Genomic DNA, 72,089 nt, shown 5'->3' with positions numbered 1-72,089 from the left:
CCGGCGCCCATTATTATTTTTCTGCTGCCAGCAATGCACAGTGATGTTGCAGGGCTTGGATGAGTGGGTTGATACATCCCACAAGTGCAAACGAAGCGTGGGAGACAAATGTTTAGCTTGTTAATGGCGTTTCCTGGTCTTTACAGCAGCGTGATCCCAATACCTGACAGTAGGCATGATGGGTGCCCGTGGCACCTGTGTGGCAGCAGGCAGCGTGAAGATGGTTGTCTGGTGGCCGGTACATGCGTACCAGATGCAGCTGGTGGCAGAGTTACTGAGCTGCTAGCATCATCCTCTGGGCAGGGGCGCTGGCTTACACACGTGAATGTGCCGATTGCCTCGGCTGTTGTGCGGTGTCACTGTCACTTGAAATGGCTGTGGGTACACAGAGGGCATGCTATTTGTAATGTGGTGGTACCTGAAGGGTGCATCACATGCATCAGACAGGTTGATCAGTGAACATTTGCATTTATATGCATATGATTGTTGACGGTCAAGAATTGTAGTGATGTTGATCATCATCTGGGTCATGATTGGGTCCTTCGGGGCACTCATGCACTGGTTGGGGGGGTTGTTAATGGGTCCTTTGGAGCACTCATGCACAGGCTGGGGGGGTTGTTAATGGGTCCTTTGGGGCAGTCATGCACTGGCTGGGGGGGTTGTTAATGGGTCCTTTGGAGCACTCATGGACCGGCTGGGGGGTTGTTAATGGGTCCTTTGGGGCACTCATGCACTGGCTGAGGGGGTTGTTAATGGGTCCTTTGGTTCACTCATGCACTGGCTGGGGGGGTTGTTAATGGGTCCTTTGGGGCACTCATGCACTGGCTGGGGGGGGTTGTTAATGGGTCCTTTGGGTCACTCATGCACTGGCTAGGGGTGTTAGGTAATGGGTCCTTTGGAGCACTCCTGCCCTCAACAAGCACTCATATGGCATTCATATTTGTGCACTTACCAGCATCTGCAGGTGGGCTCACACCTGCCTCAGCATCCCCAATCCCATGGATGGCCTCAAGGTGGAGGACACTGCTGCAGCACTCCTCCCATGTCTGCAGCCTCAGTGGTGAAGGGGCCCACCACCTGTGCCACTGCTGCGTTGCCGGTGTGTTGCAATCATGTTACGCACCCTCAGTCTGAGATTGTCCCACCTCTTGTGGCAGTCCTTGACGCTCCTTGTAGTCACGCCCACAGCTGTGCACTTGCGTGCAGCTTCGGCCCACACATCCTTCCTGCGCTGCTGTGTTGCACACCATTGGTCTGCACTAAACAGCATTTCGGCATGCTGCACTATGTGGTCCACCAATGCAGTGTGCTCCGCCTTGCTGAAGTGCTGTTTGCATTGTCTCTGGGCAGGGGTCCTGGCTGCCATAATGGTGGTCCCTTTTGGCTTCACAGTGTGCAGATTTAGCCTGTGCTGACTCTGGATGGCAGTGGATTGTGCTTTATATGATGGCCGTCTCTCTATTTCCGGTTTTCACGGTCATGGTATTTCCGCTTCCGTGTCTGTGAGGACGGCAGCGGACACGGTTTTTACACTGCTCGTGGGTCCGCTATTTCCATTTCCGTGGGTGTTTACGTGGCAACGTAATCAGCCGATCTTTCCGCAACCTTACGGACGCAGAACCTTTATTACCGTCGTCACGGAATCACTGCATTCCGGACCGGAGAACTTATAATGAGGCCCAATGTGTGATCCTGGGTATCTCATTTAATCTTGTATTTCTTCACCTGTCAAAACTGCAAGTCCCTAAACCTTTCAAAATTTCAGAGTGAGTTTGTTCTCAAGGTATCTTTAAAAAAGACTCATTAATGGTTTAACTGGCAAATATATATATAATTCGCCATTTATGGTAAGCTAAGCAACCATAACTCGCGCCACCACTGTGCAACACTGTGCACTGCTAAGACTAACACCCGGGACATCAAAGATGACATCACAAATGTCATTGATGACATCACTGATGACATCACATATCTGCGCCACTTGTTTTTGTTCCTTGACATATCTAGGCCATGTGGTTTTGTTCACTGGCAGTCAGAATAATAAAATTCAAATAGCTGCTATATATCTAGATGTTAACCTTGTCATATGTTCTTTAAGTAATTTCCTTAGGGTTTGTTCTCAGCTCATGGTGCACATACATGGGGAAACGAGCAGGCCTCAAACACACAATTCACTTGTATACATGAAGATAAACTTCAATGTCATTAACATTTTCTGATGATGCAGTTTCTTCCTTACTTTAGTTTCCCTGTATGTGCCTTTGATTTGTATGCATTGTGGTGCTTCATATGTATTGTTTGTACCAGCACAAGTGCTGTAAGTCTTGAATTATTCGCTAGTTATTACATGTTTAACATTACTCAAAACTCTGATAAGGGAGCATTCATTATTGTACTATCCAAAATTACAATATTATAAATAGTGTACTTCTATGGTGCATGCTGCAGTCATTGCCTATGTTTATATATGATTAGGTTTCTGTATTAACAACAACACTCCAATACAATGATATTAGATGAGTACATTCTTTAATAGTTTAAGTAGTTCATGATAGGTCTCCCGATCACTCCTGACATATTATCAACAATATAAACACAACTCCATGTAGAGACTTTTCATTAAAATGTATTTCACGTGTGATGTCAATAACGACATTTGTGATGTCATCTTTGATGTCCTGGGTGTTAGTCTTAGCAGTGCACGGTGGTGGCGTGAGTTATGGTTGCTTAGCTTACCATAACTGGCGAATTGATGGGGTTTTTCGGTTTTACTTGGAAACATAACGTCTGTTTAACAAAGTTTTTCTTTGAATTTCATAGGTTTTTATTAGTGCAACTTAACCATAACGTCCCTTTAACAAAGTTTTTTCATTGAATTTCATAGGTTTTTATTAGTGCAACTTAACCATAACATCCCTTTAACAAAGTTTTTTCATTGAATTTCATAGGTTTTTACCAGTGCTTGCTATTTTCCTACAACCTACTAATATCATACTTAGCCAATGTAGCAATATTTGTGTCCAATTTCCAAAGTTTCACCTTAAAACTCAGCCATTTCCCACCATCTGGAATAATATTTAACACTTCTATACATTTCTTGCAACTATTTCAACTAGTTTTGCATCCGTAGACTTCTACGAACATCTGACTTCATAGCGGACCTTCCGGACAGTGCCACATGACCATACGCTGGCGCGCGGCATGATGACGTGTCTGAGAACCCGTCCGCACTTCACGATAAGATCTCTGCTTGGCTTACAGTTCGGAACTGCATTTTCTACTGATATAGGAACTTCCAACTTAAAAATGTCCCTTGCACCGATCCAACACCTATTCCTACTCATTATCCATTAACAATCCAGTACACAGTACATACTTTTAGCAAAACTGCTATTTATCTTAAAATGGCATCAGCTAATGCCATCCCTCCTCCCCAAGAGCCACCACCACTGCTGTAATCAAGGAGCATGAGAAACAGTGCCCCCTAATTTAGAAATATCACACGCGTGACATTTTCCCTTGTCCTCCTACCCCTCCATATTAGTGTGTGGTTGCTCTTCCCTCATTTCCCTCCCCACATTTCGTTCTCAGATCTCCTGCCAAAAAAAATACATCCAAAAACAACAAATGACATATTCCTTTAGGAACCACCTTTCACAGTTAAAAAATAGAACAAAAAAAAAATGTATAGACTCCATCTACTTTATATTTCTCAGTAAAGTACATAGACTAAATAAGATTTTCCAACATTTCCATTTGCATTTTGTGTTATGCTAATGGGAATATTGTGGCGTTCATCCTCTGTTCCAGGGACTGGAATGGTGGATACCGGCCCAGCAGCACAAGTTATCAGCCCAAGCGAAGCGAGCGTGAATAACGAGGTCTCTGGACCATCATACCCCCATTCCAGCCCCTGAAATGGGGGATGAAGGCCATTACCACCCTAGGTTCCCAAAGCGAAAACCCGGGGTGCTAAAAAATAGGATTTTTCTTGCAACACCGGGACGCCTGCCGTGTCCCAGTTTAGGAAGGAAAATCCCTTTCCAGGATAGCCACCATAGAAAGGGAAGGCTGAGGGTTCCATACAGGGTCCCTCTTCGCTTTCCATAGCAGCCTGCAGAAGGCAAAAAGAGAACCCTATGACCATATTACCACAAGCACATTTTTCTTCCCTTTCAAATCTATCCTAATTTCGAGTAACTTTACCACAAAGCCAGTCCCAGGTGGACATGTACACTTTAATCCTATGTTTTGTCGCTTGCGGTCATGGCAAGTAGCCAGACTGTCCGGATCATGTCCTTATTCCATGACCCGGACAATCTGGCCCCTGCCCATGGCCACAGGCTACCCCTCAGCCACTAAAGGTATACCGCTACTTTTTGTAGCAACATTATGACACTTGTCAAATAATAAAATACTGGCACATTTGCAAAACCATGCTTGAAGGTCATTGCCAATGCTCCTTACGCAAGTTTGCTGGAAATCCACCCATGTTTTATTTTTTCAAAAGTGTCAAATGTATGCACATACAATCGTCATATAACCTAGCCCCCACTTGCAAAATCCATTCAGACTTTACGAAAACATCTAAATCTAGGTCTATCATCTTTTTGCAAACCTTTGTGTAGATTATTCAAATGGAACCACATTTATAAGCCTTTACAACATTTTGGGACCCCCACTCTAATTTTGCTCCCTCTTCACAAAATCCTACCAAACTTCGGAAAAACATTCTTATCTAAATGTATTATCAGTTTCCCAAATTAAGCAAGGATTTGTCAAATGGCACCTCATTTGTAAGCCTTTACATTATTTTGGGACCCCTTCTAATTTCATGCAGTTCCATTAAGTGGCGCCAAAGTTATAAGCCATCCAAGAACTGCATTTCACCAACCCTGTAATGCTAAGGTGTTCGTGAACTTTCACAGGACTGTTCGCGAACATCAGGACTGTTCGCGGACTTTCGCGGCAAAAAACACCTGTTTGTTTTGCTTCTTGCAGCCATATCCCATCCTCATCACCCCTCACCTCCCCAGAGATTATTTAATAAGTCTGACAATTGGAATGCTGTGTTTTTTCACATGTTTTTACAGAGAAGTCGGCAGACATCGGCAGCTGTCTGCGATCCAAGATGGCGGCCGTTTTCAAAAATCTGACGCACTTCACGCTCCTCACCATCCAATCAGCGAACACGTTGCATGTCCGCGGACATGACGCAAGCCGATTAGCCAATCAGGACACTGTCTGCAGAGCGAACAGGGAAGTGTGTCCGCAGACCGGACATAGATATCACTACATTTTTTGTGACCTACATTTTGGTAATTTTTTAAAAAACTACTGGACGGATTTTCGCCAAATTTACAAAAGCACGCTTTCGGGACCAAGCCACAAATTTGGTGAAAATCAGTCCAGCGGTTTGGGCTGTAGGCGTGAGCAAAGTTTTTTCCCCATTCAGTGTATGGGAAAACAAGAACTTTTAGGACCCCACCTATAACTTTGCCCGCCCTGGACCAAACGTCACCAAGCTTTGGAAAAAAATCAGAGTGGGCCATATACTTTTTGTAAAGTTTGGGGAGGATTCATCCAGGGAGAGCAAAGTTATAAGCCCCTCAAAATGTGCTCTTCCTATGGGATTAGCAATTTAACCATAACTACATGGCCACTACCATGGCCGTGTAATATATATAGTGTTGCTTCCTCTATACTGATAGTGAGCATTGATATGTCACACACCACAGCCAACTGTTTCTTTGCTCTCGAATGGCAACACTGCTTGAAAATCATGTCCCACTTTTAATCTCAGTCTGTCTGGATACAGACACCTTCCTGGTATCTTAAAAATGTCATCCACTCTCTATGCTATGGTATGTGTAGTCATATCCTTGCTTCCCATTGTTTGCCTGTATCCATGCTTGAGCACTTTTGCTGTCTCTGAGGCAGCTAATCTCACACTATTCTTGAGTATGTGTACCTCTGTCATTAAATCTGTGTCCTGCAGTTATACTAGGAGCAGTATTCCTTCCATGTGGTTGCTATTGAAGACATGTTTGCTGTACCCATGCTTGAACACAAGTACCCTCGCGTAGACTGCTAATGTTGCCCTTGAAATGCTACTAGTTTATCACTCTGATTACAACATGAATGAAAAGTGTAAGGTATCTAAAAGGAAGTTTACAATGTTTATTTTGATCTCTGCGAGGCAGCATGTCAAGCTCTGGGTTGTTATCGTGACACAGGATATAGTGCACTAGATATGCTATATCCCTTAATTCCTTTGGTCTGTGGGAGGGGGGCCCAGAGGTGTCTGTGCCCTGGGCCCTCAAAGTGCTTAAGATGGCCCTGAACACCACTAGTCAACATAGAACATGACACCATCCCAATAGAGGTGGATAACAGCGACCTAAAGAGTATCACTCTGGGCGCAGGGACCATTATTGGAATGCCAGTTGATGACCAACATTTTTCCATAGATTTAGGTAATGAACTGTTAGGACCAATCCCCAAGGACGTTTTGACAGTGATAGCGACGATGACAAAACACCAGACAGGATCTTCACCCGGCATGGGGGGAGTTTCCTGGTGTACTCTTCCTGCCCTTATGGTAAGGAAGATGTGACCTGTGACTTCAGGAGGGATGAGGTGATCTTTCAAGTCCACAAGGACTTCCTTCCCCACCTGAAGCCACTAGTCCAAATCAACAATTTGACCAGGGACTTCTCCACCGAGCTGGAGGAGACCGCTGAGATAGCCAAACCGGAAGTCTTTCCAGGCTTCAGGCAGATGGTTGAAGAGAGAGTCAACCTAGCTGATGCCTGGGAGACTCTGGAGCAAAAGCAAACATTGAAACAAGTTTTCTTAGATATTCAAGATCTCTTTGCGGTGGACTCATATGACTGTGGTCGCACCGACATCCACACAACAACAATTCCCACGGACCCGGGCATGACTCCAATGTTTGTGAAGCAATATTACTTGCCTCTCGCATCAATGGAGTCCCTTACTGAAATAATTAAGAACCTTGAGTCCCGTGGGATGATTCGTCCAGTCCACAGCACCTTCAATAATCCGGTGCTGGGGATTTTGAAACCAAACAGCCAGTGGAGACTCTGTGCTGACCTAAGGGAGCTCAACAAACAGGTCCATAGTTCCCAATGGCCTCTTCCCTACATTGAACAAGGGCTGGCCCAGATCCAGGGGTCGAAGGTATTCACCACAATTGACCTGACCCATACGTACTGGACTGTGCCTGTCAGTAGGGAGGACCAATACAAGCTGACCTTTCCCTTCGGGGGCAGCAGTACACTTGGACCCGGACTCCCTTCGGATACATCAACTGAGGCAATGAATTTAACATCTTTCTACACAAGGCCATGCCCGACTTGGCTGAAAGGTGTAACCTGGCCTATGTAGATGATATTCTAGTCAAAAGCTCAACTGTGGAGGAACACATAGCGGAGATCTGTTATGTCCTACACAGTTGAGGGTTGCGGAGAAAAACTCTCTTTCCAAAAGGCACAGTGGTGCAGAACCCATGTCAATTTCTTGGGGCATGAGATAACTCCTCAGGGTCTCTGTCCCCAGGAAAAGAAAGTAGAAGTCCTCCAGAAAATATTCTGCGGGAACGAAGGAGCCTCCTTGGACTAACTAATTACAGCAGAAAGTTCATTGAGAACTACACAGAGATCACAAGGCCCCTGATCCATCTTTTGAAGGGGGGGTCAAGTGGGAGTGGGGTTCAGAATAAGCTGAGGCAGTAAGTCAACACAAAAGAAGCCTCTCACAAGTGCCTTGCCTAGCTTACCTTGTCAAAAACAAGGAGTTGTTCTTGGAGACAGGGTTCTCAAATACATGCTTGACTGCAGTATTATATCAAAAGCATGACAAGGTCAATAAAGTAATCTCCTATGCGAGTAAGCCTTTATCCTCTGTGGAGGAAAAATTCAATGATTGTGAGAAGGCACTCCTGGCAACGGTGTGGGCATTGAAGAACTACCGCCCGTTTATCCAGGGGGAACACATCATAGTGGAGACTCCACACCAACCTTTGCAATATCTTCAAAGTGACAGAATCCGGGCCGGAAATGTGAGTAATTCCGTCAATGCAAGGCTTTCCTGTGGAGGTCAGATATGGCCAAAACAAGAAGAGTACCCTCGCCCAACGTCTGGCTGACTTGCATGATTGTGCCATGAAAAACTGTCTCAAGGGCGAAAGTCTTAAAATCAAGGACAACATGGAGGCATACCTTAATTCCCAACACAAAGTCTATGAAGAAGACCAGGGTGAGGGAATGCCCTCTGTCTATGTGGATGGGTGCTCCTACCATGATGACCACAAGGGGGAAAAGGAACTTGTAGCCGGCGTAGGGAATGCATGGGTGAATGATGCCCCAGAACCCTCCGCTGGATACAAAATCGTTCTCCGAAGTAGTCAAGTGGCAGAGCTGATGTCTGTGCATCAAACCATCCTCACTGGTGTCCAACACCAACTCCACAAACTGGTCATAATCACTGATTCAGATTATGTATGGAACGGGTTTGTGGAGCACCTGGTTAACTGGAAAACCAGAGGCATGCTATGTGCTAATAATAAACTATTGAAACGTGGAAAATTAATAAAAAATATTGATGATCTGGTCACCTCGAATGGGATGACAATCTACTGGATAAAGATCAAGGGTCATTCTGAAGTAGAGGGACCAGACAAAACTGGAAATGACCTTGCTGATCAGCTGGCCAAAACCGGAGCCATCCAAGGGGATCTACTTGAGACCGAATCCCTGTTGAGGGAAATCCAGGTCACTGCTATCACTAGGTACCAGACAAATGCTCACAATCAACTCTCAACTGCACAATGGAGTAAGGAGAACCCAGATGCTGATTTGATTACGGCTCAAAAAGGGGATCCAATAATTGATAAGTTATATCAACACATTGAGGACCCTGAGAACTTTCCCCTGACGGATACCGATTACATTGGGAAAGAGGACCTCAGAGTGTTGATGAAATGTCCAAAATTGTTCTGAATCCAAGATGGTTTGTTGGTGAGGAGATCCATAGCTGGCCATGACCAGTGGGTGGTCCCTACCTCATACCGAAGCCTAATGCTAAGTCACGCCCATGATACAGCCACAGTCGGTCATAAGGGGTTTCATACGACACTAGAAATCTTGCGAGAGGTTACATACTGGCCACACATTGGGCAGGACCTCGACCAATACTTGAAGGGGTGTCTTGAGTGTGCACAATTTCAACCCACATCACTCACACACTGTGCTTCCCTCCAAAAGAGGGGGATGACACTGCCCTGGTCAGATTTACAAGTTGATTTTTTTCGGGCCAGTGATTCGCTTCTCTAGGGGGAATAAGTTCATGTTGGTTGTAAACTAAATGGGTGGAAAGTCTCCCGGCCCCAAATTGCAAGGCAAATTGCAAGGCAGAAACAGCAGCTGCCCTGATGATCAATCAAATCTTCTCGTGTTTTTGACTACCCCAAAGGATTGAGTCAGACCGAGGTAGTCACTTCACTAGCGAGGTAATCACAAAGATGTGGGAGATACTTGGGGTGAAAAGGAAACTACAGCTTGCCTACCAACAATCCTCTAGTGGTGGGGTTGAGAGATACAACAAGAATATTGTGAGCATATTAAAAAAGTTTGTGGCAGATTCTGGGCCAAGTGGGGACATTCGATTATCTCTTGTCCTGAGGGCCATCAGATCTACCCCTTCTTCTGCAACAAAAATGTCTCCATTTGAGCTGATGACTGGATGAAGGATGGTGCTACCCCAGCATCTGCTCTACAGAACCCAAGAGCAGACCTTGATAAATGCCTTCACAACTCATGAGTATGACTGTTGACTTCCTGGCTGAAACTGCACTGGCTACATGGCCACACTTTCTGATCTCGGGCCCAGGCCCCACCAATTGCACGCCTTCACTGCCTACCTGGCAACCCCTGCACCTGGGTACTGTTATTCTGTATCCCTACAGTCCCCTTACCAGCACTTATGCTTGCTCTTAACTGCACTTGCCACCATCTGGCAGTTTATTTATCTTATTATTCTACTATCCCATGTACTGCACTTTCCCCCCTCCCTTCCCCCTCGCACTTTTCCCTTTCCCCCTGCCCATGCACTTGCACGATCCGAATGACAACTGGACTAGAAAGATCGTTGTCTGTCTTCCCACTGTTTCCCCCTTCCTTGCCTCGTCACACCTCGAAACACTTGTGTATAGGCGCGTTATAAATGTCATATAATATCATATCATATGTTGTGAATCTGAGAAAACACCTTCAACATGCTTTTGCCAATGCTCAGCCAAATCTACAAAGATCTGCAGACAGTATGAAGACCCACTATGATCTTAAGGCAACTAAAATAGAATACCAAGTAGGAGACCCGGTCTACTGTCACCAGTCGCCTACAAAATCTGCATCCCCAAGGGCAGTCTGGCAGAAGGGGAAGATAAGTGGGTCCACATAAACCAGCTGAAGAGTTGCCATCCCAGGCATACTTTGCAGCAAATAGAGGAGCCAACCGGAAACCCACAGTGGGACATTCCGAAAACCTAGAAGAATCCACCTGTTAAAACCATTAGTAAATACAGGCAGGGAATATTGGAAATTGTTTTCAATGTATGAATCTGCCCCACTAAAAGAGTAGTAGTAGAAATTGCTCTGTTCTGTCTCATAGCATTAGAACCAAGAATTACTAATTACCAAGGAGGACCACTCGGGGACCGGGAGGAAAGCCCCAAGGAGCCCGGAGTGCCGTTCCATACTCTCAACCAGAACCGGCGAGGAGAGCGTGTGTATCCAGCACTGACGGGAGAAGCAGCTGACTTTCACCACATGGACCAAAGAAAAAAGAACATCCCAATCTCCCGACTTCCCATTGACGGGCGGTCAACATCAAGTCGGGGGGGGGCTCTGTGGGATGCTTTGACCCACTTTTGTTCTGCTATGCCGCATCACTCTGCTATGATGGTGCCAAAAAACAGCAAAATGGACGCAAAGCCCTTGTGCGCACCAAAACCTCTGAAAAACGCCCTTTGCAATGCAGAAAAAGATGGCTGCCCAATCTGCCACGCATGTTATCAGTGGTGGAACAGAGCTCCACTCCTGGAATATGTCACCGGGTTCCACAACAATTGAAAATGGAGTACTGAAGGAAAAAACAGTGCTTTGCTAAAGGAAACCCAAAATCTTGCTTTAAATCCCCTTTTCTTTGTTGCTGAAACTGCAGAATGCCGGCACAGAACACCCTTAAACATCCAAAATTCTTGCTGGGTGCGACAATTCACTTAGTTTAAGAAATAATTGTGAATTTACAAAGTCCTGAAAAGCTGAGAGCATAAAGAAATGTCCACAGCAAAAGTGGTCTGTCTGTGGATTTGTCAGAAATCTCTGGGTGCAGTACCCTGGCCGCCTGAATGACAGCTGTTAGGAGCCTGCCTGATTAAACTTTAATATGTATAAACTGAAATCAAATGTTTGCAATCTAAGAGGCCTGTTAGTGATAGTAACCCATATTGTCATTGTTTTGATCCCATGGTTTGAAATCTTGAATGAGAATTTAGCTGTGATACAACAGGTTTGTTTTAAGCTAAGCAAAAATTCAACAGAGTTAAGAATTAAAATTAAACCTGGATGAGGTTCCCAAACTGGAATAACAGGTTTTCCCACAGAAGGAAGGTCTTTCCCCCAGCAGGAAATCATACAGAAGTGTTAATTATGGGGTTGGGAAAGAACCTGGTCTACAGAGGCATGAGGAACAATGACCAACTGCAACTAAGGAAATGCGAGGAGTGAAGACAGTCGTAAATGGCCTCTGCCAAGAGAAGCAGGGAGGAGACTGCTCCTGAACTACAGGGAGACAAAAAGAGGCGGACCCAAACAACCGTCTGTGGCTGAACATTAACAAAGAACATTTTTTAAAAGACTTATAGCTTGCCAGTTAAAATTGTGAAAAATATAAAAGTCACAGATTTGTGAATCACAAATTTGGCTGCACGTTTCAGGAGGCGGCAAAATCGTGTAACATGTTCTGGAAAGAAACTGCAAGAAATGTGATTTTACGCAAAATGTATTTCGGCTGGAAGTATGAAACTTTATACACTTATGCCTATGTTAACCGCGCACACTTGTAGAAATTTGCTTAATAATTGGACATTGTGTTCCTGATGAAAAGGGCCAAATTCTGTGAAAAGCAGAGACAAGATCCCACAGCTATGGGATTTTGAGGAGTAGCTGCCATGTAAAATATGTAATCTGTATATGTGATTGTTATAGATATGTGTAAATATGTATTGTGCCAAAAGTAGATTTTGTGTTCCAGGGGCTAGGAGTTGATTCTCAGCCTCATAAAATCACACCCTAAAGGAGACACCCTGTTTCTCTCCTCCTATCAAGGCAGAGAGTAGACTCTGACCCAATCACCTGTCAAAAGGGGCAAGCTTAGGCTAAACCAGCACACACCCTCCCTTTATCATAGCATAAATAGAGACAGCTTAGCACACAGAAGGACAGACAGATTCACTCACTATCCCGATGCTGGCAGAGCACCCTGCTGCTGAACTCTACATCTTCCTTGCTCCAGAAACTTGGCAAAGCAGAAACACATTGCATAACTGAACCATTTTCAGCTAGGCCTCAAATTCCAGAACCAGAACCCCACAAACCTAAGGGGAAGCATTAAAATACAGCCGGGCTGCGCTGTACTGCTTGCCTGCTGAAAATAATATCATCTTAACCAAGAAGGGCAGATCCAATCCAGTCCTGTGCTGTGCTGTGACCAGAGGGGCTTGCAGATCCAATCCAGTCCTGTGCCATGCTGTGACCAGAGGGCCTTGCAGATCCAATCCAGTCCTGTGCCATGCAGTGACCAGAGCGCCTTGCAGATCTGATCCAGTCCGATGTGCCCAGCTGTCTGTCCTAACCCAGATCCTATCCCCTGACCAGAATCCTGACGGTTCCACTTAAAAACATATCTAGTGAGTATCTCTACAAAGAGTTGTGTCACTGGCATATGTACTTTGCATAGTCCAATCCCTATCTTAAACCCATCCTATCTTGTATTCAGAAACTGTATTGTTAGGAGTATGTTTGAATTGTCTGAAGTCTATATCCAAACCATCCTATCTTCCTCCTGTACTAGTATTGCTAAAACTATATTGGCGCTGATCTTTTTCTCATCTGAAGAAGTCGAGTTTCCTCCCAGACAGTCATTCTGATCAAGTGACTGTGTTCTTGTGTGGTATTTATTTTGTTCATAGTCATCCTCTAGTGTTAGAAACCCTTTTGTCATTTTTAAAGTGCATTCCTGTTTTCCATTTTGCACCTATCTCGAAAAAACGACCTCTACTAAAACATCCATAACTCCCTCAGTTTTTGTGCTAGAAACATAATTTGAATTTCTTCTTGTAGCTAACAACCACAGCTTTAGATCACACCTTCCAAATCAACACAGTTTTCCCGTTATCACAAATATTGCACAGTGAAAACTTTGCAGTGGATTTTCGTTTTGGGAAATTCTTACACGTGTAAAACAGCTTTTAATTGCCTCAGACTTGAGTTTTCAGATTTCAAATTGTTTCTTGGTATTAATACCATGAGAATTTATAATAATTTTCGCAATTTTGACCACATTTGGTGTTTTTGCCCAGTCCATTTTAAGATAACTTTAAAAGCCATTCTGATAGTTTGATAGTCAATTCCGTTTTCTCTTGTGTTTGAAAGGGGGAAAGTGGGGGATATTTTATTTGAATTCTGCCATTCCTGAATACCTGCTCTCTCCTCCTATCTCTTTACATTGCATATTGGGGGGTTGAGGGGTGTACAGGGGGAACCTTTAACCACAGTGCTATCCTATCTGAAACCACACACAAGTATTATTTTCTGTGCTGAATTGTTTGCCCACTACTTACTCCTTGTGTATTAAAGAGATCATTCAGTGTTATGTCACCCCATTGGTGATTGTTGTGCACATATTAAGACATATTGGGATAGAAATGTTAAATACATAAATAAATCTTTACCTTTGCACACCAGCCTGATTCCTGGTTCAGTGTGACCGGGGGGGGGGGGGGTTCCAGGATAAGGGCGTGATATGAGTGGTATATCGTTCAGAATAAAAAACTTGAAGACAAACATAAATAAGGATTTCAGTTGTGCACTACAAGCTAGGCATTGACTTGGGTGTATGCCGGATTGATATCACTTACAGTGTGTTGTTATGACACGCGCCGAAGAGCAATGCGCATTAAGGAAAGGGTGCTCTCTGACGGTATCCCCTGCTGAGAAAACTGCAGCGCCATTCAGGACAATGCGGAATTTGGAAATGAAGTGGTTCTACGGGGACGTTGATGTTGTTCATGTGTGGCTGCATAAAGGAAGTAATCGTTGGCCGCGAAGTGGTCCTGCAGAAAGTCATTGATTTTTCTTTTCTTTTATCTCTGAAATACATCAGTTTCATTTGTCCAAAGGGAAGCGTATGACCCCATCATAACGAAATGAAGGGGACACTGAGGGACAGTAGGTTTATTTGATGAGGAATCGTGTCTATTGTGTATTAATAACCCTGTGTCCAGACGTTCATTTTTTTAAATGCCAGTAGGGGAAATAATGCTTACGTGATCACAAGACTTTGTTTTGCTGTGCCCTGGCATGTTGTGTGCAAAGGTGTGCTATGATGGTAGTGTCTGTTGTAAGTACAAGTGAAGGTAAATATGGACATCTCTATGGTGGATGTCAGGTGGATATTTGGGTCAGTGACCGAGCTGAGTGAGACCACTTATTAAGTGCAGATGATTGATTGAAGTGTCCTAGTAGATAACCTTTTGAGGAATTGTAGAATAGACTCGCAGTCAAGGACTTTTAGGCTTGAAGTGTGCATGATGATGTCATAGGAAATATGATGTCATGTAATGCCGTAGTGATAACAAATATTACAGGTTTTGCATCAGTAGGTTGCATGAATGCAACAAGGACTTTTAGGATTTTAAATCTGAAAAGTGTTTTTTTAAAAAGATTTCATATACTGTAATGTGTTGCAAACTTTTCAAATGTCTGTGAGAGTGGTGTGAGTGAGTTCATACCAGGGTACATAGGGGGGTCATTCCTTCTGCCAGTGTTAAGTGGATAGTGGAGTCATGCCTTCCACCAGTGTTAAGTGATTGGGATTGTGAGTTTCCCACCAAGGTAGACAGGGAGGTCATGTCTTCTGACAGTGTTAAGAGGTTGGGAATTGTGAGTTTCCCGCCAAGGTAGATAAGGAATTCATGCCTTCTGCCAATGTAAGTGGGAATGAATCCATAAAAACGAATGACCGTGCAAATTCGCACCAACCTGAGGTGACAGGGATGTGATGGCATTGTGAAATGCTATAAGTGTGCTGCTTGAAATAACAGCTATAGTAGAGAGAAAGGGACGCCTTCCACGTTGTGGATTCAGAGTTTAAGAGGAGGGGGGCACCTCCCATTGTTATTTTCAAAGTGTTGCGCCTCTCTTTAAATAAGATGCACAGAGTTGTGTGTGTGTCTTGGTAACATGTTGTATATGTTTCTGTGTGTGTGTGGTGATCTTGGATGGATGGGAGATGTATTATGATGCTCTGTGTGTATGTGGTGTTTGGGAAAGAAAGGAAGATGTGTTGTGATGTGCTTGGAAGTGTGTGCAGAAGCATTTGATGTAATGTGGAATTTTATGTTATGGATAAGAGAATGTTTGTGGTGAAGGTTCGAAGTCCAGGCAGTTGGAGAGCTCCTGCCTAGGTGATGGGTGCCAGTGTCTGTTCCTATGAACTGTTCCAGGTAAGCTAACAAGATGTAACCTAAGAAGATGTAATAAAGCTTAATGGAACTTAACTACGGCCTAAGGAAGTCACTTTGTTTCACCAATTAAATAATGTCCATGATCTTTAATCTTAATCATTGCATGGTACGCTTAGGCAGAAATAGATTTCAAACATTTGAGCATTAGTTTGTCATAACACATGCATTCATCAGACCATTGGGAGCTTAATCGCTTTATGCACTGATAGCATACACAATGAACATAATACATACAATCATTTTTAATGAATCCCCTCCCACTGTTTGGTCCAGCAAGTGTATCTACTATCATCAAAGGTTAATGGCAAAACACTCAGGAACTCAAAATATAGAAAATAAGGATACCCACCACAGCTGGGCAGCCAGCTCGACTGCTTTAGAAGCAGGCAACCCAAACTGTTCAGATTTATGTGCCATTATCCACGGGCATCATCACAGGTTGTTGCATAAATGCTTTTAAGTATTCTGTGCCTACCAGTTCTCAGTGCAGATATTTCACCTACAAAACTGGCATGCAAGGGCTCCTGCCAGAATGCTGTGCCCCTAACTTCTGGAGTCAATTTCCATCCCAATTGAGGATCTGATAACAGTCACTAAGAAACAATGTAACGCCTATCTAGGTTGAGTGATAGACAGGAGGCTCACCCTATCCTTTCTCACTATTTTCATTAAATGCAAAAATTCAGTGCACACTCTTTGGAAGTCGATTCTTACCATTTATTTGTATCGCTTCCATTGTGTGTGTCTTATCGATGTACAAATTAAATGATCTTTCGAAAATCAGGTTTTAAAACACAATCCTCTACCTGGACTGATTAATGTCTATGTTTATTTTACACGTGTTTAAGAAAGTGATTTGATTTTGCAGAGCTCATAAGAGATATTGTGTGTCTCGGGGATCAGGTCATCGCCCTAAACCTTAATGTTGTTAACCGGTTTCAGCGGATTTCAAACCCTCTCCGCTTTCTTCAGGACATATACTATGACATTAGATAATCATATTGCATTCAGAAATAAAAAATCAATAAAAAAAGACAATTTTCTTGTTCCTTGTCTTGATCTCCGTATTCTGGTTTAGGGAGAGCGTCTCATGTTTTCTCTAATGACCGTCTTGTTTTGTTTCCAAATACCCTGAAAGGGAATACACATAAATGGGCACCATCTATAATCTGATTTCGAATTTGGCATCTCTATCTACATAATGGCACGTAAGTTTATTCTTAACAATCTTCATTGGGTGCTTAGCACATTCACTTCTCATGCAGCCTGATCTTTTCATTACATGGAATGTTAGCCGCATGCATCCTATGGATCAATAATCCAGGTTTTAGTATGTTTCATTTTCTAACGAATGACCAAACTGGTTTTACATTCTACAACTAGTTCTTACCCATTCACAATTGAATGTGGTCTTCTGCGTGATCGTCTCTATTGATCACTATGCCAGATGTGTTGCTTCCCTCTATGTGGTCATCTGCTTTCTTGTTGGTGAAAACAACCTGAAAGGGGATGATGTCATGAGACATTGTTGACTTCTCACCAATCCAGATAGTTGTTATCAAATTTAGATGTTCCCTAGGAATTCTTGAGTTATCACCCATCTTAATGCCCATTGTCAAATTCTGGTTATTGTCTCACGATTATCCATTTTAGGAGGATCTTGGGTTTGCTTTTATCTTAGCCCCTCACCCTCTCTGATGTAGGACAATGTTTTACGAGTGTATTCCATCCTCTCTCACGCTGAACTCATTTGAACAGACTTGTTCCTACCTTAAACTGTGTTCCTGAACACTCTCTCCTTTGTCATTCATGGTTACAACTAGCAGGAGCCATCTTGGAAAACCATTTTTTATACATATAGAGTCATGTGACCTAGATGGTTACTGCTGCGTGATGATATTTTAGTTTCTGATGTTTAATTTATAATCATGATTGACCTTTCAGTCACTACACTCTTTCCGCTCTTTTTGTGGATGTGGATTCGAAATATTTCTTGGTTTATACGTAATCGTATCATGTTTATATTGAAATCTTTTCCTGGCAGCACTGCTAGTGTCCCGGTTTTCTGGGTAATGTAGTTTTCACGGGCTGGTCTACTAGAGTCCCGGTTTTCTGGATAATATTGTCTTGATATTCTAGCCGTCTAAAGTGGCACTGCTGTTTGCATTCACAGGCAATTAGTGACGCTACAATTATATAGGATAGTTATTCTGGGAAATGTGATATTCACTGGCTGTCCTGCTGGAGTCCCGATTTCTTGGGTGATGTCATCTGAGTATTCTGGCTGTCTGAAATGGCACTGCCATTCGCAGTGGCTGCCCAGCAATAACGCTACAGATGTTTCTATTCGTGTGCACCCCTGTTTGCATTAATATGTTGGTGCCTGCAGTGTGTCAGTAGTCATTTTGTGGGCAGCACTTCTGATATCCTGATTTAGTGTGCATTGTTATGATGCATGAACCTGCCATGTGGTGTAATTTATATCTGTGCATACACATTTTTTTCGTACCCTCCAACATTGAGATAATTGTTGGGTGGCTGTTGCCTTTGTCTCTCTGTGTGGATGTGTTTATGTCGTGGATCTATATGTGTATTCAGAGCTTTATATAATGGTCTCAATGCTCATTGTTGTATTCCTTCCACTCTCTTATTACCTGTGATCATACCTGACAGTAGGATTGTGAACCAGTCTCCTTGTATGGGAGATCTAATTAAGTTCCTCTTGTCAATATATTCCCATGGTGTCCAACACCATCTGGGTATCCACAGGTACTATATTACAACCATCACAACTAGGTTCTAACTTGATTCTCACATCATTTTTCACAATTCAGCAATCTGGTAGGAGCAAATGGCTTGGATGTTACAGCATTATAATGTGGCTAACGTTTTCCAACATATCTCTTCATTAAGGCCTTCTAGATGGCTTTTGAGCCTATAGATCCACAGTTGTTCTCTTTTCAAAAGCAGTGCTCCTATGTTTCCATCTATCATAGGAACCACTACCTTTTAGAGTATGATCCAGGTGATGTCATTTTCTGAATGTTTTTTCTGTACAAAGTGTTCGACATGTGGAGCTGGCATGTGTTTTGTCCTGATATTTGACCTATGTTTCATGCATTCTAATTCTTATGGCTCTTGTTGTCATTCCAATGTACTTCTTATCGCAAGAGCATTTGATAAGATACACCACATTTGCAGTATTGCAATTAGTGAGCAATCTTTGCTCCTAGGGTGTTGTCTAGCCTATGTCAAAGGTGGTGGTGCCTTTTGTCAGGGGACATACTGAACACACTCTGCATGCTGTGTGTCCAGTTGCTCTTGGTAATCCCCAAAGGGTGGTCTGGTTCTCAGTCTCTTTCCTTGTATGTATGTACCAATACATTTCTGATGTTTCTCCTCCTCTTTATTGTAAACAGTGGGGGGTTAAGATTATTGTCTCCTACATTGAGGATATGCCATAGTCTCCTTACTTATTTTTGATGCGATTGACCACCAGTAAGTGGCTAAAAACAGACATTATTTGATTTTTTCCTCTTGTTTTCTTACCCTTTTGCGTAAAGGTTACCTCTCTGGGTATATTCCTGGCTCCTTTTCTAGCGTGTCTGATGGTTCTTTCTGGATAGTTTCTTTCTCTCAGATTTTGTGTCAGTCTCTGTGTTTTTGTGTCATATTAATTCCGGGTGGTGCAATTCCTTCTGAATCTAAGGAATTGCCAAAAGGGCAGGCTCTCTTTGAGAGTTCTTTGGTGGAAACTATTGAACTCCAACAGAGAATTTCTGTCCTTGGCCTTTTGGTATACTGTTGTTTCTACTATGGTACTACCTGTCCTGACGATCTTTAGATCAAGCAAAGTGGCCTCTTTTTTGCTAAATTCATGGGTGAATCTCAAGAAGGGATTTAAACCATTCAGCCACTCCATGAATCTGTGTAGGGTAGCCTCATCTCCTTCAAAAAACATCAGAACATTGTCTATATATCAACGCCAGCTCAAGATGTTCTTTGAGTAGGGATTGTGTTGATGATAAATGCTTTGTTCCTCAAAGTCTGTCAATTACAGATATGCAATGGGAGGGGCAAAAGTTGCCCCCATTGCTGTGCCCGATATCTGTTCATAGTACCTATCCTCTACCAGGAAATAGTTTTTTATGAGTCCTATTTCTGCAAGTTGCATGATGAGAGAGATAGGCATCTTAATTAGTGGTTGCTTTGCTTGTCGCACTTTCTCAATTACTTTAAGGGTTTCTGTCTGTGGAATCTTAGAGTAGAGAGATTCAATATCCATTGTGACAATGTAGATGTTATCATTCTCTAGGACCATGTCTTCAAGACTTACTAATACTGCTGTGGTGTCTTTGGTGTACAATCTCATCAAGGTTACTTCATCTTTGATGAAAAAATCCATGAATTGGGATAGGGATTCAAGTATCGAGCCTATTCACAAGACTATCGGGTGCCCTGGTGGTGGTGTTATGCCCTTATGCATTTTGGGAAGTGAATAGAATGCTGGGCATCTCGATTGTTTGGGGCAGAGGAAGTCTGCCTCTCTTTGGCTAATGTGTCCTTCTACTAGGTCTTCCTCAATCACTGGGTTGATTAAATTCCTCAGTGTGCCAGTAGGGTCACTCCCCAGCCTCCTATAGGTGGTTCTGTCATCCACTAAAGTGTTGACCATTGTACAATAGTTATCTTTATCCATTATTACTATGGTTCCTCCCTTATCAGCAGATTTGATCACAATAGTGTCATTGTTTTGCAGATCTTTAAGTGCAAATGTCTCCATTTTGCTAAGATTGAAGTAAGGATTGCAGGTCTCTGCCTCTATCTCTTCAATTTAATTAATCATAGCATTTTCAAAGGTAATGGATTCTGCTGTAATCGAGTTAGGTGGTAGATAGAAGGTAGATTTATTGTGGAGATTAGTAACATCTTTTCCACCGCTATATCTACTATTAGCAAAATGTTGTTTAAGTCGGATCTTCCTCATGAGGTGGGTGAGTTCAATCATGGTTTGGAATGGATTGTGTTTCGTGGTAGGGACAAAGGAGAGTCCTTTCTGTATTACCTTTAAATGTGTGGAATGCAATAGTAGATTAGATACATTTACCACAACTGACTGCTCTCTTTGCGCTTCTCTCTCTTTTCAGTTTATATTCCTGGTTGCGTTTGCTTGTACCAGCCCCTGCCTCTGTTTCTTGTTATCCTGGGTGATTGTTCTTGCACCATCCTCTCGGTCTCCCTCCTTCTCTGGGTTGTTGAAAACCCTGGGTATTGCCCCATCTATTCTATTCCTGATCTTCAAAACGTAGATTTTTTCTTGGTCTTCTTGAGTCTTCATCGGAGCTCCCACTCGAAAAATTCCAGATGTTGGGTTTTTGTCTATTTTTCTGTTGGAACTGCCGTCTTTTCTGTTGTCCATTGTTGGTATTCTGGTTACTATTTTTGTCGGCTTCTTCTTAGTATTCATTGGTGGTATAGGGATATTTCTTTTCATGTGAGAAAGATGCAATATCTTTATTAAGTTTTAGGATTTTTTTTAAAAGTTGAATTCTTTGAATTCTTTTATAGTTGCATCCAGTGCTTCCATGCTTTTTAAATAGTTACCGACAATAGTTTTTGCTGCCAAGGCGTCTTGTTTTTCTATGATCTCAGTCATGATTTTTTCCGAGACAGCCTTGGCTGTGTTTATAATAAGGATCAGCCAGTCCCTGGTGCACTTTTTGGCTATGAAACTACAATCTTTCCTGAATTGGACCTGGTCGAGGAAAATACATGGTTCGATTTTGATAATCAGACCGTTTGGAGCAATCTGTGACCTCAGATATTCGGTCATGATGGCTCCATGGAGCTCTGTTCTAATAAGTTTCTTTCGCAGAACTTCGAGTTCATTCCATTTGTCAACCTTCATTTGTAGGGCTGTCTGTTTATCTGTTCCCAATATGGAGGGATTTGCTAATATTCCCTCCACCAGTTCCTCTGCATAGCCCATGTAGGTCGCCTCTGCCATGTCTGTGAGCTATCTATGGATGCCTTGTTGGAGATAAATCAATGTGGTCCCCTTTTCACTGGTCCTTTGCTGTACACTGACACACGGTGGATCACACCACTAGAAAGATATTCACTTACAAATGGAGTCACAGGGTTAGCTTGTTCTTTATCAACCCAAATTCAATATAACACAATATAGACAGAACCACTTTATTTGAAAAGTTATTCCTATTACTAAAGTCCCTACAAATGACTAACACTCCCTAAAAAGAGAATCTTGCTATCCATATGTGTGATGTTCTACCCCTAGAGAGCGCTGCTGTAACGCCTATCTAGGTTGAGGGATAGACAGGAGGCTCCCCCTATCCTTTATCGCTACTTTCACTAAATGCTAAAATTCAGTGCACACTCTTTGGAAGTTGATTCTTACCGTTTTTATTTTTATCGCTTCCATTGTGTGTGTGTCTTATTGATGTACAAATCAAATGATTTTTCGCAAATCAGGTTCTAAAACACAATCCTCCTACTGGATTGATTAGTGTCTATGTTTATTTTACACTTGTCTAAAAAGTGATGTGATTTTTCCGAGCTCACAAGAGATATTGTATTTCTAGGGGATCAGGTCATCACCCTGAACCTTATCAACTAGTTTCAGCGGATTTCAAACCCTCTCCGCTTTCTTCAGGACATATACTATGACATTAGATAATCATATTGCATTCAAAAATAAAAAATCAATAAAAAAGAAAATGTTCTTTTTTCTTGTCTTGATCTCCGTATTCTGGTCTAGGGAGACCGTCTCATGTTTTCTCTAATGGACGTCTTGTTTTGCTTCCAAGTACCCTAAAAGGGAATAAACATAAAGGTGCACCATCAGTGTCTATCTCTAATCTGATTTCGAATTAGGCATCTCTATCTACATAATGGCAGGTGAGTGGAAGCGCCCCCAAGTTAGCACGATCCTCCCCGCAATGGGAGACAATAATGGACACTCCCGTAATGGGAATAAGGCCAAGACAGAGTGCGGGTGAGCGTAAGTGGGAGTTTATCCAAAGAAAATGGCATGCAAAGAACTCTGCAACCTCCGAGAGCGCTCTGCCTGACAATCGCAAAGGCAGGCGTATTTCTAATACAAAAAACGTCATCAGAACCTACACACTATAGGGGGCACAAGTTAATTGGGATTGGGTGGCGTCGACTAACTATAGGTGTTGCTGCAGCATGGTTGGTCCGGGTGAGATGTCGTCACTGGTCAGCCTCGTGGGTTGGGTTGGGCCTGGCAGGCCGGCTCGAGGTCATCCGGGCGGTGTTGGTACGCTGGGGCAGCCTGTGACAAAGATGAATGCCTTCCCTGACTTAGGTACCCTAGATCATGCACATTGCAGTTACTTGAAACCCCATATCTAACTTCTACAGTAAATCTTTCAATCAATACAACACTGGAGGAATGCACCTTGTGAGGGGTCTGGTGGTCATCTGTTGGATTTACCGGTGGTCTGACGTCTGGTATTTCAGGTCGAGGGGCTAGGCTCTGGGGGCTTGTGCCGGGTGGTACATGTTTTATTACTACGTTAGAAGCTACTAGGAAGGGGGCTCTGTGTCTTGTCCCATTGTCGGGGGTCTCCTTGGGGTGGTCTGGGGGATTGTGGGATTTACGAGAGGGTGCTGGTAGATCAGTGGATTCAAACGTACGTTTATTATCATGCTGTAAATAACACAGGTGGCGGCCGGTGGCCTTGGATGCTTGTGTTGGGGCCTCTGACTCTCTGGAGTAGTTCCAGCTTGGCCGGGGGAGGTGGGGGAGCACGGCACAGGCCTTAGATTTTTTCTACTTGGCAGGCTTTGTAGGGCGGGAGGGAGAATGGCCTTGCATATATTCACAAAAGGTATCTTCCTCGTGTGTTGCCTGATTCTGAATACAAAACTTTTATATCATTTGTCTTCTATAAACTATCATACCATGCATATATACTTCGAGTTCATTAATCATTTCGTTGCCTAACATTATATTCACTACAGTACATGAGGTAGTTCTAGGTTATGGCCTACAGAGATTGATACTCGCCGCTTGGGGTGATTTAAGAAAACATATACGAGTTCAGGTTTCTACATAAAATTGAGAGAACACTTATACAGATAAAGGTTATACGTGTTGTCGACATCTTTCTCTGTAGTTATAGCAGCATTAGTCCAGACCTGGGGTGACATCATATAACGTTACATCTTTATAGTTGATTCATAGTTTACAAAATCTGTTTAAACAGAGGTAGTTCGTTAATACCAATACTTGAATTATTTTCTACTTTCTTCAGAAAGTGATGCTTCAGCTTTTTCCCCGTCACCCCGGCCTCGCGGACCAGGTCATGCGAGGTGCAATATTACAGTGTGAACGATAAAATGTTACAGTGTTAGCATCTCGGGTTAGCTCATACCAGACTTTCTCATGGGAACGCGCTCGCAGCGGATCTACCAGGGCTGCGGCGGCAGGGATACTTGGAAAGCTCTCCAAAGGTGGGGGCCGTGCTACAGCGCGCTGAACTCACGCCATCTTTGCTGGGCAAGAAGGCTTCTAGGCCTATCTAAACGTTAGTGTGAGTGTATGATGGATATGCGGGGGCAATGTCATCGGTGGGCAAGCCCTCCTCCACCTGGGCTCAGGTGGCATGGGGGGACGCTTGGTGAGCCAGGGTCCTCACCTGGGGAGAAGAATGCAGGAGAGGGGGGCCTTTAAGGCCTGTCCTCCCCTACATTTCCCCCCTTTCGTTACTAAAGTAACGAATTCTTCAGGTCGTCCAACCTTCTGCACTCTTGTTCCTCTACTATCGCGTCATCCCATGCAGGTGTTCCCTTGATGGGCATCCATGCCCTACACACCCCCCTTAAGCTCTCTCCTCTTCTGGCATATTCGTCTGGTGTGCACGTTAAATATATACAGTCACCACTTCCCTCCAAATCTACCCAAACCTCTGTGTACCATTCTAATTCCACGTTTCGGGGCTCCTTGATAGTGGTATGCCATAGCTTATCTACTATGTCCTTGTCACGGTACATAGGTACTAATCGGTACTGGGGGGTATTATCTATTCCTGTCTGCACATATACTTCTTGTGTTGCCCTCATTGTACCATCAGAGTTGCCCATTGTCACCATCATCATTGCGCCGTTAGGGACCACATTTGCACAACACCGGAGGCCCAACTGGCACAGGCAGAACGTCACGAGGAGGAACACCACAGTTGGTACCAGAAATTTCATTGTTATTCCAAGCCAAGAGGGAACCCAGGAGAAGATATTGTCAAACCACGTGCTGGCTTCTGCTCCACCTTCCATCTTCATCTTCTCTCCCAGATTGTGTACTGCTTCGATCACGTGGGATAAGGAACCATTTTCCGCATCTTCAGAAGGTACGAAAGTGCAGCAGGCACTTCCTATTTTTCGGCAAACACCTCCGTCAATCGCTGTCAGTAGGTCCAGAACATACCTGTTCTGCATGGTCATCAGGCGTAGAGCTCGCAGTTCTACTTTTATTATGTTAAACCCTTCTTCAGTGTCATTAGCTAACTGAATTAGTTCCCACCGTGTTATCTGGAGCCATTTTGCATTCGCCCTTGCTTGGACACTTGAAATTAGCGAGGCAAAGAATGTTTCTACAGAGCTGAACAGTCGGTACCTGTCTGGGATCTGTGCCAATAAATCAGACGAGGCTTGAGATATGTAATTGGATGCCCGTCTGTTCCGTGATAGCTCTTCTCCCTTCTCTCCGGAGGACAGGACATAGAGGTGTGATGTTGCAGTGGGAGGAACCACACCCTGGTGCATGTTCCCTGGCATCCTTTTATTTTCGTCAACGTGGCTTTCTGGAATTACCATTAGGGCCGAGTGCAGAGTGGCCATGGAGCAGCTGCCGCTCCATGCCTGGGGAAGGTGCAAGTAGGCCTGGTTCCCACATACCCAGTATGTGTCCATCAATGCAGCTGTTCCTTTTCTCATCTCTGGGATGGTGAGGGTTTTGTTGCAGTTTTTATTCGTCCCTATTGTCACTTTTCCTTCTCCCTTAAAACATAGTTCGTTCTTGATCTCACTTTGTAGCTTGAAGGGCTTTTCCATTGCTGTTACCCATGTCAGTTTGGAAATGTGCTCCTTCCATACTGGTGTGCATGTTTCTTCCATCCATCGCAGTTTGGCTGGTTGGACACCTTTCAGTGCTTCCGCTTTGCACAGTACTTCTTCATCTTTCCATTTGTTTTCGGAAAACAGTGTCCCTTGTATCGCAAAAAATGGTTCTTTGAGACACACCACTCCAGCTGCTTTTGGGTAGCACGTTTTTTCAGTCTGTATAACCTTGAAAGTGACGTCGTGTGCCTGGAAGGTGTTTTTTATACGGCATAGAGTGAGATGAAGGAGACACTGGGCATCTATAATGGGCAATTCTCTGGGCAACAACACTTTAGGTGTGCCTGATGCATGGGGAATGAGCGAGCAGACATAACAGCTCTCATTTGTAGTTTGTTTGGCTGTGGCACTCATATCAGCATACCATTTATTTGCTTGGTGGGGGTGCCGAGGATCTTCCATTTTATCTAACCCTAACCCATAGTACTCGTCATACCCCCTCCTGCTTGTCTCTCTTCTCCACCTACTATCCTTGCTTCTCCTTCGTCTGCTGTTTTTGATAGAAGAAAAAATGGGCCCCCCTTCCTCCTCCCCACCCCCCTTGTCAAGTTTCTGATATGTTTCCTTATGTTCTTTAATAGTTATAACATTCCCATCTTCCTCAATAAACAACAAGTCACTTTCTTCTGATGGGGTGGGGAGGGTGTTGGGGCAGTTATATAGTTCAGGTGTGGACATTGTGTTATTTTCCATTTCTGTTTGTATACCTCTTGAATCTGACAGGGCGACAGTTGGTGGTTCAGTGTAATAACCCCATACAAAGTGTGATCCATCCCACACCAGAAAATCACCTTCTTTAAAATTTACAGTTGTGGTTGCATTGCTCCCAGGAGCTCGGGTGATGTTACTCCCCCCTCCCCCCTCGGTCATCTCGATAGAGATGAACGCTATAAACCAATATGTTACCAGGCAAAACATTGATAGGAAGAACACAATAACACAAATTGACAATCCACATTCATATGAATATGTAAGTCTATCTATTAACATTTCTTTAATTCTAACAAATCTATTAGTTGCAGGCTGCCCATTAGATGCCATGGTAATTCCTGTTTGAGATACAAAAGTTCATTAAGTACAGACATGTAAACATTTCCAACGTTGGAAGCTCTTTTTTTTTTTTTTTTTTTTTCATAAAACATGGACGTGGGTGGGGGAAGGGATTGTTTCCACAGACACGGGTATTTACAATCAATACTTTTAAATCATTGTATCTTGTATACAAAAAACTTCTTCAAAAGAAAGAGATATTTCAAAAAATGAGAGACCAAAAAAAACATTCAATTAAAAGAGCAAAAGTATATTCTCTTTTTTTTTTTTTTTTTTTTCATACGAATGCCATGTCATCAGTTGCATTCATTGTCAATTGCTGCACATACAGAAAATCACCTTCACTCATTCTGCACAACTCCACTGTCCGCGGTTGCCTGTGCCTCGTCCTGCGCCTCACCTTCCACGGCGCTATAGGCTCTGCGCACGTCTGTCAAATGCACCCAGTATTTTAGGCCCTTCACCTTGACTGCCGTGGGCGTGCAAAACACTACCTCATAAGGGCCATGAAAACGTGGCGCATTCCACCTTCGCACAAAACTTCTGACATAAATAAAGTCACCGGGCATTAGCTGTAATGGTTTGTCAGGCAGTGTTACTACTTCTGTTGTATTCCCCTCCTCTCTTGTAGAGGGGGGGGCTAGTTGTTTCGCTATTATGCGCGCTGCCCTTGTCAGTTTTTTCAAGTATTCTGTGAACTCCTCTCCCAATACCGCTGCGCTTCTGTGTGCAACAGAACGTTCACGGAGAGGCAAATGTGTTGTGTTCATTCTCCTTCCCGTGACGATCTCATGCGGGGACAAATGGTGGTCTTTACTTGGCTGATTGCGCAATTCGAACAGGGCCAGAGGTAGGCAGTACATCCAGGTCTTTTTGAGGGAAAAACATAATTTTGACAATCTGCCTTTTAACAGGCCGTTCATCTTTTCCACTACGCCATTACTTTGAGGATGATAAATCGAACATAATTTGTGCTTTATTCCCAATAACGTAGTCACTTCTTTGAATAGTTCATTGACAAAATGTGTGCCGTTGTCTGAGCGAATGACTTCGCAAATTCCCCAGCGCGGGAAAACTTCCCGCACTAGGAACTTTGCGGCGCCCTTCGCATCAGGGCGTGCACAGGGACCTGCCTCCACCCACCTCGAAAATGGACATACAACCACAATCATGTAGCGAGCCCCATTACATCGTTCTCCCATATCTACATAATCAATGTGGAGCTCTCTGAATGGGCCATTTGGTTTGGGTATCGTGCCTCTTAGTGTGCGCAATGTCATACCTGAGTTATAAATTTGGCATGTTGTGCATTCCAATGCCAACCTTGTTATGTGTTCCTGGAGGCAAGGTGCAAACCAATCTTCTTGTATCTCTGCCATTATGTGCTGTTTTGTGTTGTGTGCGGGGAAGTGTAGTTGTTGAAACGCTGTTTCTAACAATGTAACTGGCATCACCGCTTTTCCTGAACTTTCTTGTCGCCACAATAAATCAGTCGGCGATTTACTGCATCCCCTCTTAGTCCACAGCAATTTTTCGTCTGCACTAGCTCCCTCTTGCAGCTCTATTATTTCCTGTGTGGTCATCATGTTGTATCCTGTGGGGACCTCGTGGCTTGTTGTGTGGTGCAATATGTACTCTCCTACTTCACCTTTCTGCAAATATGAAGCGTCTTTGGCAGCGGCGTCTGCTGCCGCGTTCCCCAAAGATATAAAATCTGTATTTGTGGTGTGGGCTTGGCATTTTACGATGGCTACTGCCGTGGGGTCTTGCAGGGCCTCAATCAGTTTTTTTAATAATTCTGCATGCTGAACCGGTGTTCCATCTGCTCGTCGAAACCCTCTCCGCCCCCACCGTGCCAGCCCGCCATGTACTGTTGTTGTCATGTATGCTGAGTCTGTATATATTGTCACTGCGCACCCCTTGGCTGCATGCAATGCTTCTATTAGCGCTATTAGTTCTGCTGCTTGGGCTGAATAGTGTGATGGGAGGCGGTGTTGCACTAGTGTCTCGTATTCATCTTCCTCTAATCGTACAACTGCCATACCCACATGTTTCTCTCCTGTCTCCATGTCTATTGATGCTGACCCGTCCACGAAATACACCTCTCCCTCGTTCAGGGCATTCTCAAAAACCACCTGGTCCTGACCTTCGTCACCTGTGTGCGTTGCGCAGTTGTGGTTTTGCATGTCTTCTATAGTGCATGCCTCTGTGATGAATGTGGCTGGGTTCACTGTTTTACATCTCACTATATGGATGTTTGCGCTCGACAATATTATTTCATATGCTGTGGCGCGTTGTGTTGTCAATGTGCTCTTAGATCTCTCTAATATTGCAAAGAGTGAGTGTTCCACAAAAAGTGTCACAGAACAGCCCATTACTATCGTGGCACTTTTCTCAATAGCGAACGCAGCTGCAGCTAGGGATTGCTCGCACGCGAAATGGCCTTGCATTACTGCGTCTAGGGTGCCACTATAGTAAGCCAGTGGCTTGTGCCCTAACGATGTTTTTTGTGTCAGTACTGCTGTCATCAGTGTTCCTTTGCAGTGTGAAAATAAGAAGAATTCGCGCCCATAATCTGGATTCGCAAGTACTGGAGCGCTTGATATCAGTTCTTTCAGTGAGTTAAATGATGTGTTCATTTCTTCTGTCCATGCTACGTGTTTGTTTACCTGTTGGGCCTCTTTTAGTGCCTGTAATAAGGGCCTTGTGTATGCTGCATAGTCCAATATCCATGCACGGCAGTAGTTGCACATACCCAGAAATTTCTGCATCTCTTTTACTGTTTTGGGCTCCCCAACTGCTCTAATCGCCTGTGCCCTGTCTGGTATGATCCGCTTACCATCCTTTGATATCAGCTGTCCCAAGTATAGGACCTCTGTCAGACAGTATTGTAACTTCCCCTTGTCCACCTTGTACCCTTTATTGGCCAATAATGTCAGGAGTGTTATTGAGTCCTTTCTACACTCCTCCTCAGTTTGTGCACAAACCAATAAATCATCAACGTACTGAATCACTGTGCTTTCTACAGGCACATTCCCCAGATCTTCATGTAGTACCCTATTAAATATGCTTGGGCTCTCGCAATATCCTTGCGGTAGTCTGCAATGTTCGAACCTCCTCCCCCCTAGTGTAAACGCTGTTAAGTACCTGCTTTCTTCTGCTAAGGGAATCGAGAAAAATGCATTTTTCAAGTCAATGACCGTGAAGTGGGACGCTGGTTTTGGAATATTGCATAGTATTGTCGCCGGGTTCGGCACTAAAGGGAACTCCTTCTGAATCACATCATTGAGTGGGCGTAAATCTTGTATCATCCTCCAGGAACCTCCCTTTGCCTTTTTAATCGGGTAAATGCATGTGTTACATGGGGAGTTTGAGGGCACTATTATTCCTTGCGCTAGTAGTGCATCTATTGTCTCTCTGATCCCTTCTTCTGCTTCGCGTGACAATGGATATTGTTTTACCCGGGGTAGAATTGCTCCCGGTTTCAGTTTAATTACCACAGGCTGAACCCCATGTAATAACCCCACATCATGGGGGCCATTTGTCCATATGTTAGTGGGTACTAACCTCATGTCCTCATCAAAAAATGTATGTGGCGCTCCTACTACCGCCATCAATTCAACTTTAGTGTTTCTTGCTGTAACTACAATGTCGCACGGCATTGCTAGTTCCATCACTATTTCGCCATCTGTTTCAGTGTCGTAAAATAGCTCCTCGTCCGATAGCTCCCGCAGTGGGATATTTGCATTTGTACACAGTACTGTCCGCCACTCACATCCTTCCATATCAACTCCAATCACACATATTCTGTTTGCTGACACGTGTACTGCGTGTAAATCCAATGATAGCACTGACCCGGGAGCAGTGTCGGGGCTCACTATGGGGCGGAAAAGGAATTCGGCTGGGAACCTCCAATCCGTCCTTTTTAGTTCTGGTACTATGAGAGCCAATGTTCTCATGCTCTCAACAAACATCTCCTCGTTTCTTGGTAGCCCTCTGATCTCTTGCATGACCGTGTGGCCGTGTATTACTGCTAGTACGCGGAGGGGACATATGCCTGGTGTTGAACATACGATACCGCTTTCTGTGAATGATATTGTCATATTTAGTTTGCCTAAGAGATCCCTCCCCAGCAAATTAATGGGAGAGCGTTCATAGTACAGTAGGGGTGCTTTCACTGTTTTACCCCCCACTGTCACATCCAATGCTTCTGTGTAAGGAACTTCAATTACAGCCCCAGAGAACCCCTGCGTCTCTAACGTTCTATTAGATAACGGGAACCGGCCCTCTCTAATACATGATTTCTCCGCTCCCGAATCCACCATGAATATGAATTGCTTGTCTCCTATCTGCGCTCCTATCAATGGTTCCTCTGATGCATTGTGGGTCGTAGATAGTACTGGACACGCAAGTGTTCTCTGTGGGCTGTCCTATGCGGGGTGTCTCATTGTCCCCCCTTGATCAAAAATGTTCCCCGAAACTACCGACACCCCGCTATAAGGTGCGGGGGCAGGCGCTCCATTAGCTACTGTGGCGAAAGTGTTACCTGGCGTGTAGTGCATATCGTCATTATTCTGTGGGTGGTTTTGTGTTCTGTACTGATGTCCGTGCAGTTGTGCGTTACTTCTTTGCCCTGCATTTTCTGGTTGCTGGTATTGTCCCATGGGGAGGCCGTATGGGCTTCCTGGGTGGGGGTGACCGTACTGCTCTGTCTCCCGGAACCCGCTGTTTTGTCCGCTCCTGCACTCCCTTGAGTAGTGGCCCCATCTCCCACAATTCCAGCAGCTCCCCTGTGGACCTCTGGGACCCTGCCACCCATTTCCTCCCATTCCTCCATACCCTTGTCCTCCTCTCCGGCCCCTGTACCCACCTCTTCCTCCTCTTGGGGCCCACTCTTGCCGCGCCAGACCTCCGTTCTGCTCTTGCTCGTTCCACTGTCGCTGGCCTTGTCCGGCCCAATTAGCTGCTATTCTCCCTTGTATTGCTATCTGCCCCTCCTCTCCTTCATCTCCCTCCCTCATGAGTGGGAGTCCGGCTACCGCGGCTGCAACCTTCACTAACTTTGACTGTACCAACTTCGCTTCGTCTGCCAACCTTTTCTGTGCTACTTCCCTCTCTCTTTCTTTGATTCTTTTGCAGTGGTGCACTATTATGCTTTGGATCTCCGGCCACCCCTTCGCCTCAACCCCTGCTATTTTGTCGAGCGCCTTCTGCACCTCTTTTGGGAGCCCTCTCTTGATGATAAAGTAAAACAGAGACGTTGACTGATGCCAGGGCGTGCCCGTTTCCGCTCTCCACATCTCCTGCACCCGGAGAATGTAATCCATAGCATCCTCCCCGTCATTCATTGTACATTGCATTACTGACTGTAAATCAGGGGTATCTGGGAACGTCTCCCGCAGCGCGTCCCACACCCTTGCTCGCACTGTATTAAAAGAAGCCCCGTCATGGCGATCACAACTCAACGCCACGCCTGGGAAACCAGCCTTAGCCCATACTCTGTCCGCTTGATCTCCTACTGCGGATACTAGTAGGCTTTTCACATCACCTACTGCCAGCGGTATGCCGGCGGTATGTTTCTCAAATGCATATATCCACTTGCTCGCCCCTCCTGACAACGGGGGCAATAATTTCATTAAATTAGCCTTGTCCATCTGGGCCCACGGTATATAGTTTGGTCTCCCCCCCCCTCTGTGTATCAATGGAAGTTGTAACTTCCCTTTTGTAGTTGCCCCCTCCCCTACCTTAGTCGCTGCTGACTCCAATGACGCCATCTTCCCCACTCTATTTCTTAATCGTCCCATCCATTCATCATCTATAGTCCCTAGCGAACATGCACCGTCCATCTCCTCACTTTCCCCTCCTACTGCCATACTCAACCTATCATTCTCATCCAACCCTCCTCTGACATCGCACAACAGGTCCTCTCTGATCCCTCTATCTCGTGATACATCACCAGTGCTTCCTTCTACTGCTCCTACCTCTATTATTTGTGTCGGCTCTTCCTCAATTCTGAACAGTATTTCCCCCTTTTTCCATCCTTCCTCAATTTGTCTACTTTCACTTGACGCTCTAGACGTGCGTCCTGATTGTGTAGGGGCGCACGCTGTACGCTCACATATGTCTTTTATTCTTGAGAGTTCATCTCTTGCCACAAAAAGCCTCGACTCTAAGTCACTCGTTAGCTTTTCTATATTCACCCTCTGCGTGCTTCCCTGGGCGCGCTCTCTAGTGCTTTCGTATGGCGGGGGGGCTGTTGGTCTCGGTGGTGTAACAGTTGTGGGGGGAGGCACGTAAGTAGGGTCGCTATATCCTGCTGCGGGGACTGGTTTGTTCAATATTGGGTACAAGCTAATCACCTCCGTAGGTTGTTCTGCATTTAGCTGGTCCTTTTCCCCCCTTGGAATCATGAGTGGGTTGTCTGTTGTGGGCGGCAGATCGACAGTAGGTGCCGGATCTTTGGGTGGGGGTACTTCCTCAAACAATCTCCAGAGGTCTAATACCTCCTTCCTGTTTTGCCATTGTTTTCCCTTATACTTGAGGCTAATGCATGCTCGTACCATATCAAGAACGCTTTTGTCAAAAGATCCTCCCTCTGGCCAAATCTGGGGCAATCCCTCCCCTTTCAATTCTGTTACCCATTGATCGTGATTTTTATTTATTCGTTCAGCGTACCCCGGTAAGCTCTTACAAATATGCGACAAGGGAGTTTCCGCCCCCATATTCTAAATCACTAGCAACAACCGTGTCCACCTTCTTTACCTTTAGTTAGGTGTAGATATATTTATCTATATCTTTATGGCACAGACAAGAGCGGACCTCTCACCGATATCACCCAAAGTTGTTCACTGCACAAATTCTTTCTTACTTACCACAACTCATCCTCTTCCCATTCACATACACTCTCATGTAATTTCACTTACAACCAAGCAACTACTGGTTATGGCCACCACTCTCTAGCACCCCCTCGCGGTCACCCGTTCGTCTCCACTACTCGCACGGTGCGCGCACCCCTCACAATACTTTCTCACTCACACCTCTTCGTTTTTCCTCCCTTTCCTCCCTGGCCAGCTGTCCCTGTTTTTCTGCTAAGCTTACTGTGTTCACGTCTGTACGTGCCACTACTTAATCCCACTCCTAAAAAAGTGCTCCCTATTTTATAGTTCTTCTACAAGTATGTCTACCTTATACCCTTTTCACGTTCACCCCTTGCCCCGTGGACTGGAAAAAAGAAATAGAAAGAGTAGCAATCACTAACAGTATCCTAAGTGTCTCCCTTTGCCAGACACCAATAACTTATTTTTTACTTCTTCATATATTCCCAGTACTAGTCTAGATAGCACTATGCGGCGCCGCCTTCCACCCCCTTTCGGAGCTAGGTTTCCGTCACTTTTACCTCTTCACTTACTTCTTACTCCTAATGGCCATATGCAAAGAAAAGATAAAGAAAGTTTTAAGACCTGTCTTTAGTAGACTCCCGTACTTCTCTCCCCTACCTGCCCACGTTCTCCTATTCACAAGTTCCCCTCCCTCCCCCTTTATGATCGCTCGCACTCGGTACTCACGTGCCCGTCTTGAATCGATAGTCTCCGAAACTGGGTCCGTCCAGGCGGTGTTGCCTTTCTGCTCAACAGTCAGCCCCGGCTCCGGCGAGCGGTACTCAAAGGGGATTTTGCAACCGGGATCCCGTACCCCATCTAGTTTGAGTGCGCACTTCTAAGCGTACCGGTCGCCGTTGGCGGGTAGCTTCCTGGAGCCGGCTCACCGTGCGTTTCCCTTTCTGACCGGAGATTCTCGTGCCAAAAGGGGGTCGTTAAAAGGAATTCAGGAAAAATAAATTTGGAAATATCACGCTATCGGGGTCACCACTGAGTGGAAGCGCCCCCAAGTTAGCACGATCCTCCCCGCAATGGGAGACAATAATGGACACTCCCGTAATGGGAATAAGGCCAAGACAGAGTGCGGGTGAGCGTAAGTGGGAGTTTATCCAAAGAAAATGGCATGCAAAGAACTCTGCAACCTCCGAGAGCGCTCTGCCTGACAATCGCAAAGGCAGGCGTATTTCTAATACAAAAAACGTCATCAGAACCTACACACTATAGGGGGCACAAGTTAATTGGGATTGGGTGGCGTCGACTAACTATAGGTGTTGCTGCAGCATGGTTGGTCCGGGTGAGATGTCGTCACTGGTCAGCCTCGTGGGTTGGGTTGGGCCTGGCAGGCCGGCTCGAGGTCATCCGGGCGGTGTTGGTACGCTGGGGCAGCCTGTGACAAAGATGAATGCCTTCCCTGACTTAGGTACCCTAGATCATGCACATTGCAGTTACTTGAAACCCCATATCTAACTTCTACAGTAAATCTTTCAATCAATACAACACTGGAGGAATGCACCTTGTGAGGGGTCTGGTGGTCATCTGTTGGATTTACCGGTGGTCTGACGTCTGGTATTTCAGGTCGAGGGGCTAGGCTCTGGGGGCTTGTGCCGGGTGGTACATGTTTTATTACTACGTTAGAAGCTACTAGGAAGGGGGCTCTGTGTCTTGTCCCATTGTCGGGGGTCTCCTTGGGGTGGTCTGGGGGATTGTGGGATTTACGAGAGGGTGCTGGTAGATCAGTGGATTCAAACGTACGTTTATTATCGTGCTGTAAATAACACAGGTGGCGGCCGGTGGCCTTGGATGCTTGTGTTGGGGCCTCTGACTCTCTGGAGTAGTTCCAGCTTGGCCGGGGGAGGTGGGGGAGCACGGCACAGGCCTTAGCTTTTTTCTACTTGGCAGGCTTTGTAGGGCGGGAGGGAGAATGGCCTTGCATATATTCACAAAAGGTATCTTCCTCGTGTGTTGCCTGATTCTGAATACAAAACTTTTATATCATTTGTCTTCTATAAACTATCATACCATGCATATATACTTCGAGTTCATTAATCATTTCGTTGCCTAACATTATATTCACTACAGTACATGAGGTAGTTCTAGGTTATGGCCTACAGAGATTGATACTCGCCGCTTGGGGTGATTTAAGAAAACATATACGAGTTCAGGTTTCTACATAAAATTGAGAGAACACTTATACAGATAAAGGTTATACGTGTTGTCGACATCTTTCTCTGTAGTTATAGCAGCATTAGTCCAGACCTGGGGTGACATCATATAACGTTACATCTTTATAGTTGATTCATAGTTTACAAAATCTGTTTAAACAGAGGTAGTTCGTTAATACCAATACTTGAATTATTTTCTACTTTCTTCAGAAAGTGATGCTTCATCTTTTTCCCCGTCACCCCGGCCTCGCGGACCAGGTCATGCGAGGTGCAATATTACAGTGTGAACGATAAAATGTTACAGTGTTAGCATCTCGGGTTAGCTCATACCAGACTTTCTCATGGGAACGCGCTCGCAGCGGATCTACCAGGGCTGCGGCGGCAGGGATACTTGGAAAGCTCTCCAAAGGTGGGGGCCGTGCTACAGCGCGCTGAACTCACGCCATCTTTGCTGGGCAAGAAGGCTTCTAGGCCTATCTAAACGTTAGTGTGAGTGTATGATGGATATGCGGGGGCAATGTCATCGGTGGGCAAGCCCTCCTCCACCTGGGCTCAGGTGGCATGGGGGGACGCTTGGTGAGCCAGGGTCCTCACCTGGGGAGAAGAATGCAGGAGAGGGGGGCCTTTAAGGCATGTCCTCCCCTACACAGGTAAGTTAATTCTTACCAATCTTCATTGGGTGCTTAGTGCATTCCCTTTTTGTGCAGTCTGATCTTTTCCTTACAGGGAATGTTAGCCGCATACATCCTATGGATCAATAATCCAGGTTTTAGTATGTTTTCCCTTTCTAATGAATTACAAAACTGGTTTTACATTCTACAACTAGTTCTTACCCGTTCACAATTGAATGTGGTCTTCTGCGTGATCGTCTTTATTGATCACTATGCAGGATGTGTTGCTTCCCTCTATGCGGTCATCTGCATTCTTGTTGGCGAATTAACAAGGGGGGTCCTGGGAGTCCCTCTGCCAGACATTAGTCCTGGTTACGAGAGACTTACCCAGAGTCTTTAGCTCACTATCTTTCACACAGAAGAAATATCCCAAACATATCAGTCTTTGCCCTGCCCTGGGCAGTCCAGCACCGAAATACTAGGCAATTCTCCTCTGAACAAGAGTACCAACAGAAACCCCAGACACGTGTTGCGGTCTGGTTGGATCTCATCAGTAGGGTGGATCTGTGCCTCTCTAAGAATAGTGAGCAAGGGGTCCACGTCTGTATTCCCCTAGTAACTATGGGTGAGACTCAAAGTTACTTAAATATGCAAATTAACAAGGGGGGTCCTGGGAGTCCCTCTGCCAGACATTAGTCCTGGTTACGAGAGACTTACCCAGAGTCTTTAGCTCACTATCTTTCACAGAGAAGAAATATCCCAAACATATCAGACTTTGTCCTGCCCTGGGGCAATCCTGCACCGAAATGCTAGGCAATTCTCCTCTGAACAATAGTACCAACAGAAACCCCAGACACGTGTTTCGGTCTGGTTGGACCTCATCAGTAGGGTGGATATGTGCCTCTCTAAGAACAGTGAGAAAGGGGTCCATGTCTGGATTCCCCTAGTAACTAAGGGTGAGACCAAATTAACAAGGGGGGGTCCTGGGAGTCCCTCTACCAGACATTCGTCCTGGTTATGAGAGACTTACCCAGAGTCTTTAGCTCACTATCTTTCACAGAGAAGAAATATCCCAAACATATCAGACTTTGTCCTGCCCTGGGGCAATCCTGCTCCGAAATGCTAGGCAATTCTCCTCTAAACAAGAGTTCCAACAGAAATCCCAGACACGTGTTTCGGTCTGGTTGGACCTCATCAGTAGGGTGGATCTGTGCCTCTCTAAGAATAGTGAGCAAGGGGTCCACGTCTGGATTCCCCTAGTAACTAAGGGTGAGACCCAAAGTTACTTAAATATGAAAATTAACAAGGGGGGTCCTGGGAGTCCCTCTGCCAGACATTAGTCCTGGTTATGAGAGACTTACCCAGAGTCTTTAGCTCACTATCTTTCACAGAGAAGAAATATCCCAAACATATCAGTCTTTGTCCTGCCCTGGGGCAGTCCAGCACCGAAATGCTAGGCAATTCTCCTCTGAACAAGAGTACCAACAGAAACACCAGACACGTGTTTCGGTCTAGTTGGACCTCATCAGTAGGGTGGATCTGTGCCTCTATAAGACTAGTGAGAAAGGGGTCCATGTCTGGATTCCCCTAGTAACTAAGGGTGAGACCAAATTAACAAGGGGGGTCCTGGGAGTCCCTCTGCCAGACATTAGTCCTGGTTATGAGAGACTTACCCAGAGTCTTTAGCTCACTATCTTTCACAGAGAAGAAATATCCCAAACATATCAGTCTTTGTCCTGCCCTGGGGCAGTCCAGCACCGAAATGCTAGGCAATTCTCCTCTGAACAAGAGTACCAACAGAAACCCCAGACACGTGTTTCGGTCTGGTTGGACCTCATCAGTAGGGTGGATCTGTGCCTCTCAAAGAATAGTGAGAAAGGGTTCCATGTCTGGATTCCCCTAGTAACTAAGGGTGAGACCCAAAGTTACTTAAATATGCAAATGAACAAGGGGGGTCCTTGGAGTCCCTCTGCCAGACATTAGTCCTGGTTACGAGAGACTTACCAAGAGTCCTTAGCTCACTATATTTCACAGAGAAGAAATATCCCAAACATATCAGTCTTTGTCCTGCCCTGGGGCAGTCCAGCACCGAAATGCTGGTGCAAACAACATGAAAGGGGATGATGTCATGAGGCATTGTTGACTTCTCACCCATCCAGATAGTTGTTATCAAACCCAAGGGCCAAGCCCTGAATTGGTTCCCCATTATGAAAAAACAAAGTCCCCACAAAACGTCCGGAATCCTTGAAAACAATAATCCTAAACACCTGAACTCATACATCACACATAGTACCAGCAAGTGCGCTATTAGCACACAATAGCCTAACAATGGGTTCAAAAGACAGAAATACAATGGATGCCCTAGCAGTCCTACAACACTCTCTCCAACCCTAAAAACAGAACACAATCTTGAGTTTCAAAAGGGATGTGAAATGCTAACTTTTCAAACAGAATATTTTATACAGCAATCTTCACACATGAATATTAGCCATTCTCACTTCCTTTCTGACCTGTAATCTTGGCTTTGCTGCACTTATCTACAGCTATTAGCATTCACACACAGCAGCCACACTTAGCCACCACCAGCTAACCCAGAAACCTCCTGTCTTGGCCCTGCCAAATGGTACTTAGCCTGTACCCATGTCTACCTGATTATGATATAGTGTAATGTTTGTTCCCGTAAAATACACCAGCCTCCTGTAATTCATGATGCTATGTCAAAAGCACCACTAACAGTCTGTGATCCACCTTATCAATGCAGATCTATTGTTCCACTGTACTTCGTCAGACCGCTTGGGCTTGCAACCCGATCCCATGCCGTCTACTTGTGGCGTGCATGTCATATATCTGTATTCTACCCATGGCTTTTAATGTTCTTCATGCGCTTTCAAGCAGAACCTCCAGTCAGTGTGTGCCTTATAAAACTCCACGTAGATAAATAAACCCACCGTAAAAACGTTGCCATCATATAATGTACCACATCGAAAGAGTTTTTAGTCATATATTATCACGTTAAGGAACACGTTCAAAAAACTGTTTTACAGTTTTGGATAACAACGTTTAACTACCACTGTGGTAAAATAGCCAGCACCATTTAACAATATGGTGTGAATGTTTGTGTCATTTGATTTTTTTTTTTTTAAAGATAATTATTAGTTTGATGAAGTTTCAGAAGGTGTCTTATATTTATACAGCGCCGGTGTTAACAGAGACTGCCCACGATGCCAGAGCAACGCCATCACCAATTACACCTGCCCCCCACATGGCGCAGGTGTGGGCATGTGTTTATCGTGTTAGTTTACAGCAGTGAACTGAGTAAATGAGTGTGCTTAAAACAATGCTCATGTTTGTCGCGATTAGTGAAGCTCCAGTCATCATCGCAGGGAGAAGGAAGGATGTGTGACACCATAATGTCTCATTGTAAAAGTGCAATCGTGCACATGACAGTTGAGCGCTATTTATCAAAAGATTCCAGCTGCCATTATGTGTGTGCATTGCAGCTGGTCGAATGTGAAAAGCCTACACAGTTGATAAGTTAATCTGCATGTATCTACTAATTAACATCCCCTTTTGACTTCACTTCCTTTCTCTCTTGGCCCTGTATTAGTTTTCAGACCTGCTAAGATTCGTCACTTCCTGGCGACCGCATTCATTACTTCGTTATAGGGGTGCACTCTGTGTCATGCTAGGGCTCAACCATCTATGGTAACACACTGTATGCATCAGTAAGTGAAAGAAGACCTGACCTATTTACTGCATTTGCAGCAACATGTTTAGGCACTAACATTAGGCACTAAAGTTAGGCATCATGCATGCTGTAGCTGAAAAACGGCCTTTTCAAGCATCACGTTTGACTGTTGTAAAAACGTACAGTTAGAGAAATAGGCAATACATAACATACAGTGTATATTTCCTCAAGTGGTGATGGACGTGACTTCTCTCCAGGTCCACTGTTTTTTTTTCTTCTGTCCATTGAACTCGTGAGTGTTAATACATCTATCCACATTAACATGTATGCTTTACTGGCATGGCTACCAGCCAGCGAACTTAATATAGATAGGTCAATGATCGTCTTCCTGTAACTTGTGAACTGTTTTGCTCAAGGCATCCCCCACGTTTGTATCACTAAAATGGGAATCCTGAAGTAATAAATACAATATTTTGTTTGATCCTGGTAAGTACAATTTAGTTCATGATAAGAAAATGGGAGTAATAGCTTTTATCTTGGAAAACATATGCACAATATCCTTCTCATGCAAACCTTTTGGGAAACTTAGGGCCTGATTTACAAAAGTGCTTTGCAATGCTCTAATGCCATTGAAAAGAGCTTTGTAAATCAGGCGCTTAGTATTGTATTTATGTCAAGCTTACTTTCAGTTGTGTCCATTGCCTAAACTCCTTGTGGCCCCCATACGTGAGCCACATGAAGTTCTGTCCCTAGGATTTTAGAGCGGTAAATTCCAGTCCTGTGCATAAAAGACACGTATTGAAGTTGATATTTGCTATAGATCCCTGAAAAAGGCAAGCCAAATCCCTGCAGATGTAGGTGATTGGTTTAGGACACTTTTCTTAAAAAGATGATAACAAAATATAGTACTTGTCATCGACATTTGTAAAAAAGGGATACACCCTTTATTTTCCAGAACACAAGACCCTTTGTCTCACCATGCAACCTCTGTCACATTTATTTAGTCTATTACTGCCAGATCTAAATCCAAACTAGCTGCACCACTGTACGCTCTAAACAGTGTGGGCCCCATACAAAAAACATCCCAAATGCTATGTTTTGCCATACTCAACATGTCACATTTCCACTGTCCCTTGGAGCAGACCTTCTTAAAGTGATGCAGAACGCATGGTGGTGTATGGTGGTTGTTGGGTCTACGCTTATCTATACTTGTAGGGGCTTCCAAGTCACCATGTCGGTAGTTTAGTGGTCTGAGCACTCCATTTCCAATAAGAGTGTAGTCTGGGATCTTAGTTCAAATCTTGCCTCCAATGGATGCTTTTTTAATAGCCTAAAATGGCAGATTGTTACAACAAAATTCTGATAATTAACTGTACTGTATGTGTTATTTTTCTTGGACCAATTATCCTCATGGCTTTCTAGCAGAGGAGATCTGTCTTTGCATTTGGGAGCTTCAGGTGGACTAGTCGAAGATCAGAATAATCTTACCCTACTGTAGTACATAACTCCTAGATGACCAATGCAGACCCATACCAATTTTTGGTTTTGTTTTTTGTTTTCATGTCTACAAAAAGAAGAGCCCATTTGAGGCTTGGACACCAAAACAGGGCATGGTACTAATTAATTGATTGAAATCTGTAGTATTGTAAAATATAAAGAATAGCTGTATACAGTAACGGGCAAATCACAGGGATGTAGTAGAAAATGGAACCAAATTGACCATCTGGAGTACACAATGGCCTAACCACGTGGCCATTGTTCAACACTCTTGCCACACCTACTTATGTTTCATAAGGCCAGACCATGTCACACGTCATGCGGGACATGTCAGTGTTTGTTTGGTTTCGGGGATCAGTGTTTCTGCTCTGATATCTTTCTTGCATACCATTCTAATAGTGATTGGGGCGTTTGGCTGATATGGAATCATGCGTCAACCTCCTGCATTGAGAACTGGTGCCTTATAGCCTCTTGTTTCTTGCAAGGTGAAGATTTACAGCTTTGCAATTGGACGGTTTTGGTCTAGCAGGGATACAAAGACCAATTAACCCTAGATGTTCTGCAATGCAATTTTTGGAGATACCATACCCATTGTTCCAACAGAATACAGTAAAACAGCCCAATATATAACATTGCACATTTCAGTATGTAAAGTGTCTGCACTGGTGCAGACATGAAGTGGGGAGAGATTTGGCAGTGAGAGGGCTCGGGGAGCCACACAACTAAGTGGAAAGTATATTAGCAGAGTTCATTCTGTGTTTTTTTTTTTGTAACACAATGCAACTGTGTTCAAACAGTGGGCCTCATTACAACTGTGCCGGTCTGGTAACAACGGTGATGGTAAGCCAACTGGCACCAATGTTACCGCACTGGCACAGTATGACTCTGCGGAGGGATGCCGTCAAGCCCGCCAGGGTCAGACCTGGCAGGCTGAATGGCACCTGCCCACAGAGTTTCACAGAGGCACGGGCACCATTATTAACGGTGCTAGTGCTTCTGCGGTCCCCATTCCCATTGAGTCCTATGGGACTCAAATGGTAATGGGGAATTAAAATTTACCGGCGCCTGATTTCCCGGAACGCCTGGGTTGTAATCCCCTGGTGTTACCGGCAAGCCAGGTGCCGGTAAATCTTGCAAGTCCAGTGGCAACCCAGCGGTAGCTTCAGCAGGGTTACCGCCGGACTTGTAATGAAGCCCAGTGTTCACATTTGGCAGCCCTGCCACTTCTTGTACAATAACCATGACCATGCTGGACAGTGTACTGCTGATGTTTAGTAGTGTCAAGTGATGTGACCTTGTTTTCATTTCCAAATGGTCTGATTCCTGGTGGTGCTCATGCTCACAGATAGACATGGAGAGATTACACACTGAGTTGTACTGTCTGATGTATGTTTTCTTTGGGATTGTTATAAATAAAAAAGTAATACATACATAAATAGATACATGAATAAGTGAGCCCAAAACGATCAGGTGGCTGGTCAGGGGCGAATATTGTGTTATATCCCAGACTATCAGTTGTACCGGTGCTTCACACGGTAATTCCTAAAAAAGAAAATAACAAAAGGATATTTGTATTTTATACTTTTTACATTGTCTGCACCAGTGAACCTACCCACATGCCGAATTTCAGGTGTGTAGCATGTTGGGAAGTATGCTAAAGATTTCGAACAGGCACATACGCACATCCAAGCATTGCAGACCACTCTCAAAAACCAAAATTTGAAAAATGCATATTTGATACTTTTTACATTGGGCCTCATTCCGGGTTTGGAGCTAACCATGGAGTAATTAGCTCCATGGTTGCCTTCCGAAACCGTCCCAAATCCGGCATGGTGAATGGAGTAATTACCGGTCCATTCCAGGGTTGGAGGGACCGGTAATTCCCCATTCACCTTTTGCCCTTCCCCATTCCCATTTCTGCCCGATAGGGCTCAATGGGAATGGGGAAGGAGGTAATTATGGCACTGTAAATTACGGTACCGTAATTACCTCCGAGGTACCTTTGCGGGTCCCGTACTTTACTCCTGCTAAAGGCAGGAGGTAAGGAAGGACCGGCAAAGGGAACTCGGAATACGGAGGTAAGGGATTACCGGCATCGGCACCCTAACCGGTGCCGGTAATCCCTTACCTCCAACCTCGTAATGACCCCCACTGTCTACACCCTGGAACCTACCAATGTGCATTGACTACACCATCAAACCTATCAACATGCCACATTTCAGGTTTGTAGCATATTTGGAAGTATTATTGTTCTTACTCATAAGAACGCGCCACAAATCATTTTTTTATTGTTGTGCCAATTTGCAGTTTTATTCATATTAGTTACAAATAAGGTAAATACATTTCCACCAAACAAAGGTTAATCAGGAATATGCATGAAGACGTTGGTGCAAGATAGACAATAGGGGTCGGTAATGGGGAGGAAGAATTAGGGAGTGAAAAGAGAGAAAATCCATGTTTAAATAGTTCCATTACATTATGTGCCCTTTCATAGTTGTCATTGACAAACATTCCCCTTCACTTATAAGCCTCTCATTCACGTTATTGTTAAACCTATTTTTAGTGCTAGTCATACCCTTAGTTTCTCATCTTACCATCCAGTTGACGACCCCATCTCAACAAAGTCGTTGCTTTCCTTAGTACACTAAAAGTAATGTTGTTCTTATGCTCACCTTGTATTCTTTCAAGGTTGGTTTCCCCTCTTGCTTAATTCGATTCACCGGATGGTCCTGGGATAATCCCTTGCTGAAATAATATTGTTATGTTCAATAGTCGTTAGACCTACATTCACTACATTATGATTTATGATAAGCCACCCGTTTCCTCAAAAATTAATACATTCAGCGTCTTCCTCGGTCCGTTTACCTGAAATGTAGTACTTTGAATCATTCTGCTTCCGCTATATTTTGTATTTGTTAACATGCACAAAGTCATCCATTTAGTGGATCATATTAGCTTGCGCTGAAGACCATACCTTGTTATAATCACAGTATGCATTCTTTTGTGTCCCTTGGCGTCGGCACTCCTGCTCTCAATTCGAGTGGTCGGTGCCATCTTCTACATGTTGTTAGTCATTGCTATGGCAACCCTGTTGCAACGTTGCATCTCCCGTCATGCAGGAAAAACAAGCGGCCATGTTTTGGGAACCGTCCTTATTAGATATACTGTGTGCGTTATTCACATTCCAACGGCTTGCTTATATTATCTTGCTCAGTACTTGATTACCACTCCTCGTGCGTTTAATACAGTTTACGTTTAGTTTCCAGACCCTCATTCCGATTGTGGTCACAGTCCGATGGACTTGTGATTTTATCAATATAACCAAATTATGCCTCTTGGTTTAGCAAATAGTGGCATTTGATTAACGCATCTAGCATCTGACTCCCTATGAAACTCTATGGATGTAGTATTGTTACTTAATTAGACGTTCTGTGTTAATATGTATGCACTACTTACTCAGAGCTCTATTCAATTCCACATATAGCCAACATCTACTTGTTTCAACAATGCAGGCCCTCATTAATTAAAAAGCAAGCCATTTAGTGAATGAGCTATTTTTCACCGATATTTATGAAACACAATTTTTATATGTGCTTGGCCGATAAAACATATCTATTATTTTTTATGTATATCGACATTAAAAGTCGGCCACTCTTTTTGTGAGACGAGGTTAACCCATAATCTAAATCAAACCTTTGTTCCTCGATGTGCATGAAAAAATGTAGGAAACTTCTCTAAAGTAAAGAGACCATCTCATTATCCTGATTCAACACAAATTCTGTTGCCCTTAATTCACAGATTAATCTAGGCTCAGCTTGCCTTAGCACCCTCTCTCTGTCAACACCTATTCCCATTATTATCTTTTTCAGACCAATAAATCTGATGTCTTTTTTATTGCCCGTTTGATGGGCCATTTGCACGTGGAATTTAGGATACTAGCTACCAGTGGTTGCAAGGTGTTTCCTTATTCTCGTTCTTACCTCCCTTATTGTACTACCTATGTATAAGCAATTACATATACATATTATTCCACATACAACACACTTTTGTTTACAGTTGATGTTATCCTCAATTTGGATTTGAGTCCCTTTTCCATCTGTAAAAGTTGCAGTATTTTCTTGTGCATATCTGCATATGGTGGGTTCACCGCGTTTCTTCTTGGTTGCAGCCATGTTCTTACAGTTTCCGACAGTGTGTCCAGCAGTAAGGTTGGGCTCGCGCTAATCTTCAGTGTCTTTTCTTTTTTGAAAATAGACGGTTTCTTCTCTAAATGTTCTCGCAGATTCCAGTCCAATATTAATAGTTCCCAATGCTTCCTCAGAATCTTCCGTATCACGAAATGGTTACTACAGTATCTCGTTATAAAGCTAATCTTGCAGCTGTCTTCCTCATTGGCTTTTTTCCTCTTTTGAACAACTAATTTCTCTGCATTGTCTGTGCCTTTGCCTGTGCTGCCTTAAGGATCTTCTTTCGATAGCCCCTTTGCTCAAATCTCTCTTTTATTAAATCACATTCTTTTTTAAAACATTTGTTCTTCACAGTTTCTGCGAGCTCTAAGGTATTCTCCTGTAGGGATATTTGGTTGGCCCATATTGTTTGGAAGTATGCTGAACATTTTGAACAGACATACACACATACGGAGCATTGCAGAGCGCTTAAAGAAAACGCTTACAAATAGATCAGAAACATGTATATTTCATAATGTGTTCATTGTCTACACCATGGAACCTACCCACATGCCAAATTTCAGGTTTGTAGCATGTTGGGAAGTATGCTGAACATTTTGAAATGACACACACACACATATCCACGCATCCCCCTTTTATACATAGAGAGATATAATTAAACCTTTCAGAAATGTTGTGTGTTGCCTGAAGGTGGATGGGAGAGAGACCTGCCTAATTAAGGGGGAGGGCTACTGACACAGGTTAGGGATACGGAACAGTGACAAGGCGCGTCATCATTGTATCCTCAAGAATTCATTGATCTTGTTCTTGCAGTAATGGGTGTGATCCCCTATGAATCTTGCATGGTCATAGGGATGCCTTTTTGCACAACCCATCAAAGTTAACCTTTTAAAACCATGCATAGTACTTCTGAAAAGTGATCACATTTTTTGTATCAAAATATGGACCATGTCATCCAGAGAGTGCTTGTAGTTGCTAAAAATGATCTTCCATCCTACACAAAAATGGCTCACAGTGGGTACTTGCAACATGGCAACTACGCTCTTCTTCCATGCAACCAGGAGGTGTGTTGAAGAAGCTCTGCTACCACATGGACCAGACGATGTAGCAAAGTCATAGAGGATCCGGGGTTACTGGGGTGCCGATGTCCACTTGTCCCAGTAGTAAGGTGTCAATGTCCAATACACAGGGAGGCTGTGATGTGAGGAAATTTTCATAGGTGAGGCTGTCAAGAAAGGTGCCATGGGGGATCAACAGTTATGACATGTGGTCAGGGTCTCGAGGAGAAGATGTGGTTACTGGGATGGCTCATACAATCTATGAAGGAAAAGTCAATCCAGTGAAATATGAGGGTCCTGGGTGGAAGTAATGGTATTGTGGGCTAGAGGTTATGGTCATCTGTTCTCCCTTTCTTGGGGTTCGTCCTGGATAATATAGTATATATCAAAATCCCCCAATGGTGACCCCCTGTCCATCTACCTGCAGCCTGGCCTAGGACATAAGACATTTATGCTACATTTATGCTACTTTGTGCAGTCATAAAGTGCACATTGTTTTACAGAAAGCCCAAATTCCGCTGCAGGAGCTGGAGCTTTTACATGCCACCAAAAGACCTTCTTCTTCATTCTTAGTACTTGCCTGTACTTAATCACAGAGATTGTAGGTACATTCAGATCACTGCTCCTTTCCCCACACTATGGTGTCACCTAGCAGCCTATTGTCAATATCCTACACAGTCACTCCACTTCCAAGATTGCAAACAAGTTGTTTTAGGATCTATGTGAATACTGCAAAAAACGAGTTTTGAATCCCAAAATACTGAATTTCTTTTTACCACTTTTTAATGCATACATATGTGTGTGTGGGGGGGGGGCTGTAGCCCACCAATCCCCTCAACTTTTTTTATTTACTAAACCCACTTCTCCACATATATATGTGTTAAAAAGGGTGGTCTCGAATTTCAGTATTTTGGGATTCAAAATTGTGGGCATTCTTTATCTTGGTATGATCATTGTTTTAGCCCCTGCCTTTTCTTTCACCCCTTGGTGTAATTTAGTTAGAATTCCTCCTCCATGGTGATGTCATGTAGCACCAGTTATGATGTTGTCACTAAAGAAAAGCAACAAACATCATGCTGATGTCATGGGCCTCACAGATGGAAATACTCAACATCACACAGTGCCTTACCCACATATCAACGATTTTCAATTCCAATAGAAAGTGAGTTTCTCTCTCTCAAATAGGTAGAACATAACACACAGTAGTGCTATAGTGCCAATAGAACAGAGACCATGTTACAATAGGGCAAACAACAGGAATGAGGCACACACTATACAACAATGTAACTTAGTCACTGTGGTGAGGCGGAGCTTTGATCCCTGTTGAATGAGAACAGAAATTCTGGTGAAATGAAAGACAGTGTCTAGAAAGGCTTTATCGGCAGTACACCTGAGAACAAAGCAATTTGAGAAAATATCGGTATCAAGCTCATAACTGTAAGTTTCATACCATCTCTAAGTTATCTCCCTCCAAATCCAATGCCCTTCATTGTTTCCACGTAGAAACGTTTGTTTTGAGTCGGTTAACATTAGGTAATTTCACGTTGTACAGTCAGAAACTATGCATAGCAAAGTCTAAAAACATCATAACATTTGTGCAGTTACAGTTATATTATTAGCCTACATGATTAACAGGAATTGAGCTGTTACAATTAAGACACCCAAGATTAATCCCCCATGAGCAAGGTAGGGAGATCAGCCTGGTAACTCCCCTTAGGGAAACCGAGGCAATATGCATCACTGTCTTAAGTCTATTCTCTTGAGGAATTCCAGATTTCCAGTGCTGCACCTCCTAGCATTCACCATTGCCTATATCCCTGAATGAACTGTACCTACATTCAAAAACGGTGGTCAGTCAAAATGTCGAAAAAAAGGTCGAATGACAATAATGTCGAAAAATAAATGTTGAGAAAAAAAAGTCGAATTCCCTCTTTTTTAATTATATATTTATTTTGGGGTGCGGGATTTTAAAAAAATGGGTAAACAAAAAAAAGGGGGGGTTGGGGAGAAAGCCCCCCATTTCGAACAAAAAACATCATAAAATAAATTTGACTTTTTTGTTTTCAATTTTGTCACTATAAACCTTCAAAAACGTGTTGTTAACCACCTGTTACCTACACGTTCCCATACACAACCCCAACAACCCCACAACATCCTGGTGTGACCGTTACATAGCTTACATAAGGTTTTTGTGCAATTGTGTCTACTGTATGCAATGATTAAATGTGAACATGCAACAAATTCAGTATTTGCGTGATGGTTGACATTGATTTAATACCATAATCTAGGCTGCCCTTTCTTCCAGACAATCCTGTTTACATTCTTCATTAATTTTAAGAATAATATATGGAAAATCAGACGATATGTATTCATTTCTTCTAATGAACATTTGATATTGATTAGCAAAGTGGCATTTCCTACTCATATTCTGGGAACAGATTGATTCGATATGAGACATTGGTAAAACAATGCAGTAATTTATGTAATGTACCGTTTGGATTGATATGATAACCTGACTCTCTGAGAGACAAGTATTACACAGTTGTTTATGTTTTCCTATTTGTTATATGCATAAAAGAAAACAAACTGCACTGCGCTCTTCTTTCTATGGTGTGGAGCTAGATCCAACACGTTTAGCCCATAGCCGTAGGTGTAGCCATACAAAGCACGTTAACTTATCTTTTGCCCTGCAGTTAAGCCACATAATTCCTCTTCAAAATGACACTCTTCACATACTGATATACACACCTATGTTTTCATGTTCATATACACTTGTACAAATGCAAGAACTATACCATTGATAGTATTGTTGTTCAGACACTCAACTTTAAAAAGGGAAATGATCAGCGGGTTGGGGGGGTGGATCGCTTCACCATTTCTCAGCTCATGATAAAAATACAAAAAAAGATGCCTGCTATGGATGCCCAGACTTCCATAGACAATCAGCAAATCCTGGATTTTCCGAGAGATTCCTTGGAGGCGGCCTTGAAGGCTATCTCTCGGGGTGCTTTGGATACTCCATACCGCTGCATTACTGTGACCCCACCACCTTGTGTTTGATGGTTGTGAAACAAATGGGAGACCTGTGGACTTGGGGCGGAATAGCACCTATTCGATACTGCTATTAGTTTTACTGATGGTTCCACTTGGGGGGTGCTTCCTCCCGTCTGCTGCCCTCAGTTAATGAACCTAGAACTGATGATTTTGTCTCTGTACTCTCTTGGAACATCAATGGGTTGGCCAGTATAAATTTGGACCGGGATTGGCATGGCCTGATTGATAACTATACGGTGATATGCTTGCAGGAGATGTGATCGAGTGGCCCAGTATGTAAGCCAAACTATTGGTTGTTCTTCAAACCAGCAGAAAGGTCCTCAAGAGGGCATGCCAAGGGAGGGCTGTTGATATGGATTCACGCTATTGTTGAAGGCTCTTGCAAAGGTTCTGAATTGGAATCATCTGACCTGCTTTGTGTTGTTTGCAATTTTAAGGGTGGTCAAACTGTTTTTTCAATAAGTCTATATCTAAGGCAAAATGAATGTGCTATTGCACAATTGGAGTTGGCTTTAAATAAAATGAGTACAAATATTACTGGTTCCCCAAATAAAATATTTATTATGGGCGATTTCAACTGTCACCAGGGGAGCCCAACTAATGTACACTGAACCTAGCAAGGGAAGACAAATTGTGGGATATCCTGGTGCCATCAGTTCTCTCTACTCTCTAATGCTCGCTGCTATCCTTTAGTGGCCAGGGTTTGATCAATTTTATATGCACTCCTCTTTAGCTCTGTAGTGCAGGTGAGTGTCCAACCCCATTTTGGTTACACTTTTTTTCCCTTCTCTTGATGTTCATTTATTTCTGGTGCTAATTTTGCCTTTCTCTCCCTCCTCTCCTCCGCTTCCTGGCTGGTCCTGTTTGCCATCCATAGCCACCCCACTCCCCCATTGGCTGCCGGGATCCTTATAACTACAGCCACCTAGGGCAGCCCTTCTGCCTGGGCAGCCCTGTCGGCTAAGGGCCACAATGTAAAGGGCAGCCCCTGCAGAAGCTGCTCTAGACCATGTTTGCCAGTGTTAGTCAGTGGAGCCTACAGCACAGCCATCAACCAGCAGTTACTGACAATGTAAGTGAGGTCTGGGCAGGGAGAACAGCCATTACTGCTCCCCTTTAAACTGATCACCACTCTTATTAACTAAAAGCCTGTAGTCTGCTGCACATAGCCCACTGTTGTATGTTAGCTATATCTGGTATTTAGGCGGTTCCATGTGCTTTCATCGCCTGCTTTTACACCGCCAGGGTTTTAAACGTGCACATTCAATCGAATGTGCTCATGGTTTTTTTTTTGTGGGGGGGCCCAATCCCCCACCCACACTTACTTTGTATTATTATACACCATCCCAAAGTATTATTTGCCCTTTCCCACCCCCCCCTAAAAATTCAATGAGCACATACGATGTAATGTGCATGTTTAAAAGCCTGGCAATGTAACAGCAGGTGATGAAACAACATTGTACCATTTAGGCCTACTGTGTTAGTTAGCCATAGCTGGCATTTTGGCCTATTGTGTTAGCCATATCTGGTTTAAGCCTATTGTGTTAGCCATATCTGACATTTAGCCTTGCGACAGACTGAAATAGAATTGTGAAGATTAACCATGAATCTCACTTAAAGTGAAATGTAAAGTTTAGCCATGCATCTCATCCAGATTGAATTATAAAGTTTAGCCAAGCATCACAACTGGAGGTGTGAGGCTCAGCCATGCGTCACACCTCGATAGAACTGTGAAGTTTTGTCATGTGTCACATCTAGTTAGAATTGTGAAGTTAACCATGCATCACACCAAGATAGAATTGTGAAGTTAACCATGCAGCACTGTAGATAGAACTATGAGAATTGACCATGCATCAACCATGCAAAGTTTAGCCTTGTGTCAAATTTAGGTAGAATTGTGAAGATTAGCCATGCGTTGCACTTTGAGTGAAATGTGAAGTTAATGCATGCATCACACTCAGATAGAACTGTGAAGTTTAACTAGGTGTCAAACTTAGATAGATTTGTACGTTCAACCATGCATCACTCTTAGGCAGGGCTGTGATTAACCAGGTATCACCCTTAGAGGGAATTATGAAATTAAGCCATGCGCCAGACCTAGACAGAATTGTGACCATTCAAATAGAACTAAGAAGATGAACCATGCATCACACTTATATAAGATAGTGAAATTTAGCCATGTGTCACATTTATATAAAATTGAGACGATTAACCATGCGTCACTTAGATAGAATTGTGGAGATTAGTCATCTGTCACAACAGATAGGCAATGTAGATTAGCCACATAGAAGAACTTATCAAGTAGCCAAAACACTAACTACCCCACTTCTACATCCTCAAATACACCACCCAAACACTATATCCACCCATTGGGCGAGCCAACCTTTACGCTAACAGACACCCAGCACAAGCAACACACACAACAAATAAACCAGGACACTAGACCGTACCTCTATTGAGACACAACAAGCCAGTGTGCACAACCTTAAACAACTGCCAATCTCCACATAAAACACACATGCACACCCCAACATAACAGTCACCTAGAAACAGCACAGGCATTGGAACTTACCAGTACAGATACAACAAGCCAGTGCCTGCAACCTAATCACCGGCAAGCCAACCCTGACAGACACCAGTTTCTCCTGGTTCTGGACCTATCCTATCATTCTTCTCTCACTGACCCACCCCCTCCTATTTCTTGCAGAGTCACATGAGTGCCTGGAGATTGCCCTTGGGTGGTCACAAGTGAAACACTTGTAAAAGTGAAGCACTTGTGTACAGGCATGTTATAAATGCCATATCACATCATATCGGTACACGGTATAAATCAATATAACATAATATAACATTGCAAGATTCATTGTGAGCCTGGAAGACCTTCAGCCTGAAAGAGAAGAGGAACCTCTCCTGTATGTGTTCGTGTTGCAAGAAGGTTAGTGCCCTGTGGGCGAGAATCTCTGATTGCACCCAGATGCAATATTATTGTAATAATAATAATAATAATAATAATAATATTATTATTATTATTATTATTATTATTATTATTATTATTTTTTTTTTTTTTTTTTTGATGTGTGCCATGATAGGTAATTTTCTGGCATGACAGTTTAAAAAAAATAAAGCATTGATTGGTTCAAACCGAGAATCCATAGCTGCTCCCTTTTTCAATTCAACTTTTAAGCTCTCTACACTTCCAATGCTGTTATCATGTAATGCATGCAAGAGTACATAAGCTTAAGTTCAGCATAGTATGTCACTTTTGCCTCAATGCCACCATCATTGGGATGGTCGAATGTGCAGGGCAGTAGATAACAGCTTACATTTCTAATTTTATATTGTATGGTAAGTAATGTTTGAGAATGTCTTTAACCATTTTGTGTTATTTATTTATTTAGGCATTTATATAAGCACACACAACACATGGGAATCTGGGCGCTGGTTACAGTAAGAAAATAGAATAAGAACATGTGGGGGTTACTAAAAAGGGCACAGCGGAGTGTCAGTTAACAAGGTACATTTTAAGCTTTTCCTTGAAAATGTTGTACGATGGTTCTTCCCGCAGGTGTATAGGGAGCTCAGTCTGGAGAATGAACGTGCGTACTGGGAAGCTGGACCCACCCGCTCTATTATGGTTGAACCTGGGGGTTGTGGTAGACAATGTTTGTAGGCCGATCTCAAGAGCCTTGCTGGGGAGTGTCTTTTTAGTTTTTTTGCGAGATAAGATCGGGTATTGTTAGAAAGACAGAAATGTGTGATGGAGAGGATCTTGACATCGATTCTGTCCTTTAAAGGGAGCCACTGGGTGAAGTTTCTATCCTCCGTTTTGTGGCCATGCTTTTGAATGCCAAGTGCATCCCACAGTGCATTGTTTTGTATTGTTTGGAGTTTGCTCAAGTTCTTGGTGGAGGTGCCAATGAGCAGTGAGTTGCAATAGTCAAGTTTTGAGCAGCTGTGGGATGTATTGACCCACTTTTGGCTCTGCTATGCTGCATCACTCTGTCATGGTGGTGCCAGAAACAGCAAAATGGCCGCAAAACCCTTGTGCACGACAAAACCCCTGAAAATCGTGCTTTTTTTGCTGCACATGTTGTCAGTTGTTGAACAGCACTCTCACTACTGAAATGTGTCACTGGGCTCCACAACAATTGAAAGCAGAGTACAGAAGGAAAAAGCAGTGCTTTGCTGAATAAACCTTCAAATATTGCTTTAAATCACCTTTTCTTTGCTGCTGAAACTTCAGAATGCTGGCACATAACCCCTTCCAAATATTCAAAATTCTCGCTGGGTGCTACAATTCACTTAGTTTAAGGAATCACTGTGAACTTACAGGTCCTGAAAGGCTAAGAGCAAAAAGAGATCTCCACAGCAAAAGTTGCCTTCCTGTGGATCTGTCAAAGAATCTCTGCGCAGCAGAGGGCTACCTGTGATGACAGCTGTGAGGGGCCTTCCTGATTAAACTTTAAAATGTTATAACTGAAAGTCAGGTGTTTGCAATATAAGAGGCCTGTTACTGAGAGTAACCCATATTGTAGTTGTTTTTGATCCCATAGGTTTAAATTCTTGAATGAGAATGCTATCTGTTATTTGATGCAACAATTTGGTTTTGTGCTAAAGTAAAGCCAAAGGAATTTAACAATTAAATTAAGCCTGGCTGGGGGATGTAATTCTATCCAGGGGGAGGGCATTCCTCTCAGCAGATACTGGCTGAACTGTGCTAATTACAGGTGAGGCCAGACTATTGTCTCCAGCCCAGGACTAAACAATGGACATCCTCCAAACCAGGATATTGAAGGTGTGAAAGGTTGTAAAACTGCTGCAGCCCAGGAAACTCCTGGCTGACATAAGAAAATTCCAAAGGAGGGGGCTACCACATGCTTCAAGGAGTGACATATACTGCCCATTTGGTGTTAACAGGATATGTAGTGGACATTTTTATAAAGTGTATAACTTATTATCAGAAGGGGTGCAAAATCTGAAAATGACAGATTAATGAACCTACATTTGTGCACTACCTTTGAAAACTTAGCACAACCGTGTAGCTTATTCTGAACAGGAATGGCAATAAATGTGGATTTATGGGGACTGTATTACTGTTAGAATTGTGAACATTTACATGCACATCCCTATGTTAAACACACACATTTGTGGAAAGATGCATAAAATTTGGAAATTGTGTTCATAGCAAAAAGGGAAAAATTCTGTAGAAAGTTGAGACAAGATCCCACCGCTACAGGGTTTTGAGGAATAGCTGCTACATCAAATACGGCATCTTTGTGTGTGATTTGTATAAAGGTGACCAATGTAGAAATATACATTTAGTATCAAATCCGATTTTGAGACCAGTGGCTAAAGGGAGGTTTCTAAAGGCTGTAAAGCAAACCATAAAATGTGACATCATACGGACTTGCTCCAATCACTCAAATTGCATGGCGGAGATGAAGTGTGTTCCTATCCCAGCTCACAGGGGCAAGCTTAGCTACGCCGGCCCATACACCCCCTTTGTGACGTAATTTTATATACTATATAGGGACAGCTGACAACACATAGGGACTGCTGCAACTTTTCTATCTCCTGACTGCTGGCGGAGCACTCTGCTGCTGAAATCTACATCTTCCTTATTTCAGACCCAGAAACTTGGCAAAGCAAAGGCCTATGCATAGCTGAACCATTCTCAGCTAGGCCTCAAATTTTAGAAAAGAATCCCAAAAGCCTAGGAGAAGCATTATAATACAGGCAGGAGTGCTGTTATTGCTTGCCTGCTGAATTGAAATATCCTAAGAACCAAGAAGGGCAGATTCTGTGCAGTCCTGTGCCGTGATGTGACCAGAGAACCTTGCTGACCCTGTCCAGTCCGATGTGCCCAGCTGTCAGTCCCTGATAGATCCGATTCAATGGTCCAGAATCCTGACGGTTGAAAATCTTAAATCCATTTGTTTTGTGAGTATTAATAGGAAGCTAGAAACTGTTGATTACCGTGCATTATCTTGTCCGCTCCTAACCTCTGAACCAGCCTTACTTCCATAATCAGTAACATTGTCTAAATCCGTAGTGAAATCTTATTCCGTCTATCTGTAAAAGCATCCTTTTCCTAGTCATTTTGTTAACTTTGATCTATTAATTTCATTCATGTGACCAGCCTAGCGCTCCAGGGTGGACATCGATGAACCAGGATTGAGTCGCAAATCACTCCTGACTCTTACGTTGTGCCGTCCAGGTGGCTTAGCTTGGATGCTCTAGTCCATAGTCAATATTTTTCTGATTTTAAAACTGAAGCCTCTGTCCAAATTCTCGTGCCTATTTTATAAAAAAAGACCTTTACTAAAACCTCTATAACTCCCTCAGTTTTTGTGATAGAAACGAAATTTAAACTCCTACTTGTGCCTAATATCCATAGCACTGCTATGCTCCCGTTATAGGAAAATTTGTGCAAGGAAAAGTTTGCCGCGATTTTAAAAAATCTGAAAGGTTTACACATGTAAAATAGCTTTAAACTGCTTCCAACTTGGACTTTAAGATTTCAAATGTTTTCTTTTGACTAAATCCTAGTTTGTGATTGTGCCGAACTGTTCATAGCAGCTCACATAATAGGATTTTACAACAACTTATGTATTTTTGACCATATTTGGTGTTTTTGCCCAGTCATTTCTAAAAGATAATTTCAGAGCCATCCTGACAGCTGAAATGTCAATTCCGTTTATCTCTTGTGTTTGAAGGGGAAAAGTGGGACTGATATTCTGTTTGATTGTGCTATTCCTGATTACCTGCTCTCTCCTCCTATCTCTTTACATCGCCTATTGTGGGTTGCGGGGTGTTGCAGGGGGAACCTTTCTCCACAGTGCTATCTGATCTGAACCAACACAAAAGTATTATTTTCTGTGCTGCATTTGTTTTGCTCATTACTTATTTGTAGTGTATTAAAGATATTATTCAGTGTTCTGTCACCCCATTGGTGATTGTTGTTTAACTATTAAAATATATTCTGATAAAATTTTAAATACATAAATAAATATTTACCTTTGCAAACCAGCCTGATTCCTGGTTCAGTGTGACCGGGGGGGGGACTCAGGAGAAGGGTGTGTTATGAGTGGTATATTGTTCAGAATATTGCATTTATAGACAAAAATAAATAAGGGTTTCAGTTGTGCACTACATGCTGGGATTTGACTTGGGTGTGTGCCGGATTGAAATCACTTACAGCTTGGGGGCTTGTCGCGAGATCCTGAATTAGACATACCACTCGTGACAGTCTAACACAGCGTGCTAGCTGACGGGGTACATACACCTTGTTGGGTTACCATACTGTGCTACACTGTACAAGTACCCTTCGAAAGAAATAATCAAAGGAGTTTGGCCTGTTTGCAAAAGTAAAGTAACCCTGAGATAAGCCAGAAGGAAATTAATATTTCTGGAATGGCAACCCCAGTGGAAATCAATATTGCAAGGGAACACCTACTGCACAAATTGTTTGTCAGGGGTGGATGGCTAGAACAGGACAAACAGGTATGGCTGCAGGGAATAAAACAAGAAGTCACTGAAATCAACCTTAATATCTGGCACGACAAGGGGCCATTACAACAAGCACTCAGTGAGCTGTACAGGACCCCTAAAATAAAAGAGGAGCAATGCAAAATTGCCAAAATAGCGGCCTAGCTGTACATACAAGAAAAGTATACAGACCATGTAGATTTCACAAAGAGGCAAAGGCTCCAGGATAGCAAGGAATCTGAAACAGAGGCTAGGCAGTATGCCACCAAACTCCAAAAGGATCTGGCTCTCTTACTGCAAAAGAATGCAGAGCAAGAGACCCAGATACAGACACTTCAAAAAAGTGTCAGGAAAGGTAGGACTCTCTACAACAGAGTCAAAGAAAGTTGGACCAACAATTAACTTTTAATAGAATCTGTGTAGAACAGATGGTCGTCTTACAAGACCAGATAGACAAATTAAAAGGGGAAAATAATAAATGAATCATCAAAGATCTAAAATCCCAAGAAGAGTTTGATGAGGAGCGCAAGAAAGCTGGTGCCCTTAAAAAACAGAGGGATGACCTGGCTGAGCAGAGGGCCGCTCTAAGCCAAGAGAGGTACGCCTTAGACCAGGAAGTCAGCCATTTAAAAACAAAGTTAGAAGAAAATTACCTGGCCCTTGAGGAACCTGGTGAAATGAAAATGGAGTACAAAAAGCTACTAGAGCACACAAGGCGGGTGGAGGAGTCTCCTGCGAAATTGGCCCAATACTCCCAATTCAGGCAGGAAGCACAGAGAGATAATGGGGCTCTCTGTGAAAAGAATTACAGGTTCCATAGACAGATAGCCATGCAAGAACACCTCATAGAGACCACTAAGGCCTTAATAGAGGAGAAAAAAGGTCCGATATTGGCATATCATCAGGAAGTAGGGGCTGAAAAAGATGAGGTAAGATGGAAGAGAGAAACCCCTGAGCATAACCTCAGGAACCCTGGCATCTAGCGCTTTAATCCCTTCAACTCCATGGACTCTGACACCCCCATGTCCACTGGCTCATATGAACAAAGGCCACATGGATGGTAGACTTCAACACAATGGGAAATATGGGACTGTCAGGTCAGCGCCTCCCAGAAATGGATGGGCGGGCATCTATGTGCAGGTTCCCAAATGCTGGGGCCAGCTTCTCTGATCAGGGAGACTCCAGTGAGGGGAGGATCAGAGAACTGGATCCTCAAAAATATCACCTACCAAGAGATCAGTCTGTCCAATTTGGTGGGGAATTCCATGAGACTAGGCCCACTAAGAGCATCTTAAAAACCTCTTCCCAGCTAGGACAGTGGGGGAGGGGGGTACTCAGCCAATCCTGGGAGAAGGGAGAGTCAGAAGACTCTTCTGAGCTCCACAGGTTCCAAGAGACTAGGCCCCCACATTATGCCAGCCATTCCCAAGCCCGCAGAATTAGGGAGAGCCTAGACGATCAGACAGCCACCTCTGGTAGCAGTGCCTCTGAGTTAGAGGATGAATGGACCAGGGTGACCAGAACTAAAAAGCTCAACACAGTTAAGAGATCTTTACTGAAAGATCCCCTGAAGCAAATCAAAGCTATTAGGAGCGTCATCACGCCCTACCACAAAAATGCCAAATTTTCAGTTGGGAGCACCTAGAGCTGTTTGAGCAAATGATGGAGACTTTCCACCTGAAGGACAGCCAAAGCTGTATTCAGTATGTCATGTGGACATTTTCACCTGAGTACTCCAGCTTCTTTGCAGGGCTGGAGGATCAGAACCACTTAAGATGGTCCACATATAGGGCAGCCATCATAAAGCACTTTTCAATCCATAGAAACCCTCAAGAGGCCCGCAAGGCAGCCTACAACCTGCAATGTGGGAAAGACCAGGCCCCATAAGAATTTGTCCAAGAACTGAAACGTGCCTTTGCGCAGACCACCAGAAGGGTGCGCACAGACAGCAGGGAGTTTGTCAATACCTTCTTTCATGCACTCCCTAAATACATAATGACCCAGCTGGTGAGGAACTGTCATGCGAAAAGTTCACTAGACTGGGTCATTGAACAAGCCACTCGCATTTACGAAGTACAGAAACCAGTCGAATGTAAAATTGCTAATAAAAACCCAAAACCAACCAACAACCCTGCTGCTGCTAAGGTGGCGGAGGTGAAGGATGCCCCATTTTAGATCTGGAGATGGGGGGCTCTAAAAACATTCCTGCGCAGAATCCTACCAACCCAAGACCCAGAAGACCCTTGGGGCAATCCCAAACAGGGAGTCAGGGAGGTAACCCCACAAATGGGACCCCTAACTCCCAGGACTACATCAGCCCCCATTACAAGGGCAACAAACCCATCCTGTGCTATGTGTGGACTCCTCCAGGCCAAGGGAGGGGGTCCAACCAGTCAGCCGCCAACCCAGGAAACTTCCCTCCTCACTTTCCCCAGGAGGGCAGTAATCCCCCAAATGCCGGGCTGAGTTTCTTTCCCCGGTACTCGCCAAACACCAACCCCTAACCCCCAAAACAACCCTTCTTTCTTTCCCCACTTTTCTGAGCCCAGACAGTCCAATGTGGGAGAGGGGAGTCCAAGGGTGAGGGGGACCAAAACTATCCTAACCAGGGGTATTATGGGAGAAGGGACAGTTATCCTTCCCATGATCAACCAAGGGTAGACCAGAGGACCCCATACCAGCCAAGCGGGTGTACCAACTGGAGCGCCAAGTCCAGAACATGGCACAGGATCTGGGTTGCATGTTGAGGGCCCAACCGAACCCTCAGATGAGCATGGCGACTCAGAACTCTTCAAATCAAGGGTCTGGTGCTCCAGAACAATGACGGGGGAAGAACCCCGACAACCCACTGGTTCCCAGGGAGGAGGCACAAGGGGAAGGGGGGTGTAAATCCTTAGATGAAGCTTCCTTCCCCACTTGTGAAAATCCCCTGGTAACGCAGGCACCAGAACCAGAATCTCATGCCCCCGAAAATCTGCAATCCAAGGAACAGAGGGTCGATAGGAGATGTAAAGAGCATTTAAAGGTCCATTTTGTGGAGGAGGTGCAAATCTTCCAATTTGAAGGAGAGGGGTCCTCAGAGGATTCTGGGAAAAGGATCTTCTCCTTCAGAGATGGGGAACTCCTCCCAAAGAAAAATGGGTCGCAAGAGATCCTCATCAAGACTGGGTAGATGTGGGGGCCGAGTGAAAACCGCCCATCATCAAACCCCAGAATGACCAGCAAGAAAATCACCCTGTTCAAAGCAATTCTGGTGACTGTCTCCAAAAAGGGGGGGTAGTCCAGAATCAGAACTGGGGGGCCCAAAACTTTCCCCATATCCATTTGCCACCTTTTTCATACAGGTTCCCAAGATCAAAAACAAAATCCTGCCCAAATTACCCCTTTGCCAGAATCCAAAGCAAAGAAATTAACCTACCAATTGGCCAAAAATGTGCATTATCTTTGCCCCCTTCAGGAAAAGGAGGGAAGATGTTATGCCCCAGTCCAAAAACAGGGGCAATGTACGATTTTGGCGCTGGTGGACACTGGATCCCAAGCCACCCTTCTGCCAAAAAAGGCCTTTGATCAGCTGAATTCGAGAATGGGGGAGAAATACCAAATCCCTCTCACCCCTCTTCCTGGACAACTTCAGAACTTCGATGGGAATGAAATTCCTGTCGAGGGGACTGCGGATTTAGACATTAAAATTGGGCGACACAAGGTGAAGCACCCAGTCATAGTTGTGACTCCAGAGAGCACACCATGTTTATTAGGGAATGACATCCTGCATAGATTGTCTCCTCTCATAGATTGTGTAAACAAGATCCTCTGGACCCAGTCTAACCGACCATTAAAATTGAAACATAGTGTCAACCATGTTAGTTTAAATGACACATGGTTGAACAGAAACCTGACCAAATATAATTCCATTTCCAAAATAACCGAATCCTTGATGTGACAGTAATTGCAGTAGGACAACAAACTGGTGATAGGGAGTCCTCTCTATTTCTGAAAATTAACCTTCCTTCCAGTCTAAGGTGGCATTGAACACTGGAAGGGAACACTCTGAAATTCTATACGATCAGAAAACTGTACTCCTATAGTCCAAAATGATGAGAAATCAGCTAAAAGCTTGGCTGATATTCAGAAAATTGGAGAGCAGTTGTTCATCCGTATTCAGTTAAATGAAGGGAAGGACTCTGTTCTCGCCCAAGTATGTGTGAAAAACGCTAAGAGCTTCATCAGCGAGGCCATGTTCTGCAAACTCCCAAAAAATACAGCCATTCGCAAATTTAAATTGGTAGACAAATGGGAAATGGATCTGGAAACACCCAATTCCAAACATCTCCTGCCTAGCAGGTGTATGCTCAACATTTCCATAGGTAACAAGAGCATAGTCCATAATTGCTGGGTCGTGCGAGATGTCCCTGCTGAATTTTATTTAGGCAGTGACATTCTCAATTGCTTTGCCATTAGTTTGGACCTAATAAACTTCAAAGCCTGTCCCGATTAGCGGGTAATCCCATGGACTTTGATGACCCAGAGAAAGCATTTTGGTAATCTCAACTGCTGCCATATGCAGTTGAAATTCAGATTGGAGAGGAAGTCATCATTCCAAAATGGACCCGACAATTCTCACTTGAAGTAAAGATTAAAAGAGGACAGAAACTGAAAAATCCTGACGCCTATGTTCATCTCAATGCTCATTTCCAACAGCAAGGGTTGGGGGTAAACCGAACACCACTAGTCAATATAGAACACAACACCATTCCAATGGAGGTGGATAACAGCGACCTAAAGAGTATCACTCTAGGCGCAGGCACCATTATTGGAATGGCGGTTGATGAATGACATTTTTCCATAGATTTAGGTAACAAACTGTCCCCAATCCCCAAGGACTGTTTTGACAGTGATAGCAACAATGACACAACACCAGACAAGGATCTTCACCCGGCATGGGGGGAATTTCCTGGTGTACTCTTCCTGCCCATATGGTAAGGAAGATGTTACTTGTGACTTCAGGAGGGATGAGGTGATCTTTCAAGTCCACCAGGACTGCCTTCCCCACCTGAAACCATCAGTCCAAGTCAATACTTTGACTGGGGACTTCTCCACCCAGCAGGAGGAGGCCGCTGAGATAGCCAAACCAGAAGTATTTCCAGGCTTCAGGCAGATGGTTGAAGAGAGAGTCAACCTAGCTGATGCCTGTAAGACTCTGGAGGAAAAGCAAAAATTGATTTTCAAGATCTCTTTACGGTGGACTCATATAACTGTAGTCGCACCGACATCCCCACAGCAACAATTCCAATGGACCCTGGGATGGCTCCAGCAATATCACTTGCCTCTCGCATCAATGGAGTCCCTTACTGAAATAATTAAGAACCTTGAGTCCCGTGGGATAATTCGTCCAGTCCACAGCACTTTCAATAATCTGGGGCTGGGGATTTTGAAACCAAACGGCCAGTGGAGACTCTGTGCTGACCTAAGGAAGCTCAACAAACGGGTCAATACTTCCCGATGCCCTCTTTCCCACATTAACCAAGGGCTGGCCCATATCCAAGGGTCAAAGGTATACACTGCCATTGACCTGACCAATGGGTATCGGACTGTACCTGTCAGTAGGGAGGACCAATATAAACTGGCCTTTACCTTTGGGGGGCAGCAGTACACTTGGACCTGGACTCCCTTTGGACACATCAACTCCGACAATGAATTTAACATCTTTCTGCGTAAGGCCATGCCCCACTTGGGTGAAAGGGGTAACCTGACCTATGTAGATGATGTTTTAATCAAAAGCTCAACTGTGGAGGAACACATAGAGGAGATCTGTTATTTTCTGATGCAGTTGAGGGATGCCGGAGCAAAACTCTCTTTGAAAAAGGCAAAGTGGTGCAGGACCCGTGTCAATTTCTTGGGGCATGAGATAACTCCTGAAGGTCTCTGTCCCCAGGAAAAGAAAGTAGAAGCAGTCCAGAAAATAAAAGACCCCACAACTCTGCGGGAACTAAGGAGCCTCCTTAGACTAACTAATTACAGCAGAACGTTCATTGAAGATTACGCAGTGATCACAAGACCCCTGATCTATCTTTTGAAGGGGGGGTCAAGTGGGAATGGGGTCCCGAACAAGCCGAGGCAGTAAGACAACTCAGAAGAAGCCTCTCAAAAGCGCCTTGCCTAGCTTACTCTGTCAAAAACAAGGAGTTCTTCTTGGAGACAGGGTTCTCAAATACATGCTTGACTGCAGTATTATATCAAAAGCATGACAAGGACAATAAAGTAATCTCCTATGCGAGTAAGACTTTATCCTCTCTGGAGGAAAAATTCAACGATTGTGAGAAGGCATTCCTGGCAACGGTGTGGGCATTGAAGAATTATTGCCCGTTTATCCAGGGGGAACACATCATAGTGGAGACTCCACACCAGCCTCTGCAATATCTTCAAAGTGACAGGATCTGGGCTGGAAATGTGAGTAATTCCTGAATTACTTCCTGGATTCTGTCAATGCAAGGCTTTCCTGTGGAGGTCAGATATGGCCAAAATCAGAAGAGAGTCCCCTCGCTCAAGGTCTGGCTGACTTGCATGATTGCGCCAGAGAAAACTGTCTCTAGGACGAAAGTCTTAAAATCAAGGACAACATTAAGGCCTACTTTAATTCCCCACACAAAGTCTATGAAGAAGACAAGTGTGAGGGAATGCCCACTGTCTATATGGATGGGTGCTCCTACCATGTTGACAAGAACGGGGAAAAGGAACTTGTGGCCGGCGTGGGGAATGCATGGGTGAATGATGCCCCAGAAACCTCCGCTGGGTACAAAATAGGTCCCCGGAGTAGTCAAGTGGCAGAGCTGATGGCTGTGCATCAAGCCATCCTCATTGCTGTCCAACACCAACTCCACGAACTAATCATAATCACAGATTCAGATTATGTAGCGAACGGGTTCATGGAGCATCTGGTAAACTGGAAAATCAGAGGCATGCTATATGCTAATAATAAACCTTTAAAACACGGAAAATTAATACAACATATTGATGATCTGGTCACCTCGAATGGGATGACCATCTACTGGAAAAAGATCAAGGGTAATTCTAAAGTATAGGGACCAGACAAAACTGGAAATGACCTAGCCGATCAGCTGGCCAAAACCAGAGCCATCCAAGGGGATCTACTTGAGATCGAGTCCTTGTTGGGGGAAATCCAGGTCACTGCTATCACCAGGTCCCAGACAAATGCTCACAATGAACTCTCAACTGCACAATGGAGTAAGGAGACCCCAGATGCTGATTCGATTACGGCTCAAAAAGGGGATCCAATAATCGGTAAGTTTTGTCAACACATTGAGGACCCTGAGAACTTGCCCCTGACGGATACCGACTACATTGGGAAAGAGGACCTCAGAGTGTTGATGAAATATCCAAAAATGTTCCGAATCCGAGACGGTTTGTTGGTGAGGAGGTCCATATCTGGCCATGACCAGTGGGTGGTCCCTACCTCATTCCGAAGCCTGATGCTAAGTCACTCCCATGATGCAGCCACAGCCGGTCATCGGGGGTTTCATACGGCATTAGAAATCTTGCGAGAGGTTGCATACTGGCCACACATGAGGCAGGACCCCAACCAATACCTGAAGGGGTGTCTTGTATGTGCACAATTTCAGCCAACATCAGCCAATATCACTCACACACTGTGCTCCCCTCCAAAAGAGGGGGATGACACTGCCTTGGTCAGATTTGTAAGTCTATTTTATCGGGCTGTGATTCGCTCCTCTAAGGGAACAAGTACATGTTGACCGTAACATGCTTGTTCACTAAATGGGTGGAATGTCTCCCGCCCCCAAATTGCAAGGCAGAAACAGCAGCTGCCCTGATGATCAATCACATATTCTCGCGTTTTGGGCTACCCCAAAGGATTAAGTCAGACGGAGGTAGCCACTTCACTAGTGAAGTGATGACAAAGATGTGGGAGATACTTGGGGTAAAAAGGAAACTACACATTTCCTACCGGCAGTCCTCTAGTGGTGGAGTTGAGAGGTACAGTAAAACTATTGTGAGCATATTAAAAAGGTTTGTGGCAGATTCTGGGCCAAGTTGAGACATTTGATTACCCCTTGTCCTGATGCCCATCAGATCTACCCCTTCTTCTGCAACAAAAATTTCTCCATTTGAGCTAATGACTGGACAAAGGATGGTGCTACCCCAGTATCTGCGCTACAGAACCCAAGAGCAGACCTTGATAAATGCCTCCACAACTCATGAGTATGTCGAGAATCTGAGAAAACACCTTCAACATGCTTTTGCCTATGCTCAGGGGAATCCAGAAAGATCTTCAGACAGTATGAAGACCCACTAGGATCTTAGGACGACTAAAAAGAAATATCAAGTAGGAGAACGGGTCTACTTGTACAATTTCCAAAGGAACCAGGCGAAAGAGTCCAAATTCCTCCCGACCTAGCAGGGTTCTTTTGAAATTGTGGACAGAATCTCACCAGTCACCTACAGAATCGGCATCCCCAAGGGCAGTTTGGCAGAAGGGGAAGACAAGTGGGTCTACATAAACCAGCTGAAGAGTTGCCATCCCAGGCATACTTTACGGCAAACAGAGGAGCCAACTGGAAACCCAGAGGGGGAAAATCCGGGAACATAAAAGAATCACTAAATATTCACAGTGTATGTGCAAGAAGAGTGTTAAGACCATTAGTGAACATAGATGGGGAACATTGCCAATTGTAATCAATGCACGTGTCTTTCCCACTGCTGACATCCCCCAGATGACGTGTGGACACAGTCGTGGGAACATTTCCATAACCATGCTATGTTCTATCTTCTAGAATCTGGACTAAGAATCATCCAAAGGATACCAGGGAGGACCCCTCGGGGACCGGGAGGACAGATCGAAGGAGCCCGTAGTGCCGCTCCATACTCCCAACCAGAACCAGCAATACACCCAACCAGAACCAGCAATACGTCCAACCAGAACCAGCAATACTCCTGACCAGAACCGGCGAGCAGAGTGGGTTGCCTCCAGCACTGACGGGAAAAGCAACTGAAATTCTACACACGGACAGAAAAATAACATCCCAATCTCCTGACTCCCCCTTAACGGGAGGTCAAACCAAGTCGGGAGGGGGGGGCTCTGTGGGATGTATTGACCCACTTATGGCTCTGCTATGCTGCATCACTCTGTTATGGTGGTGCCAGACACAGTTAAATGGCCGCAAAACCCTTGTGCGTGCCAAAACCCCTGAAAATTGTGCTTTTCAACGCACAAAAAGATGGCTGGCCAATCTGCTGCGCATGTTGTCAGTGGTGGAACAGAGCTCTCACTACTGAAATGTGTCACTGGGCTCCACAACAATTGACCGCGGAGTGCAGAAGGAAAAAGCAGTGCTTTGCTAAATAAAACTTCAAATATTGCTTTAAATCACCTTTTCTTAACTGGAATAACTGTGAATTTAAAGGGTCCTGAAAGGCTAAGAGCAAAAAGAGATCTCCACAGCAAAAGTGGCCTGCCTGTGGATCTGTCAAATAATCTCTGTGCAGCACAGGGCTACCTGTGATGACAGCTGTCAGGGGCCTTCCTGATTAAACTTTAAAATATTATAACTGAAAGTCAAATGTGAGCAATATAAGATGCCTATTACTGATAGTAACCCATATTGTAGAGAATTCTATCTGTTATTTGATGCAACAAGTTTGTTTTGTGCTAAAGTAAAGCCAAAGTAATTTAACAATTAAATTAAGCCTGGCTGGGGGATTTAATTCTATCCAGGCAGAGGGCATTCCTCTCAGCAGATGCTGGCTGAACTGTGCTAATCACAGGCTAGGCCAGACTATTGTCTCCAGCCCAGGACTAAACAATGGACATCCACCAACCCAGGATATTGAAGGTGTGAAAAGTCGTAAAACTGCTGCAGCCCAGGAAACTCCTGGCTGACAGAAGAAAATTCCAAAGGAGGGGGCTACCACATGCTTCAAGGAGTGACAAATACTGACCCTTTGGTGTTAACAGGATATGTAATGGACATTTTTGGAAAGTGTATAACTTATTATCAGAAGGGGTGCAAAATCTGAAAATGACAGATTAATTAACCTACATTTGTGCACTACCTTTGAAAACTTAGCACAACCGTGTAGCTTATTCTGAACAGGAATGGCAATAAATGTGGATTTATGGGGACTGTATTACTGTTAGAATTGTGAACATTTACATGCACATCCCTATGTTAAACACACACATTTGTGGAAAGTTGCATCCAATTTTGAAATTGTGTTCATAGCAAAAAGGGCAAAATTCTGTAGAAAGTTGAGACAAGATCCCACCGCTACGGGGTTTTGAGAAATAGCTGCTACATAAAAGATGGCATCTTTGTCTGTGATTTGTATAAAGGTGACCAATGTAGAAATGTACATTTAGTATCAAATCCGATTTTGAGACCAGTGGCTAAAGGGAGGTTTCTAAAGGCTGTAAAGCAAACCATAAAATGTGACATCATCCGGACTTGCTCCAGTCAATCAAATTGCTTGGCGGAGATGAAGTGTGGTCCTATCCCAGCTCACAGGGGCATGCTTAGCTATGCCGGCCCATACACCCCCTTTGTGATGTAATTTTATATAATATATAGGGACAGCTGACAACACATAGGGCTGCTGCAACTTTTCTATCTCCTGACTGCTGGCGGAGCGCTCTGCTGCTGAAATCTACATCTTCCTTGTTCCAGACTCCAGAAACGTGGAATAGCAAAGGCCTATGCATAGCTGAACCATTCTCAGCTAGGCCTCAAATTTTAGAAAAGAATCCCAAAAGCCTAGGGGAAGCATTATAATACAGGCGGGTGTGCTGTTATTGCTTGCCTGCTGAATTGAAATATCCTAAGAACCAAGAAGGGCAGATCCTGTGCAGTCCTGTGCCGTGCTGTGACCAGAGAGCCTTGCTGACCCTGTCCAATCCGATGTGCCCAGCTGTCAGTCACTGATAGATCCAATTCAATGGTCCAGAATCCTGACGGTCCAAAATCTTAAATCCATTTGTTTTGTGAGTATTAACAGGAAGCTAGAAACTGTTGATTACCGTGCATTATTTTGTCCCCTCCTAACTTCTGAACTATCCTTGCTTCCATAATCAGTAACATTCGGGGTCATTACGAGTTTGGAGGTAAGTAACTGTCCTAACCAGCATGGAGAAAATACTGTGTCCGTGTAGGTAAGAGCCCGCTAATAGAGGGCTATTACGACTTCACGGGCGCAAGCCGGTAACGTCACAACTGGCATTCCGGTAAAGTCCCAAGAATGTCCCTTAACAGCATCATCCAAACCGTAAATAGCACAACCGGCATGAATCAAAACGGAATTAGTGGTAACCGCCATCCTCAGCACCCAGGAGCAGGAGTATATTGTTGTGTACCCACATCAATCCACAACAGGTATATAATGCCCAAGGCAGTTAAGAAAGGCGCCTCCCACCTGCGCAAGGAGCACTTCAACCAAGAAGAGCTCACCATGCTGGCCGAGACCCTGGCTGAGAATGCAGATGTTGTTTTTGCTCAGAGCCTCAAGAGGGAGGCAGTCATCCATAAGAAGGAGATCTGGGCACTACTTGCACAAAGGGTCAGTGCCGTTGGCAACACTCCACGCACAACTAAGGATGTGAGGAAGAGGTGGGATGACCTGCACCTGCACTTCAGGAATATTCTGGCCACAAACAGGAGCCAGGCCATGGAAACTGGCGGAGGAGCAAGTTCTCCGATAAAGCTGTCCCGGTGGGAGGAGATATGTTCCAGCATGATCACCGTAGAGGCCATTGAAGGCGTGGGTGATATGGAGTGTGGCGCAACATCATCGGCGGAAGGAGCTGAGTGTCCTAAGAAAACACTGTGATGCATAGTCTGATAGTCTACCAATGTATCTGTCTGAAGAGGCAAGCAATGCCCTAATACACACACACATTCCAAGCCTACTTGTTGTCTGCAACACAGATACATGCAGATGCCTGCAGCAAGGCAATGCCAACCCTAACACAAACCACACTAAGATGTAAATGGCAAGAGTCACACGGCATGCAGGCCACAACAGATATGCATGTCACATAGCATACGTCCTCCCCAACATGAGTGAACCCGACAGATTCCTGCAATACTCACTCATATAGCAAGCAACATGATCATCCAAACTCCACTGCCTATTCCCCTCCAATGTGTAGATGATCAATTATACAAATGTATGATTCATGATGGACAGCTGTACTAGTCACACATGCCTGCAGATTGTCGCTGGTCACATGCACATGTCCCTGGTTGTGTGCACGCCATTTTTATGTCCTCAATGTGTCCTGTGCCATGGACTAATGGTGTGGGTTGCATCTTAAAGATGATACATGGTGTGCACTGCCTTGATGTTGCTCATGCATTGTGGACGCATACAGGTTTGTATGTGTCAAATAAGTGATGTGTTGTGTTCTGTGAGTTTAACTGACTGGTAGCGTTGGCAGTAGGCTCTGCAATATTGGGAATTCAGCGCGGATATTTCACCTCGTGATGTGCTGCACTCCTTTGGTTGTGGTGGCCCTGTGACAGACATTGGATTCCCTTGCTGGTTTTGTTCAATGCATGTTGTCGGATGGTGTTATGGAGGGTGAGGTCCGCTGATGAGTGGTGCACGTGTTGTGGGATGTGGGGGGGATTACTGTTTGGCATGTTGTGATAGGTGTTCAATTTACTTCAGTCCTATGGGTTTAGATTGTCATGTTCTGTTTGGGATGCTTTGGGGCATAGTGTATACAGATGTGCACATTGTGCTGTCACACCAACATTGACACCGTGGTGGTGTCTGCATCTCACCCCCCATTTCACTGCCATGTTCCTGTCATGCTACTTACCAAGCAGCCAGGCAGGTCATCCTGCATGTCGCTCCATGTAGTGTGGTAGCGTGGAGTTGCGCAGGACCATTGAGTCATGAGTTGATCCGGGATATCGGGCACAACAATGTGTGATGATCTGGCTGGCGTCATATACCATCTGCACATTGATGGAGTGGTATTGCTTGCGGTTGCGGTACACCACCTCCTCGGCATGCAGGACCGCCAACTCCATGTGGGTGCAGTCGAGGGCACCTATGCAATTTGGCATGCCTGCCAGTGCATGGAAGGCAACTTTTGTGTCAGAGATCTCCTGGGGAGTCTGTGTTAGGGATATGTAGTCCCTTGTGTGCTTGAGGAGGGCATCCAGCACTTGGTTAGGGATGCAAGAAAATAAGGGTTGTGATATGCCATCCATTTGCCCCACTGTGTGCTGTTAGGTGCCTGTGGCAAGGAAGTGGAGCACTGACAATACCTTGTGTAGAGGGGGGATGGCGGTGTGTATTTCGATGAGGCTGACATTGTCGTGTATCATGTCCACGATGGTGGTGATGGTGTCCCGGTCCACACGGTACAGGGTGTGGATCTGCTCAGGGGTTAGGTTGAATGGACTGGCTCTGATGCGAGGGATTGGGGGCTGTCTGCGTGGTACGACTGGCTGCACAGGTGGGGCATGCTGATCCTATCTCACCCTCCTTCTCCTCCTGCGTCTCCTCTGTGGTGCCTACTGTTGTTGTTGTTGTTGTAGCTGGTGTTCCAATGCAAGCATGTCCTCCAGCCCCAGTATTGCTACTACAGTGGAATCATTTTGGTGTGGGAAGGGGTGTGGTGTTTGGGTGTGCTCCTTTTGTGCTGGCTCAGACTCCATTGCCTCCACCTGTGCTGATTGTGTGCACCTGTGGCAGTTGGGAACACTGCACATAGCATTTAACGGTTGGTTCGCAATGCGGGTATTACCGGCATGCCGGTATCCCCAATTAGCGCCTTCATAATGCCGGTATTTGCATATCTGCCTGACTTGTGATGTCTACCCATTTGCGGCATACAGGTATTGCCGGTATAATGGGCCACGTGCCGCACACTTGTCGCTATTAGCAGCACCGTTATTAACGGTGCCGTTAATACCGGGGTCTTAGGTCAGAATAGCCCGGAGTGGTATGCGATGTCGGTAATCCTTTACCGGCATCGTTTTTCCAGTAACTCCAACCTCGTAATGACCCCCATTGTCTAAATCCGTAGTGAAATCTTATTCTGTCTATCTTTAAAAGCATCCTTTTCCTAGTCATTAAGTCAAATTTGATCTATTCAATTCATTCGAGTGACCAGCCTAGCGCTCCAGGGTGGACATCGAGGAACCAGGATTGAGTGGCAAATCACTCCTGACTCTTACGTTGTGCCGTCCTGGTGGCTTAGCTTGGATGCTCTAGTCCATAGTCAATATTTTTCTGATTTTAAAACTGAAGCCTCTGTCCAAATTCTTGCGCCTAATGTACAAAAAGGACCTTTACTAAAACCTCTATAACTCCCTCAGTTTTTGTGATAGAAACCACTATTACTTGTACTCCTACAAACTCCTACTTGTACCTAACATCCATAC

Source organism: Ambystoma mexicanum, chromosome 7q (genome assembly GCF_040938575.1).
Source record: "Ambystoma mexicanum isolate Mex_15411 chromosome 7q, UKY_AmexF1_1, whole genome shotgun sequence".
NCBI lineage: Eukaryota > Metazoa > Chordata > Amphibia > Caudata > Ambystomatidae > Ambystoma > Ambystoma mexicanum.
This window is presented reverse-complemented; position numbering follows the sequence as displayed.